The following is a 72,089-nucleotide window of genomic DNA, read 5'->3' as shown; positions in this document are numbered from 1 at the left end:
GGCATGGGTACACTATGGGGAGTATGTAGTTATGTAATTAAATATTTACACAATGCATACTTTGTGTGTCAATAAGTTAAACTCAATATAGAATTCTTCTTTGAGAACTCTGCATTTCTGCAAGTGGCAAGAACCAAAAAGCTTGTTACAAGCCCCGTTCTCCTCATCCTGTTATGAATAGTTAAAAGTCTGTCCTTTATCTTGTGGACCCAGACGGTTAAGTATTGTATAAATATTGTTGACCGAGCAACTACTGCTATTTTTGTCTCTGACTCTTTGCAGGGCCCAAATGCTAACTCCATTTACCGAAACCTCCTTGGTTAAGGGTTCTGGAAAGTTTCAAGAACATAAAATAAGAAAACAGTGATAAGCTGCCTTAGAAATGCAATTTTACAAAGTTGTCAAGTAAACCTATTAGAGCCAGGAAAATGTTGTTAAATATGGTAAAAATCTCCATCTTAGGGAGAAAAGGACAGTGAGCATTGCTGCCTTCCCTCCTGTTCTCCTTTACCCACAGGTTTCCTCCCCCAACTTAAGAGTATGCATTAGGAAACAGAGGAGGGACGGTTTTCATGGGAGAAACGGGAAGAAGGAAGACTGGAAGAATGTGTGCACATACGGGGATAGGAGAAAGAATTTTGGAGCCCAGAGTAGCTTCTATTGATTGTAGCTCTTTGACCTGGATGGTAAGTATTGCCTTTTGGTCTGGAGATCATTTTGGCTTAGAAATGATGGGAGATGAAGTTGGCACACAGAGATTGGAGCAGATAGATCATTGCCAAGGACTTATTTTCAACCGTTGGCTCAAAGGCAAAAGATTAATGAGCCTGTAGATAATTCGTGTATTTGTTAGCTTAGTTTAGAAAATACAAGTGCTCAAAACTCTCAATCCAATATGAAGCTTGAGTTTCCCTGGTGTCATGTTTTAACACTTTCTTCCAATCGGGAGAAATGACTCTTCCAAGTGACTCACTTTTATTTCAGATGGTTTGCTTGCTACTGTCCTTTCCCAGAGAACAGGATTACCATTCCTTAGAAATATTATTTGGAGGGTATATTTCTCCTGGGTAGAAAGTGAGACAGAGATTTTGCAATAGAGAAATGCAGCATCATGTGAAAGGAGGAGGAAAAAATGTTTAAGAAATCTCAGCATTGCCTGTGTAATTCCTTACATCTTATGTAGTGACAAAACTCGTTTCTGAGAAAGCTTTTAAGTGGGCATTTCAGTTCTAGGAAGTGAAGCATCTATAGGGAGAAGTTAAGAAAATACATAAATTCCCCGTGTAGTGAAGTAAATGGTGTTAATCTTAGAGAGAAGACTGTCTGTTTTGTTTATTTGTTTGTTTGATTTGTTGCATGTGGGTTTATTCTGTATGTTGTTGGTTAGTAGGATGGGAAGGAAAAATGGTAAGCAGTGAGCCTCTTTCAATTCAGACAAACTCTTAAGGAGAGTGACAGACACAAAAGAGAGTTATTTTATGCAAATGGATGAAAAACTTAAGAAACATGATATCTATGTTCTGTGTTGATTCTCCTCCATCCTCTTCAAGTTTTCCATATAGTCTCATGCACACACTAGCCGTGGGTTAATGGAGTCTTACAGAGTGATTTATGTCCACACTTGGGACTAGCTGGTGCAGGGAAAGAATGGTGCCTACCATGAACAGTGAGCAATGAGGTAGTGGTGATTAAAGCAAGCCAGGAGTTCAGAAGGGGAGATAGGAGTGACCAAGAAAAAAGATATGCGTTCTGATCATCTTCAGAATTATGGCAGATGGCTCTGGACTCAATACAGTTACATTAGGTGAAAAAGGATTTGGAGACTTTTGGATTACCTAAAAAAAAAAAACAAACACCTGTTATCAAATTATTTCAGAATGTTGAGAAACTAAAATTAGAACTTCCAAATATCTATAAATTATGTCTATAAATAACATTCTTCCAGTGGTTTAAAAAGCAACTCATTGCAATCAGAGAGGATCTGGAGGATGAAAGAAAGAGGGTGACCGAAAAAGAGAAGAAAGGCTGTTGCCCACTTGGGGTAGCCTTGGTACAGATCCTGCTGCTGCTCAAGGGAAGTGGAAGGTCTGGTTTATGTCAGCCTCTATTCTGGGCATGTGTGTAGTCATCTAAGGGTGAAAGGTCTGTACTGTCCTCAAGAGCATAATTACAGGATGAAACATTTTTGAAATTCATTTCCACATCTTTTCACAGTTAGTGGACAAACATACTTGGAGACAGGGGAAAGATTGGAAATATGAATCTTTGACCTTTAGGAAAGAGCAACAATCAGCAAGTAGACTTTACAAAGTTTTATCTGTTAAGAACAAAGAATAAAATATTATGTTATCTCTCTATATCTAGTTTAAATGAGTAATTTTTTTAACATATTTATTTATTTTTGAGAGAGGGAGAGAGAGACAGAGCGCAAGCAGGGGAGAGGGAGACACAGAATCCGAGGCAGGCTCCACGCTCTGAGCTGTCAGCACAGAGCCTGACAAGGGCTCAAACTCACAAACCACAAGATCATGACCTGAGCTGAAGTCAGATGCTTAACCGTCTGAGTCACCCAGGTGCCCCTAAATGAGTAATTACTTTAATACAATTTCATATAAGTTATTTGAAAAGGCTACACATTCCTTGAAGGTGGTCATATATTTATTTTCCTGGCATTCTACAGTGCCTTATGTCTAACGGACCCTCAAGTTTATTAAGTGAAATAATTCAAGAAGAAATGTTAATACTTTAAATACTCAGAATCTTTAAAGTATTATAAAATATTCAGAAAAATATCTTTGGATTACTGTAATTTGATTAGTACAAATAGTATAAATTCTTAGGTATATATTTACATTTAATGTATTAAATAACAGGTTTCAGTAACATATACACCTAAGAACTATCTTTAAAAGATTAGAAAATAGATTTTTCTCTTCTTTATTCTGCACTAAAATCTACCATATAAAAAAAGTTCTTTGGGGGACAGAATTATGAGTCTTCTGAAGTATACACAACATTACTATCTTTAGTAACCTCTAGGGTTATTCTAAGGTGTCAAAGAATATTTTTACATCAGACTTTTATTCTCTGATGATTTTAATCCCAACAAAAGTGAAGCTCTCCAGAATTAGAGCCTGAGTTCACGAGGTCCCGTTTTCATGTTGGCTTTTTTGGTCAGAACCTGAAGGAGAGCACATCATATCACAGAAATATATATTTCATTGTCCATAACAGTGTATGCCTGAAGGCTACTCTTTGTACACCAGGATACTTCACGGGTAAAATGAGGCTCTCAGTCCTTTTTATTGTAGTTACCTGGTCAGATTGCAAGTTTGACTGAGACAGGTATTACATTGTTAGGAAAAAGACTACCTTTTGCTTTCAGTTAGAGATTTCCCTAAAAACCCAGTTTCCCCATTTAGCTCTATTTGCATCTATAGATGATCTTTGGATGTTCTTAGCTAGAACTGTGGGCCAGAAAAACTAAAAAAATCATGTGAGATGCTGACTTTTGGACTGAATTCAGAACATTATTATGTGACACAAAGATCACAGTAATAGTGGGGTGCCTGGGTGGCTCAATCGGTTAAGCGTCTGACTTCAACTCAGGTCATGCTCTCACGGCTCATGAGTTCGAGCCACTTGTCGGACTCTGTGCTGGAGTCTGTTTCAGATTCTGTGTCTCCCTCTCTCTCTGCCCCTTCCCCGCTTGCTCTCTGTCTATCACTTTCTCTCAAAACTAAATAAACATTTAAAACAAATTTTAAATGACAGTGGTAAGATCAAATTGGAATTCTTTTTTTTTTTTTAATTTTTTTTTTAACGTTTATTTATTTTTGAGACAGGGAGAGACAGAGCATGAACAGGGGAGGGTCAGAGAGAGGGAGACACAGAATCCGAAGCAGGCCCCAGGCTCCGAGCTGTCAGTACAGAGCCTGACGCGGGCTCGAACTCACGGACCACGAGATCATGACCTGAGCCGAAGTCGGCCGCTCAACCGACTGAGCCACCCAGGTGCCCCAAATTGGAATTCTTTATACCAGTTGTTGCATTTCATCCGTAGTTGCTAAAACATAACTGTAATTCATATATATTTTAAAATTTTTCTATCATATCATATATATTATATATCATACCATATATACTATATATTTTATATATAGTATATAAAATACATATTTTTTCAAATGTTATGTCAGTGAATAAGAAAGATGATGTTCACCAGAAGATTGATCTGTGGATGGGAAGTATCATTTTGAGAAGTATGAAGTATAATGGATAGAGAAAAATATTTTAAATAGGTCTGGATTATAGTATTATATATTTAAATAACTATAATTTAATTACATATTATGTATTTATATAACATACATATTTATAAACACATACACCACCAAAATAACTAAATAATGCTTCTGACACCAGTGTCTCATGATAAGGAAAAATTAAACAGAATCTTATAAGCAATCTGCTATAGATGCTTTAAGAAAATCATTTTGATATTTGGTGAGTCACATTTTGTTAATGAAAAAGTTTTTTGACAGAAAATGAAATATTACCCATGATAAGATTTACAAATTATTGAGTAGTAGAAAACGTATTTGTGGGGCGCCTGGGTGGCGCAGTCGGTTAAGCGTCCGACTTCAGCCAGGTCACGATCTCGCGGTCCGTGGGTTCGAGCCCCGCGTCGGGCTCTGGGCTGATGGCTCAGAGCCTGGAGCCTGTTTCCGATTCTGTGTCTCCTTCTCTCTCTGCCCCTCCCCCGTTCATGCTCTGTCTCTCTCTGTCCCAAAAATAAATAAATAAAAAAAAAAAAAAACGTTGAAAACGTATTTGTTTTCATTCATCTCAGAATGAGACAGAATTTAGTTTGAATTGAAGTCAATATAATTTGGAGTATAAAACTGAAGAAAGTTGTTAAACATTGAGGAGTATAATAAGAACACACTATAACGTAACTTTGCTCTGATAGGGGTGCTTGGCAGACTCAGTCAGTAGAGCATGCAATTCTTGATCTGAAGTGTTGTGTTTAGCTCTGCATTGGGTGTGAATATTGCTTAAAAATAAAATCTTTTTTTTTTTTTTTCAACGTTTATTTATTTTTGGGACAGACAAAGACAGAGCATGAACGGGGGAAGGGCAGAGAGAGAGGGAGACACAGAATCGGAAACAGGCTCCAGGCTCCGAGCCATCAGCCCAGAGCCCGACGCGGGGCTCGCACTCACGGACCGCGAGATCGTGACCTGGCTGAAGTCGGACGCTTAACCCACTGCGCCACCCAGGCGCCCCAAAAATAAAATCTTTAAAACAGAACAGAACAAAACAAAATCTGCTCTGGTAAAGCAAATTGATTTTTGAGGTAAGCATTGGGGAGTAATTTAAAGGAGAGATGGGGGTGGTGCCTGGGTGGCTCAGTCCATTAAGTGTCTGACTCTTGATTTCAGGTCAGGTCATGATTTCACAGTTGGTGGGATCAAGCCAGGCATCAGGCTCTGTGCTGACAGCATGGAGCCTGCTTGGGATTCTTCTTCTCCCTCTCTCTGCTCCTACCGTGGTCACACAATTTCTTTCTCTCTCAAAATAAAGAAATAAACATTTAAAGAAATGAAGGAGAGTTAGGAATGGCAAAGAGTGCCTGATGGGGAAGGGAAGAACAGAATTCCTGGAGGAAGGTTGTATAATCAGATCTAGGACTGAATGTTGCTGAATTATATAGCCTTTATCTGCAATCCACAAGGCATATTATTCCTTGCCACTGTTAGAGTGGCTATAACAGCATCTGGAATATTCATTTTCATTATGTCTACTGACCTAAGAACAAAGATTTTAATGGACTCCCTTCTTACTATTTCCAAAGTTTGGCCCCAAACTCAAATTCCTTGTATTTACGCTACAGGCTAAAAGTAGAGATAGGAAAACAAATATATTATATACAAATCCAGGAAATGATGAGGTGCAGTACAGCCATCATTTTACTTTCCACAAAAAAACAAAAAAAATGAAAAATATTTTGGATATTAACAATTTAATAAATTCAAGGGTCATTCTGGGACTAAGGTGTAACTCTCCAACTTTTATGTGCTAGTGTAAACTGAAAAGCTTTGTTGCTAGTTAAAATTAGACAGGAGAATATAGGTAGAATGAGTGGAGTTGGGGGTGGTACCAAAGGGATGAGAGAATCCAAGGAAAGCTTTTTGTTGCTGAAATGTATAAAGATAACAGCTCCAGGGTTTGTTGTTATTGTTGTTGTTGTTTTAAAAAGGGTGAAAGGAGATGAACCTCAACTCCTGTTCCTCTTCCCCAAGATTTCTGGGTTCTAGGAATCTATCTTATTTTCATGGTGCCTTTTCAATTTTCCTGTTCCCTTGATGCTAGCCTAGGTCTTGGCCCATGTTTCTTGTATTACACAGTTATTAGGCAATATACTGTGGCCTCAGGTTTTGGCCTCTCAGCTGCTGCAGGAATGCAGGAAGCAAAGAAGTATGTGGAAGAAACTAGGTAGGAAAGCAAAAGCTTAGAACTCAGATCAAACTGAGTTTGAATTTCTTTTCACTCATTTAATCATGTTACAAGGGCAAATTAATTCATATGTCTGAGCTTCCTTTTATATTTTGGCTGGTAAATGAGAAAAGCTATATAAAACACTTAGCATAGAGTCTGGCACATAACGAGGGCTCATCAGTTGTTGTGGGAGGCAACATATGAATAAAATTATCGCTGCTATTTCATTATTATAATTATTATTTGGATATTATTCGATCTAATCTTTCATCCAATTAAGCAATCTCCTCTACAACTTAACTTCTAGATGACTATCCAATCCTTTTCTTTTTTATTTTTGAAAATTTACAGTACAATTTATCCATACAACTTACACTCTTTGATTCTGCCCACTATTGCTCAAAGGATATTCATACCTGTCCATATATATCCATATCATTCCATATGTATTCATGTATATCCATATCCATATACGGATATATATTCATCATTTATCTTAAAACGCATACACATTCACATTTATTTAGCACTGTGAGTGTGCTTGGGAATGAGCTGGATTCTAGGGTTATAAGAAATGAAATAGACATGACGGCTTGCAAAATAGCAGTCAGAAAAATATCTGTAAGTATTATAAACACTAGGACAGGGTATAACAGAAAGACAAATACCGTATGATTCCACATATAGGAGGTATCTAAAATAGTCAAACTCACAGTAGAGGATACAATAGTAGTTGCCAGGGCTTTGGGGGGTGTGGGAAGTGAGGAGTTGCTGTTCAGTGGCTGTGAAGTTTTAGTCATTCTAAATGAATAAGTTCCAGAGATCTACTGTACAATAGAGTGCCTATACTTAACAATATGATATTGCGCACTGTAAAATTTGTTAAGAGGGTAAATCTCATGATAAGTGTTCTTACCACAGAAAAATAAAAATAAATAAAATTTCCCCTTAAAAAAATAAACATAAGAGAGCTCACTTAACCCAAAGTGGTTCTTAAAGCACATTGATGATTAAATTGCATCTTGAGGGGCGCCTGGGTGGCTCAGTCGGTTAAGCGTCCGACTTCGGCTCAGGTCACGATCTCGCGGTCCGTGAGTTCGAGCCCCGCGTCCTGCTCTGGGCTGATGGCTCAGACCCTGGAGCCTGCTTCCGATTCTGTGTCTCCCTCTCTCTCTGCCCCTCCCCCGTTCATGCTCTGTCTCTCTCTGTCTCAAAAATAAATAAACGTTAAAAAAAATTTAAAAATTGCATCTTGAAAGATAATAAGGATTACTCCAAGGATACTGAGCCAAGTGTGAAGATCGGAACAGGGTGAGGAGAAATCCAGGCAGAGGATCCACTAGTGGGTAAGGACATGAGGAACTGAGACACCCTGGTGTGACAAGATAGTTTGTTTCAGTTTGTGTCTCCAGGGTGAGAGGAACAGAGAGAGTGGGCACAGATGAGGCCAGGAGATTAACAGCAGTCTTACCCCAGGGGAATGTATGTCATGCTGATGAATTTGTACACTTTTGCCTAAAGCAATAGAGAGCCACAGACTGATTTTAAGATGGAAAGTGTTGTGTTAAAATTTCAAAATATCCTTTTGTGCTGGTGTGAAAGAAATTGGAAAGTGGGTGCTATTAAAGGCAGGGAAACATCTAATCACTTAAAACTTTGCTGCAGTGATTCTGGCAACATCTCAGTTCTTCACATAATGATTTCTGTTGTTTTCAATATGACCTCCAATGCAACATGAGCTTTCATGATTTTTTAAGCAATGAAATCACGCTTTTCACTTATAGGGATGCAGTTGTCAACTAAAACCCCACGTATTTTTCATATAACCAGCTAATTGAAGACTCAGTATTCTCTACTATAGCAACTGAGTTCAACATACAGCAGTATTATCTCTTAATTTTAGCTCATTGTTCCACCATAAAGATCTATTTTTCTTTAATTCCCGCTAGAGTTTAGGGTGCTTAAAATTTTCAGAATGACATCATCGTAATATGCCCTTTTAAATCACTATCATGCTACTGTTACTTTAGCATTTATTAATCTTTTACAGAGAAGGAAATTGAGTGAAGAGGCTGTTATCATGCAAATTAATGTAGCTAAATGTGGCAGAAAAAGACTGGAATTCATATCCTCTGACCCAGGTCCTAGATGTCATCAACTACATAATAGCTATCACTCAGTGTGCATTCCTGCCCAGATAAATTATGTAACACAAATAGCCAGTTTTCGCATTGCAAGCCAAAAAGAATTGGGGTTTGAAAGTACATGAATATACACTATGGAGATTTAAAATCTCACACATTTTCCCATGGAAATTTTTTTTTTTAATTGTAAAATGCAATGAACCTATCTTTCTGATTCAATGGGAAAATATTAGGTTCATTAGTAAATTTGAATAGGGTCAAATTTGTCAGAAAAGAAGAAATTTAAGACCAAAAACTAGTAAGGAAAGAGCATTAGAAATGCAATACTGACCAAATTCAGTCTAAGAGGGCTCTTACTACATTATCTATTCATAATAAAACATGTTCTAGACCTGATACATGTAGAGAACACATGAATTTGAATTTTAATATCCAATGGCCATAGGTTTTTTGAAAATGTTTATGTACTTATTTTGAGAGAAAGAGAGAAAGGAGCAGGGGAGGGGCAAGAGAGAGAGGGAGGGAGAGAATCCCAGCCGGGTCCAGCTGAGCACAGAGCTCTGACACTGAACTCCATCTCATGACTGTGAGATCATGACCTGAGCCAAAATCAAGAATCAGAGCCTTAAACCACTGAGCCACCCAGGTGCCCCTGACTACAGGTTTTTAAATTATATTACCCATGCTTATAAGCATATTTGAAAAAAAAAGTTCTGAAAAAAGAAAAAGAATTGACATCTTTTACAAATTTCTAGCATTTACAATGTGGAGAGCTGTAAAATGAGACGTGTCAACTTAATGGGTGACGAAATTGATGTGTGGCTAGTTTTCATCTGGATGAGTAGCATCTAATGGTTCTCATTAGAAGTATAATAGCAGCAACAAAGGGAGGGTTACAAGGTTGTTATTTTTCTCCTAGCTCCCCATTCTTACTACTCTCATAACCACATGTGCCCATTCTCCCAACAAAATAAAAAATATTATATTGGGACTTTAAAGACCATCAGACCAATTGGCAAAACATCTCCTGGCATGACCATTAGTCTTACCCACAGGGAGACCAACTGCATGCAGCAATGTAGGGCATTGGCAATATTTTTTAAATAATTTGATTTTTGATATTTCAAAAATTGTGAAGTAGCTTTCAGGGCAAAAATCAGAACATTTTGTAATTTACAATTACTTTATAATTTAGGCTGGTTTTCCTTTTTGATTTTAAACCAAAGCAGGAAACCATAATCTTTTCAGTGCTTAGAGCTGAAAAAAACAAAACAAAACAAAAACAAAAGCAAAAACAAAAAACCCACTTTGGCTCTCTTTCTTTTCCCTGTGATGCTATTTAAATTACAAAAATAACTAAATTCGATTGCCATTTAAAATTACAAAGGGGTAATTCCAAAATTATTTTCATAATCTGTTAAGAATAATGCTGATAAGCTGAACTAAATATTCTTTCTGTTTTGTGATTTTATGACCACCTATGAAGAAAACTTGTCTTTTTCCTTTGTTTAATCCTGATTGACCTAATTATGACTTAATAGAGGTGCTTTTTGTCTTTGACTTAGCCCTTTATTCATTTTTGTAGGTGGATTGACTAAAATGGGCAGATTAACTTCTCCTTGGAAACAGCAGCATTTACTATCTATCTACAGACCTCTGTGGTAATAAAGTCAAATTCTCACGATTGATATTATTGATTCCATGGAGGTACACACCATATAAACCTCCATTTCTTGCATTTGGTTCTGTGTTCCGGTAGTGTGGATTATTGAATTAAAATCAGAATTTAGTATAAAAAAATATTTTTCTTGCATATAGTGGCATCTTACAGGCAAAGCTCTTGTCAGACTAGAAAATTCATAAATAGATGTTAAAATGATGGTTACATATGTAATTGTGTTCCTAGATGAATATGATTTCCTGAGGATTCAAAGCAATATCTGAGAGATGAAAAGAACAGAACCCAAGTCATAACAACATTTAAGGGCAGGGTTGCAAAGTTGTTCCACAGATTGTAGTTCATATGCATTCAGAGTGCAGCTATAGTTGGAACACCAGTGCATCTACTGTTATTTTAATAACTCAATCCTCAACTTCCAGCTACTGAGTTATAACATCCAAAAAGAAATATCAGAAATAGTATTTCACCTTTAAAAGATCATTAAATAGATCTTCTAAATCTCAAATGAATCCCAAAACTTTGCTAATGTACATTTAAATTATTCTTCCACTTTGATGTTTCTGCTTTTTTTAAGAAGATCATATTGTGCTAGAAAATTTATTTGGAAATGATAACATATGGAGAAAGCATCTAAATAAAAATTCTTGAGAAGATTAACTTTTTGGAATACCAATGTTATCTCAGAACTTAGCTGTAAAACTACACTTTCAGCTTATAGAAGAAATATAAAAATATTCAATATTATAGATTAGTAACAAATATGTAGACTTCACATGCTACTATTTATAACATATTTATCAAACTAAATGCTCCATATTTCTGTTCAACCAAACTGAGTTCTAGGAGGTTGAGTGAAAGAAATCAAATGTATTCTGTGAGATGTATTCTCTCACAGAATGAGCTGCCAAAAGGTAGGAGCCAGAGATGGAAATCAGCAGTGGACATTTTTCCAACACTGATAAATTAAATTTAATTTTACCGTCCATATATATGGGATACGTTTTCTTTTAGGAACACTTCAATTGTGAATCTTTTTACCATAGCTCGGAATTAAGTTCTTCCACATTGCTGTCAAGTGTTTTTCATCTTGGTAAGGAAATGAACATTTGTTCTACAGTTTAAAAATGGCCCACTGCTTTTTTAAAACTTAGAAAAAATATTTCCATAGTCTTTACCCCGTTCAAGATTTCCCCATGCTCTACCCACAACTTACGCTCTCAGTCACCTTGCTCCTAAAAAGTAGAGTCAAAAGTAAATGTCCTCTGATATTTATGTAAATCTCATAACTTTTCATCTCTTCACCTAATGATGGTCACTCTGATATTTTCCTGAATTTCAAGAGCACAGCATCCATCCAAGAACAGAAGATACACATTATTTTCAAGTGTCCTTGGGCATTTTCCATGACATACCATATGATAAGCCATAAAACAGCCTCAGTAAATGCATTTAAAAGGATTGAAATCATACAAAATATGTTCTCTAATCACAGTGGAATAAAACTAGAAATCAATACCAAAAGGAAACTTTGAAAATTCACAAATATGTGAAAAGTAAAAAAAAAAAAAAAACAAAAAACAAAACACAATCCTAAAAGAACAATAGGGCAAAGAAGAAATTGAGAGAAAATTACAACATACTTTGAGATGAATGAAAATGAAGACAAAACATACTAAAACTATGGAACAGAGCTCTGCATTACTTAGAGGGAATTTTATAGCTGTGAAGCCCTATATTAAATGTATATACAGCGTTCTATTGCTACTGTAAAAAATTAATGCAAATTTAGTGGATTAAATCAACACAAATTATTTTACAGTTCTGAAGGTTGGAAGTCTTATTAAGCTAAAATCAAGGTGTCTGTGGACTATGTTCCTTTCTGAATTCTCTGTAGGCGAGAATTTCTCTTTCTTTTCCAGCCACAGAAGGAACCACAGTCCATGGCTCATGACCCTCTTTCTTCATCTTTAAAACCAGCAAGCTGGATCTAGCCCTTTTCACATCCCATCACTCTGACCTCCTCTTCTGCCCCCATCTTCCATTTTTAAGGACTTTTGTGGTTTTATTAGGCTCACTCCACAATCCAGGATAATTTCTCTATTTAAGGTAACTCATTGGCAACCTTAATTTCATCCGCAACTTTAATTCCTCTTTGCTGTGTTACCTGACATATTTACAGGTGTCAGGGTTTGCATGTGGACATCTTTGGAGGCAGAATAATGGTCGCCCAAGGAATGTACTTTGAAAACATCATAATAATTGAAGGAAGCCAATCACAAAGCATCATATGGTGTATGTTTCCATTTCTATGAAATATCCAGGATAGAAAATTCTATAGAAACAGAAAGTATATTTAGACAGTTGCCTAAGCTGGGTGGGAGGTAGAGGAGTGGGGGTAGGGGATATTGGAAGAGTGACTGCTAATGGGTAAGAAATTTCTTTTTGGAGTGATGAACATACTCTAAAATTGATTGTAGTGATAGTTACACAACTCTGAATATACAAATATATAAAAGCCACTGATTTGTACAGTTTAAATAGATGAACTGTATATTATTTGTGTATATCAATAAAAATTATATTTGTGTATAAATAAATAATAAAATTACATCTAAAAGTATACATACATATCTTATTTTCCTTAGTTTAAAAAGGAATGAAGAGCAATTACAGTACCAGAGTCACCTGATAACCCACAGAGATGTAAAGTTTCCGTGAGGGTACAGTAGTATGTAAGTACATGTTCTTATTTTTTTATTTTTTATTTTTTATTCTTTATATTGAGATTAACACATTTTCTAAGTTACTTCTTTATTTTGGAAGAGAGAGTGGTGGAGGGGCAGAGAGAGAGGGAGAGAGAATCCCCAGCAGGCTCTGCACTGTCAGCACAGAGCCTGACTTGGGGCTCAGTCCCACAAACCATGAAATCATAACCTGAGCTGAAACCAAGAATTGGTCGCTTAACTGACTGAGGCACCCAGGTGCCACAAGATAAACATATTTTTAATATTTTTATTAAATCCTTACATTTAATTTTCTTATAGTTATTAAAGGCACTGCAGGTATTTGCTTGTTTTTGAAAATAGAATTCTTTTATTGAGACAATTTTAGATTTACAAGCTGTTATAATAAGTAATACAGAGTGATCCTGTGTATAGAGTGCCTCAATACTAATAACACAAAACTATAGTACAAGTCATGATCAGGATTTTGGCATTAATACACTCAAGGTATAATCAAAATTTTTATAGTATGCCCTTATTATCCTATTGATTTCTACAGGGTCTGAGTGATATTTCCTGTTTCATTCCTGATATGGTTAATTTGTGTCTTTTCTCATTTCTTTTCAGCCTTGTTGAATTTTATTAATATTTTTGAAGAATAGGCCTTTAATTTCACTGATTTTTCCTTCTTTTTTTGTTTTTAATTGCATTGATATCTACTCTTTTCCTTTTTAAGTAATCTCTATGCCCAGGTGCGGCTTGAACCCACAACCCTGAGATCTAGAGTTGCATACTTTTCCAACTGACCCAGACAGGTGCCACAATGTCTACTTTTATTTTTTATTAATTCTTTCTTTCTATTTTCTTTGGGCTTATATTGCTCTTCTTTTTCTGGATTCTTGAGCATGGATGATTGTGACTTTACCTCTTTTCCACTATCTTCTTAGTGTTATAAATTTTTCTCTCAGCACTGCTTTAACTGTGTCCCAAAATTTTTGGTGTCTCATACTTTCATTTTCATTCTTTTTGATGTATTTCCTGACTTCCCTGGAGACTTCCTCTTTGAGCTAAGAATTATTCAATGGTGTATTGCTTAGTTTCCAAGTGTTCTAGGATTTTCCTATTCCCTTTTTATTAATGAATTCTATCTGGATTAATTGTGGTTGAGGATACTCCATGTAATTTTGTTTTTAGAAAATGTGTTGAGGTTTGTTTCATAGCCCAGGATATGATTCATCTTGGTATACGTTCCACAAGTACTTGAAAAAATGTGTATTCTGCTGTTGTTGAATGAAGTGTTCTATAAATTTTGATTAGAGCCTGTTTGTTAATGATGTTGCACTAAACTATATCCTTGTCGATTCTCTAATTGCTTTATCAATTGTGAGAGGGATGTTGAAGCCTCCAACTCTAATAGTTATGGGTTTGTCTATTTCTCCTTTCACTTCTTTCAGTTTTGCTTTACTCTTTTGCTGTTCTATTGTATAGGATCATTACATCTTTTGGGTGTAAAAGATCCTTTTATTATGTAATGTCCCTCTATCTCTGTTTTCTTTACTCTAAATTCTACTTTATGTACTATTAGGGTAGTCACTCTTATTTTCTTTTATGTTTGCTTGATAGACCCTTTTCCAGAGTTTTTCTTCAAACTGACTTTATTGTTTTATTTGAAATGAGTATCTTGTAGGAAACATATATTTGGATCATATTTCCTTTTGATCTTCCCTGCCAATCTCTGTCATTTAATTGGTTCAATAAGACACTTTATATTTAATATAACAATACTTAAGAGTTTGTCTATTACTTTAGTTTTCTGCATATTCTGATATTTATTTCTCTTTATCCTGCCTTCCTATGTTCTACTTGAAATTATTTAGAACTCTATTTTGATTCATATTGTTTTTTAGCATGTCTTTTCACATAGCTTTTTAGTGGTTACTTTATTCCATTTTGTATCCATAAAATCACAGTTTACTGGTATTGTCATTTTAGCAGTTAGAATAAAAAAGAATAGAATAGAATAGAATAGAATAGAATAGAATAGAAACCTTATGTTACTTTACACACCTCTGTTTATAATATGATTATCTTAAACATTTCCTCTACATACATTTAGACCCACATTAGACAGTGTTATAATTTTGGTTTCTGTTGTCGAATATAATTTAGAAAACTCAAGAGAAGTGGGAAAGTTTATTGTACTTAATTCATATTTTACTTTTAACAATCAAATAGTTCTTTGCAAGAGAAAGCAGTGTTTTGCTCCAAAATCCCAGGGAGTTGTGCTATGACACTGCTTCTGTCTGTTTTTATCATTAAGTTTATAATTTTGATTCTAGTTAACAAACATTGTTGTTAGTTTCAGGTGTACAATACAGTGATTCAACAGTTCCATATATTACTCAGTGCTCATCATGAAAAGTGCACACTTAATCCCCTTCACCTATTTCATCCATCCCCACACCCACCTCTCCTCTGGTAACCATCTGTTTGTTCTCTATACTTAAGAGTCCGGTTTTTGGTTTTCCCCCCTTTATTTGTTTGTTTTGTTTCTTAAAAACCACATATGAGTAAAATTATATGATATTTGTCTTTCTCTGACTGACCTATTTCACTTAGCATTATACGCTCTAGATTCATCCATGTTGTTGCAAATGGCAAAATTTTATTCTTTTTGTGGCTGAACAATATTCCACTGTATATATACACCACATCTTCTTTATTTATTCATCTGTTGATGGACACTTGGGCTGCTTTCATAATTTGGCTATTATAAATAATGCTGCAATAAACTTAGGGATGCATGTATCCTTTAAATTAGCATTCTCATATTCTTTGGGGAAATACCCAGTAGTGTGATTACTGGATCATATGATAGTCCTATTTTTAATTTTTTGAGGAAGCTTCATATAGGTCAATGGAACAGAATAGAAAGCCTAGAAATGAACCCACAATTATATGGCCAATTAATCTTCACCAAAGGAGGTAAGAATATGCAATGGGAAAAAGTCTTTTCAACAAATGATGTTGGAAAAACAGCACAGGTACATGCAAAAGAATGAAATTGGACCACTTTCTTCCATAATATGCAAAAGTAAACTCAAAATGGATTAAGGGTCTGTCTAAGAGTGAGACCAGAAACCATAAAAATCCTAGAAGAGAGCATGACAAGAATTACTCTGACATCAAGTGTAACAACATATTTCTAGATACATCTCCTGAGGTTAGGGAAACAAAAGCAAAATAAACTATTGAGACTACATCAAAATAAAAAGCTTCTGCACAGCAAAGGAAACAGTCAACAAAACTAAAAGACGACCTACTGGATGGGAGAAGATATTTGCAAATGACATATCTGGTAGAGGGTTAGTATCCAAAATATATAAAGATTGTCAGTTTTTTAAAAATTATATTAGATGCTTTTGTACTAATGTGCGGTTAGACTAAAGCCAATGTTTCTCTTTCACCAAACAGCTTCCTCCTCTTTAGCCTCTGCTTTCCCTTCTTTGTTCCTATAGAAAGGAGAAAATATCTAAATGCATATTCAGGGATTGACAGAGACATGGAGCATCCCCAGCAAAGTTGATCATTTGGTAGAGCAAGCAAGCTAATAGTTTTTTGTCCCACCAACCTGTTATTATTAAAGACATAATGATGAATGCAGGATTGATGAATGTAAAGAGGGTTTTATTTAGTTAGTTTTAATTTCTTGTCAAGATTCTGCCTTCTTTGGGAGATATCATTTCAATGTATATTTTAGCAGTTATAAGGAAACACTTTAGCTAACTAGCAGCCACTACAATTTGGCCCTGTTCGTGTCATGTTTTGGTAGTCCCTAGTAGAGGGGTGGCCTGAGTGCCCTGCTCTCTGTCCCCTTAATCTGGCTATGGACACATAGAAAGCAGCAAGAACATGATGCCCATCTCTTCCCCCTCCCCCTTTACCTGTTACCTCTTTCCTGCTTTTTCTCCTATGACATTATTCCACCTTACTTTCCACCCTTAAAGCTCTCCTTGATGCTTCATCCCCTTTTCTCTGTTGCATTCCTTTTTCTTTTCTTTTTTCTCTTCTGAGATAAAAAATAAAGACAGTACGATTAAAGTAATGCCTCTTCTCTCTCTTACTCCAATGCATCTTTAGCGTTACAAAGCCATCTTCCCCACTTTTAACATGATCATTTAACTTCCCAAGTTAAAATCATTCTGTAACTCTGCATTTCTTAAAAACACCGTCCAAAATCTTACTGTTGTGTACCAGGCTCTGCATGTATTGAAATAATATGGGTGTGCGCCTATATTCCTGACTAAACTGAGAGTCTCACAGGACAGAAACTGAGTGGGGAGGGTGTATGTGTGCACGTATTTATGTGTTTATGTTCCCCTGTGTTCTCAGCATTTAATTTAGTGCCAAGTACCAAGAAGATTTATAATAAATGATTGTTGAGTAAAGCAATTTATAGTAGTTGTGTCTCATTTTTAGCAATATGTTCTCTGGGCTGTGAAGATGGAAAGCTCTTAGTTCACTGGCATGCTGAAGTTTAACAAAGAATAAAATAGGCCTCTCTTTGGCCTCTGCCCCAAAGTAATAGTTACAAAATTTATACCACTGGAGAAAAAGATCTGTCTTTGTTGTATAATTATGAGAACTAATTCTAATGGCAAAAATGTTCTTAAAAGCAAGAGACAAAGCCAGCAGTCTTGCAGAGTTGTGTAGACATAGATGCTCAAGTGGGTGGATTTTGATTCATTTTAAATTGAGGGTCCGCTGGGGTACCTGGGAGGCTCAGTAGGTTAAGTGTCTAACTCTTGGTTTTAGCTCAGGTCATTAAGTCATGGTTCATGGGATTGAGCCCCACGTCAGGCTCTATGCTGACAGCGTGATGCCTGCTTGGGATTCTCTCCCTCTGTTTCTGCCCTTCCCCTGCTTGTTTTCTCTCTCTCTCTCTCTCTCTCTCTCTCTCTCTCAAAATAAATAAACATCTTAAAATAAATAAATAAAGTGAGGGTCAGCTGCTTATTTGTGTCTCATTAGGTCTTTTCACCTAGAAAAGGCTTTATACATAATAAAATCCATATTTTGTTGTTTTAAATCATTTTACAATATTGTTAAACAAGACTTAATATGCTTATGTTGAGGGTATTTTTCACATAATGTATGGTGAATATTTTCTAAAATTCTCTTATATTTTAAGCTTCACAAGTTTTACACTAGTGAACATTCACAACCTTGGCACGTGACGTTTTCTTTTTTGCAAACATGTAAAACTTATTTGGGAGGAGAAATTGAGAGGCAACCACCACACCAAGTCTGAGTCTCCACTCATGCATAGGTTCTACAGGCTGCCACGAAATTCTGTGTACCTAGTGCTTACTCTCAATTGTGTAAAAGGATGTTAGATGGTCAAAGATAAATATTGATCAATATGTGTGGTTCTTCCATTCACAAACAAGAGGGAGAAGGCAGGATTTAATGTTAAATTAATTATGTCAAGGGAAACTTTTGCATGCTGACAGAAAAGAGCATATGAAATTCAAAGAACAATTATAAGTTATTTTTGTGACTTCAGCGTACACTAGCAAAAATCTAGGAAGCACATCTGTAAACTATCTGTTTGTGATTCTTTCCCTTCTCTTCTTCAGTTCACAGTTCAAAGTCTTCCTCTGCCAAACTCTATCAAGTAATAGAGAACAGGTTTGTCTTAATTATGCGGTTTGATAAAGGAACCCTTGTTTGAAGCCAATTTTTGCCCTCGAATAATTAATGTTATGATAATTATTGTTTCTATATTTCTCTTGTAAAACCACACTGAGTATTATTCTGGGTACATTTATATCAGAAAGTCTTCTAAAAGTTGGTGGAAATACAAAGAATAATACATGAAGATTAGAAAGGTTCTGTTAAAAATATGGTATTGATTTATTCAAACAGATGAAAAGAACTAAATCTTTTCAGTGAGGCCAACCGATGAGTAAGAGGGAAGAGGGCTAAAAGAATTTGAAGGGTGTGAACAAAAGACATGGACAACAAATGTTTAGCATTATGCAAATGTTCACTGGGTAAAACAGCAACAGCAGAGTAAATTCTGGTTCTAATAAAATGATAGTTAGACAAAAACAATTGTCATTGGATGGAAAATTCATCGCTTGAATTATTTAAACTTAGCAAATAAGAAATGTCAAATGTTTGAGCAGCTAATAGGCTATATAAAAAGGTCATATATGGAGATTTAACGAATTATGCAAATCAAACCATAATTTTTTCAAACATCACCTTTCACTACCTCATGAACTTCTGACGCAAAGATGCTGAAAATTGCATTATATCTGGTTTTATATTTCATTCTGGCTAGACTGTTCAGGGTTATTCACCCTGAGATCCAGCCCAAAAGCAGTGGATTGAAAAGCGTCTACACCATACGTGAAGGAGTTTCATTGATTACACTTACAGCACCTGCCAGGGAGACAAGGGTCTGTCGGAATTCTCTCCAGGGCTGAAGGCATTGGCAGGGAATATTTTTGCACTTTCCCTGTACCTTTTTAGCACCACCGGCTCCACCCTTGCACTCTTCTGTTGCCGGGATCCTGCCCTCATGGTCAGGCCAAAGGCACAGGAAAAGATCATGTTCAACATCACTAATCATTAGGAGATGCAAATCAGAACCACATTGAGATACCACCTCACACCAGTCACAATGGTTATTATCAAAAAGATAGGAAATAACAAGTATTGTCAAGGCTGTGGAGAAAAGAGAAACCCTGTGCACTGTTGCTGGGAATGTAGACTCGTATACCTGCTATGGAAAACAGTATGGAATTTCCTCATGAAACTAAAAATAGAGCTGCCGTATGATTCACCAATTCCACTCTGGGTATTTATCTGAAGGAAACAGAACCACTCATTTGAAAAGATGTATGTGTCCCTATGTTCATTGCAGCATTATTCACAATAGCCAAATATAGAAACAACCAAAGTGTCCACTGATGAATGAATGGCTAAAGAAGATGTGGTGTGTATATACACAATGGAACACTACCCAGATGGAAAAAATAATGAACTCTTGCTGTCTGTGACAACATGGATGAAACCTGAAGGTATCATGCTAGGTGCAGGAAGTCAGACAGAGAAAGACAAATACCTTATAATTTCACTTGTATGTTGAATCTAAAAAAACACAGCAAACATACAAAAAAAAAAAATCCCATCGATGCAGAGAACAGATTTGGTGGTTGCCAGCAGGAAAGGCATTGGGAGTGGGCTAAATGGGATATGGGTGTCAAGAGATACAAACTTCCAATCATAAAATAAGTAAGTCACAGGGATGTAACAGTATAGCACGGTGATAGAGCCAACAATACTGCACTGCATATCATGTAAGTTTATATGGTGATACTAGGACACTAGACTTAACTATGGTGGCCATTTTGCAGTGTATGTTGCACACATGCAATTCATATTATGTGTCAGTTATATCTCAATAAAAACAATTCAGATATTTTAAAGATCATCTCAATTTCAGAGCACTGAATATTCAGTTCTGAGGTGAATATTCTTTCCTGAAAATCAGGAAAGAGGAAAATATGGCACACTGACATATCAGTTCAGCGATTTTAGTTTAATATTTAATGAGTGTGTTGTGAGAAAGGCACAATGCTGAGCAGAGAGAGGGTTGTAAAGAAAACAAAGTAGCCCTTGCTAAATAGTTTATCAAAAAGCAGTCATAAAACATAGTCACAAAACTATGATGAAGTGATTAAAGCAGTGTGTGTGACAGAAATACCAGTTCTCAGTAGGGACGGTATTTAGCTCATAGCTGAGGCTGAATATTTCAAACATATGGAAATACAAATGGAAGGAGAGGCATTCTAGATGGAGAGAATGGGGTCAAATATTCACAGATCATGAGCAGTTTCACAATAGTTCATGGGGCAGTATGGCTACAACCCAGCCGGTGCTAAAGCTAGATCATGGTCAGATTGTGGGACACTCGGTGAGCATAGAAGTGTGGGTTTTATTCCGTAGGAAAGCCAATGGAGTTTCTTAATAGGAGGGTGACACATGAAGTAAATGCTTTAGAACCATTAATTTCTCAGAAACACACAGGAACAGTTAAACTGGGTAAAAATGTAGGCATGAAGGTCACTTCATAATCTTAAACTGCATAATCTTGAAATAATCAGAAACTGAAGTATGGGACTGGCAGCAGAAATGGAAAAGAAAGAAGGAAAGAAGGAACTCTTTGAGTGTACTACAATATATTCCTAAAATTTTACGCTGGCAATGCGTTTTAGTAGTAGTTTGCTTAAATTGGGGATATACCAGTAAATTTCACTACTTTAATTTAGTGATAATATTTGGAAGTAAAATATATTCACGCATAATGTTACACAAATGGCTTAGATGTAATCTTTTTAAAAAAATTTTTTTAATGTTTTATTTACTTTTGAGACAGAGACAGAGCATGAGCAGGGGAGGGGCAGAGAGAGAGGGAGACACAGAATCTGAAGCAGGCTCCAGGCTCTGAGCTGTCGGCACAGAGCCCGACGCAGGGCTCGAACTCACAAACCACGAGATCATGACCTGAGCCGAAGTCAGACGCTTAACCGACTGGCCACTCAGGCACCCCAGATATAATCATTTTTAACAGTTCAATAGATGGTAGTTTAGCAAAAGAACTTTACATTTAATAATGTATTTTTAAATTGCCATTAAAAATCAATACTTAATTAAATTAGAATGTGAGGGAAGGAGTTAAAGGTCTAGAGTAAGTAGGAGTAAATAATTTCATCATCAGTAATCAGTGAAGATAAAATCAACAAGTTGTTATTGACGACTTACTTCATACTGCTTTTTGAGGATAAATAATATACCTGTAAAGAAACAATCTAGTTTTTAAAAATGGTTTCTAAGAAACCAAAGCTTTCATAAATGAATAAAAATTGAAAATTGAATAAAAATTGATAATAAATGCAACAATTTACATTATATCACTGGAAGGGAAAGTTAAAGCCTCAGCTACAGAGAAACTGAAAAATAAGTGATGTTAGACAAGTTAATATTATTTTTTTATTTAAACCTTTCTCAGTGGAACTATCCCCAAATAAATACTGTGTTTTACTATTTTCTTAAATCATTATGCTGTGCTATGTGCATATAGCTTGAGATTTCATTGTGTGTAGTGTGGAGCATTGGACTAAGTAACTTGATTTTGCTGGATGGTGGCCCTGACGTTTTCTCTTGTAGTCTTTATTTTTCCCACTGCTTTCTCCTTCTCATTTCTGCTTGTGCTGTTCTCCCGCTTGTAACCATCATATGACACTACTAGCCGAATAGATAGAGATTTTCTTTCAATCTTTTGCATTGGGCAGAGTAGGCGCTTTATTTCCTCTTCATTTCGTTCATTGTTGCTGAGTACTAAGGAACTCCTTCCTTGGCCACCAGATACTTTCTTCCTGGCATATTCCCTCCCATTACACTTGGGAGTCCTATTATGTGAAATAAGTAAAACCATGATGGGCCCCACTGGGGATATTCATGAGAACTAGAAAATAAGTTTCTTTGGAAATGTTAACAGTACCATTGAACTTCCTTCTAACAGAAGTTATATGCCACTTTTAAAATTTATTCTTTAATAATGTCAAGGGAATAAACTTTTATTTTTCCTGTTATTAGTCATATTACTATTTTTTAAAATTTTGTCAACAAAATTTTTTTCACACTTCTTTCTTGGAAATTAGATGATGACAGAACTGGGCCTAGATGCTAAGTCACTTCGCATTCAATCTGGTTCTTTTTATTTAACTGAGAGCCACTCTTCCTTTTCTGTGTCTGCTTCAGTGAAGAAAGGAGCAGATCATTTGTAAATGCCCCATCCATTCTTTATTTCTAGGAGTTATAATGAAGTTTTGGAACCCAACTGTCAATCACTTTGAAAGTATGGTTACATGAGTTAATGGTGAGCATGATACCATGAGTTTTGCTTTAGATAAATTATTTAGCTTCCTATGGAGATCAAAATGGTAACTTTATTTTTATTACTCCCTGATAAATGGTGCATTTAGTCTGAACACAAGGTTTCAGAATGATATAACTGTTAAAAAAATATCAAGGATTAATGTGATCCTCATATAATTTTAAATGACTTTTTTTTCTCATTCAGCTGTTGAATAAAACAAGGAGAAAAATAAGTGACAAATAAAATCTTGGTTCTATAAAGCATGAACTAATTGGAAGTTAGTTGAATAACATTACATTTGTATTAGTTCATTCAATTGAATAACTCCTCAGATATATTTTCTGAATAAAGTTTAAATCTCAAAAAATGAATTAGGTAATTTGTACTTTAAGTTTCTTTATAAAATATTTCAAATTTTAATTCCTATGGGATTTTTGAGGGAATCAAAATTTTCCCCTTTTCTTTTAGTTTTTAATCCAAATATACACAGGTAATTATTATTGCCCCACACAAGGTAAATAAATTTTAGTGCAGTGTCCTCTCCACTCCTCAGCAACCACAGTGATCTCTTTGTGGTCACTCAACAGTGTTAACACAGCCTCGAGGCATCATCTGAGCTTATATCATTCATGAGACAAGAAGAATATACCCGTGTGGCATCAGAAGTGGTCCATATTGATGGTCAGTATAATCATACTCAACCCAGTAAACTCTGCACAGAACCTGCTGGTAATAATAATCCCAATCATTTGCATTAATCGACTTTAATCCTCACAGCAATTCTTTAAGGGGGGTGCTCTTACCTTTTACAGAGGAGGAAACTGAGGTCTGAAAGGTTAGTCACATGTCCAGTGTGACACAGTTCACATGTGATAGAACTGAGTTGTATCCCCTGCCTGCAGGTTCCACAGTTCATGCTCTTAACCACCATGTGGTACTCATTTCGCTCTCATGTCACATAGAAGGGATACTCACTGGAGCACAGTCAGAAAAAAAGAGCTTTATATTCCATATGTTACTAAAATGTATCTTTTAGAGACCCATTAAATAGTTCACATCAAAACTGTTTTTAGGCAATTTCACTCTACTGTAACTTTATTTCAACTTTATTTCAAGTGTGGAATTTTAAGAAAAAGGCAATTTTGTGTTTGCGTCTTTATCTCCAATATGTTTTGGCACTTATAACACAGTATGATCCTAAATTCCTTTAAGAATAAAATAGAATTGTTTTTTTCAAGCATACTCATCCGTTCTCATTTTATTACTGTTCTGTACTTCAAACACACTTCCAGTTACCATTAAATCCCACAATTTCCACCCATAACATCTGGATAAATGCATATAGATTCTATGCCAAAGAGCCATAGTGCATGAAAAAAAAATACTCTTGGCCTTCATTAAGCTTTTCCATTTCTTTAAAATTAGGTTTTACTCCTCTGGTAAGCAGAGATGAAAGCATGTAATTAGCTAATTTTTTTCCTACTCAGTGTGATATTTGCTATTTATTTTCTATGCCAATTCCTCCCCCCAACAAGTCTGTTGCTTCTCTTTGGGACTGAGAATCTTCTCATCCTAATGATACTTAAGGACTCATTATTTTCCTTTATTGTGTGTAAAGAAGCATACGTTCCATTTTCCTCCATGCTCTACTGATATTGTTTTTTAAAGGATTTAACATGAGTACTTGGATAGGATATGTTTGAAAGTTCCATGTTTTTGCAAAGTATACTATTTTGTGATATGTTTTATATTTTGTTGCCTAGTTGAAAACTCCCTGTCCACATGATCAAGGAGAACATATAAATATTGTGTCCCATAGATGTACTTGCCAGTATAACTTGCCTGAGAAATAAAACTAAATGTTTGACAAGTTAGAAATTTTTATCACTTGAGAAAATTCTTTCTGAAGGTTACAATAAACTTGGATGTCAGAATTATTCACAGACTTCTAAATGATGCAGAATTGTGGAGCTCTTTAGTAAAACTGGAAGGGACAGAATTATATTTGTCATTAAACTCCATGAAAATTTTGGTAACATAGATTTATTGACTTTCAACTCTCTTTCCCCCAGCACTTTATTAGCAAAAATATAGGGAGAGTACCAAATAGAAGTTTCACCTTGCTTACGAAACCTTATTTTAGTAACAAACCTGTACCTGAATTTTAATGACAGATACTATTGGAAAGCAGTGTTTATTTCTGCATTGTGAACTATGAGTATTAAGGATTTTAGCTATTAAATGTTAACTTCTATGTTATCAAAAGCATAGCTTACTTTGTATTAGGCTTTGGTGGGGGGGGGTAGGGGAGATCATCACTGTGATTTAATTAAATCTATCTGTGTTTAAAAGCAGATTAGGGTGCCTGGGTGGCTCCGTTGGTTAAGCGTCTGACTTCAGCTCAGATCATGATCTCACAGTTTGTAAGTTCAATCCCTGCATCCGGCTCTCTGCTGTCAGCACAGACTCTGCTTTGGATCCTCTGTCCCCCCCCCGCCCCTCCCCTACTTCCATTCTCTCTCTGTCTCTCAAAAATAAATAAGCCTTTAAAAAAGTAAATAAAAGCAGAATCAGACCTATAAATACAGAGAAGAAACTGATGGTTGCCAGAGGGGAGGAGGGTGGAGAGATGGGTAAAATGGGTGAAAGGGGGTGTGGACCATATAGTCTTCCAGTTATGGAATAAATAAGCCGCAGGAATAAAAAGCACAGTGTAAGGGATATAGTCAATGATACCGTATTAGCGTTGTATAGTGGCAGATGGTAGCTACACTTGTGAGAACAGCATAACATATAGAGAAGTTGAATCACTGTGTTGTACACCTGAAACTAATGTAACAGTGTCAACTATAATCAAAATAAATTAAAAAAAAAATTTAATGAGCAGATCTATGTGTTTGGAGAGGGGTAAAATTTATGCTTCAAGGAGACAGGGATTTTCTTATATCTCCATTCCCCCACCATTTTCCTTATAATTCTTTTCATAAGCAGTAGAAAAGCGATAACTTTATTTTAATTAATTGTAAATTGACTTTAACAGTACTGATGATGAGTGACAGGGGATGAGAATTATCATTCAATTCACTTGTTGACTGAGTTCATTCCGACATTAGTTTGTGTGAAATAATAAATGCTTGATTTTCAGCATGTAGCTTTGGATAACAACACAGCAAACAAAATATCTGGGTTTCAGGTTTGAGACATAATTAAACCATGAGCGGATTAGTCAGTCAATAAAGCAGTTAAAAATATGAAAGAAAATTAATTTTATATTACTTTTATTTATACTATTTCCAGTGTTCCTCATTCCATTGTATAGTAGGTTCAAGTTTTTATCATATACATTTTGCCCGAAGGACTTCTTTTAACATTTTTGTTGTGGAGGTTTATTATAAACTCTTGTGTTTTTTTTAACCTGAAAAAATCTATTTCTTTTTTATATTTAAAAGTTATTTATGCTAGAGTATTCTAGGTTGACGTTTTTTTCCCCCTTTAGACATTTTAAAAGAAGTCACTTGATGATCTTCTGGCTTCAATAACTCCTGATGTAAATTCTTGAAAAGTCTGCTGTAATTTATATGCATATATTTATATATATGATATGTTCTTTTCTTCTGACTCTCTTTAAGATTTTCTTTTTATCTTTGGTTTTCAGTTCTTTTCTTTCTTTTCTTTTCTTTTCTTTTCGTTTCATTTCTTTTCTTTTCTTTTCTTTTCTTTTTTCTTTTCTTTTTTAAGTAGGCTCCACACCCAATATGGAGCCCAATGCAGGGCTTGAACCCACAACCTGGAGATCAAGACCTGAGCTGAGATCACCAATTGGATGCTTAATGGACTGAGTCACCCAGGTGCCCCTGGTTTTCAGAACTTTGAATATGTTTGTCCAGGTGTTTTATTTGTTTTATTCCACTTGGTGTTCTGTGAATTTTTTGATCTGTGGTTTCATGTCTTTCAGTATTTTTGGAAAATTCTCACTCGTTAACTTACAATACTTCCTTTCCACGCTTTTTCTGTTTTGTGATTCCTATTATAGCAATATTAAACTGATATTGTCCCAAGTTCTTTCTAGGTTTTTTATTCTTTTTTAAAATTCATTATAATTTAGCATGGTTAATTTCTATTCAACTATTTTCATGTTTACTCATTCTTCTGTTTTTGGCTCTCTTAAGTCCATTAATAAGCCTATCAAAAACATTTTTCTTATCTCAGTTACTGTGTTTCTTATATCAAGCATCTCCCTTTGATTTTTTTATAGAGTTCATCCTAATAAAATTTAAAAGCTGTTCTCATAATTTTTTTCTTTATGATACAATACATGCATGTTTTCCACTTTTTTAACAAGAGTTTTTAAGTACATTAATCATAGTTAATTTAAATTTTCTGTTTGATAGTTCCAACATCTGGGTCCTATATGAACATAGGTCCATTAGTTGCTTCCAGTGTATCTTAACAGTATATTGTTTTTCTTCCTTATTGCTCTGCAATTTTTGTTGAATGCTGGCCTTTGTGTGTAAGACAGTACAAAATGAGATACGTATTGTTGATGTCTGAAAATAGACATGTCTCTTTTTATGCTAGGTTCTTACTGTGGCAGTGTGAGTTAATTTAGTTAAAGGATGAGGTGATTTGGGGTTTTGTTGTTACGATTTCACCACTGTTCCACCTTTAGGTTTAGACTTTCTATATATTGACTCATCAGAGGTCTCTCCATGTTCTTGCCCTTCACTCAACAGTACACTGATTCTGGTTATCACACATCTTTTGACAACCTGGTGATGGGGTTGGTGGTGGTGAAAGGGTTCTTTCTTGTCCTGCTTTAGTGTCAGTCTTAGGCAACCACTCTGCTGTGGGATGTTGGGGTTTTCTTAGTGACCCTACCACTCCACCAGTTGCAGAGAACCTCTAAAATTCTGACTTTGTCTTGGTTTCAAAGGCCTTTTTTTCCGTCTTTCCTTCTCTAAGCTGCAATAGATTTCCACATGTTCCTGAAAGTTACCGGGTTTTCTGCCCCTCCCTCAGTGGGATAAGACTTCTGTCCAAGTGGAGAAAGGCCATAATAATCTAAGTGGGGCTTTGTGTCTTTTGCATAACTGTTGCCACTTTCTTCACCAACACCTGATCAAACAGGAGGCAATCTCTAATTTTCCCACCTGACCCAAGTCTTTCTCCCAAGCAGCCAGAGATGGGAGTGGACAAAAGTTTGAGATTAAGTACAATCTTCCCTTATGTCTATAACTCCAAGGATTCTATACTATTGTTATACTATCCAACAGCAGCATGTAGAAGTTTGTTAAAATATTTAACAGTGTTCTAACCAGTACTTACATCTTGTGTCTCTTTGGAGACACCTGTATTTCCCTAGACTTGAGACTTCTTGATTTTCCTGTACGTCAGTATTTTGATGGATTCAAGAAAATTTATGAATTGGTAAATTATCCAACTTGTCACTGTTGGCATGGGAGCTATGCTCTTTTGAGCTTTCTACATCCCAATACAAAACCAAAGCCCTTCTCAATTGATTTTGAATATATGACTTCTAGGATTAAATAAAGTATATGAGCTACACTGACAATTTATTAATAGTAACCCATAAACTTAAATTATAAAATTGCTTTGACGCATTATTAATCAACATAAATTTTCCTTATCTTGAACATCCTTAGAGTCGCTAAATAAAAAGTGGAAAAATTAATGATGCAGAAAATATTGGATTACTGAGCAAATAATTGGACCATTTCACATGTGGCATTCACTTTTTGTCTCATTAACTCAGTATATGAATGATGAAATCATTGCTTGATTTTTTTTAATGGCAAAATTTGAGGTTGAAGAAACACATAAATGCCTTTTCAAGGTCCTATTTTTTTTTGAGATTATAATAAAAAGTGGTGTGTTTAATGCATGCTAATGATTTGAAATAATTATCCAATAGCAACAAACTTGCTTTAAATCAATTTTAATCCATTTTGAATCACATAGGATGTTTTAAATTCATAAGTTGTTATAATAAATTACAAGTTAGTTCTTTAGTCAGATACTAAAGTAATTTCAACTATTTTCTGGCTGAGCCACAAATGATTCAAATAACTTGTGATTACAAAATATAGACATTATTCATTTATTTTATTTTAGAGAGAGCACCCTCATGTGAGTTGGAGAGAAGGGCAGAGGGAGAGAGAGAGAGAATCCTAAGCAGATTCCATACGCAGTGCAGGACCCAATGCCAACCTCAATCCCATGACCCTGGAATCATGACTTGAGCTGAAATCAAGAGTGGGGCACTCAACTGGGTGAGCCCCCAGACACCCTGACATTATTATTTAAAATATAATGTGATTTTCAGCATTTAAACATGTAAGCTTTGCACAACTGTTTCACAGTTTCATTGTAATTTCAATCTAAAGTATATTGGAAAAACAGGAAATAAGACTGGGAAGAAATGATTCTCTCTTTAAAAAGTTTACAAGGTGATAGAAACTGAGTAGAAACAGATTTTGGATTAAGAAGTATAAACATCTTTACACTTTGACAGTTTTTTCAACAGATATTCATATATGTCTTCTATGTCCAGACAGCGTGCTGGGCACAGGCAGAGACAAATGTCAAGGACACCGACACAGTCCTAAGAGATCAAGAAGTGTAAGTATGAATTCATAACAAAGATGGTTGGCCAAACACCAGAAACAAAGCCAAAAGCTAAACAGACACATATGAAAGAAAACAAAGTCTACTTTATTCATATTTAAAAGCCCCTAAAAATCAGCAAGAAAAGCTGAACAACGCAATTAAAAATGTGCAAAGTGACATAAATATTATACCTAAAAATATTATACCTAAAAGGAAAAAAAAAATCATTTGTTAAACTTGCAAAAACATATGTAACCTCACTTGCAGTAAGAGAAATTGAAAATTAAGCTATAAGTTGTTATTTTTCACCTGTCACAGTGGTAAAATTTTAAAAAATTGTTACAAGGAGGAAGAAAAAACAAGCCCCTCAATATATTTTTTCTGGGAGAGTAAACTGATATAAATGTTTGTATATCATTTTGTCAATATCAATCAAAGAATAAAATATATATAACTACTTCCAACAATTCATTTTACTCTTCAAGTGTCCAGGGTTATATGAATATGAATATATACTGGAGCATGTTTACTGATAATAACCAAGATATGTGGAAACGTATCAAATATCCATTAGTAAGGAACATTCATTGCATTATGTATATGCAAAATAAAATAAGAATAAATCGCTTAATGTATCAAATATGTCATTGTACATTCATATCGGAGAATACTATGCTGCCAGGAAAGCAAATATTGTTTTTATGGGAACTATCATGGAATTATCTCTAAGATATTGTTAAGTGGGATATGTAAATTGTAGAACATTATAGAGAATATGCTGCAAGCTTTATAACAATAAAAATATATGTCAGTGTGCTTTTATGTGTTTAAGATAACTTATGTTTGTATTTGCATGAAACACTTTTGAAGGATCCAAAACAAAACTAAATTAATTGTTATCTCCACAAGGAATCTGGGGATTTGAGGAAATATTGAGAAAAACTTTATTTTACCTCATGTAATCTGTCTCCCTTATCAAATACATGTTATACATAAAATTATAACAAAAGATGTGTCAGTAACACAGGTAGGAGTGCCCTAGTTTTGGTAGTAAACTCAGATGCAATTAAGAAACAAAACCAATGGGTGCCATTTGGATATGAGTAGTTAGAAAAAAATATATCTAAGATGCTATATGTTTTTGGCTTAGTATCTGTCTGGCCTCGTGATCAAAGTCTATCAAATTCTGTCACATTTGCAAATATTTATTTTACTTTTATCCATTACCCATTTCTAAAGTTTCATTGACATACATGACTTTACTTGTTTATCTTTATTTGCACTTAGAGAAATGCATCATGTTTACAATGATCAAATATAAATGAGAAGTCTGTGTGCCTATCTGACAGTGAATGGCATTATCCATTGGTCCAGAGGGGAACAGCAGGACCAGGCACTCCTCTTCAGGTATGTTAGTAGTTGGTAGATCTCAGGTACATTAGTGGATCTCAGTCTGGGCTGTGAACGAGAGCGGGGGTCCTCAGTGCAGATCCCTGGGCATATATCTATTTACATCTATTAGAATTTCTTTTGTTCATGAATTACTTTTTAAAATATTCCTATTGTTAACATATTGTAATCAGCAAAATATTTTTTATAGGTAAAATTTTTATAAATATTGAATACGTAACTTATACATTAGCATCTGTTATAACTTATGACCTACATCCAATCTGCTATATATCCTGCACAGAATATAGTGACAGAACCAGTGATAGATGTTTCTATTCCTTACCGCTCGGGCATGTCTGTCTGAATCCACTTCTTCCACTTGGCAAAGATCTTTTTTTTTTTTTTTTTAAGTTCCAACATTAACTATTTTTAATTCATTAGTTTGGCACACTATGATAATAAGTAATATGGAACATATTCTATACCTTAAGGACTAGCCATAAAATTACAGACAGAGTACATTTCTAAAACAGTCCCTTCAGTGGGTCTGAGCCAACTGTGATTCACCTGAGCAAGGATTACCCACAGAAAGCTGTGCTTTCATTTTCTTCTCACCCTCTTTTTCAGTATCATGCTTTACCAACCAGGAAGATATAAATAAAAGGGCACATCCCTATCTTTTTCTCATTCAACTAACATTTTTCTGAAAAAGGTGTTTAATAACAAAGTTTCAAGTTTATTTTCTAAAGTTTGAAAAAAAGTTTGCTCTTTAAGGAAAGCCAGGGGTAAATCTTTTAAATTATAATGCCTAGGGTTTTTTTTTTTCTTTCTAAAATTTTAAGTTGTTACATAATGGATTCTTTCTGAATGGGGTATGACAAAGTATCATGATGTGAATTATTCGTCTCTTTCATGTTGGCTAATGTTGTAAATCTGCAACATCTTATTATATAAGTTACAGTGAACAAAGAGTTGGTAGAATTTCCTAAACATAGGGAAAATAAAGTAAGTATTTCCAAATGTTTTTTGAAATTTATGAAACTTTCTTTTTAGGAATTTAGCTAATTTTAGGACATAATCTGGCAATTCTTTAATCATTAAATATAGGATATGACCAGTAATTCTACTCCTAGTTATATACCCAAGAAAGATGAAAACACATGTCCACACACACACAAAAAGCCTGTTGACCAGTGCTCATAGCAGCATCATTTATAAAAGCTAAGAGGTAGAAACAACACAACCACTATCAACTAAAAATGAAAAAAACAAAATGCAGTATATCCGTACAATGGGAGTATTTGTTCACAAAAAGGAACACAATAGTGATACATGATAAAACATGGATCAACCTTGAACACATGTTGCTAACTGAAAGAGGTCAATCACAAAAGACCAAATATCATAGGATTCCATTCATATGAAAGTCCAGAATAGTGAAATCTATACCGGTTGCCTAGGGCTGGGGGATGAGGGAGTAACAGCTAACAGGTACAAGGTTTCTTTTGAAGTCAGGAAAATGTTCTGAAATTGACTGATAGTGGTGGTAATGATTACACATATCAGTGAATATACTAAAAAAAAAAAAAAAAAAACCCTTGAATTGTATATTGTAAATGAGTGAATTGTATGGCATGTAAATTATATCTCAATAAAGCTATTTTTTTAATTAAAAACAAATAAAGAAAAGAGGAATCTGACACTGGGCCCATCAAGACTGGTATCACTCGCTATTCCAGGTTGTCATTAGGATCAAAATCTTCTAATCATCCACCCCTTCCATGTGGTTTTGATCACTATGATCTAGATATAACTCCTTCACCTCTATCTCATGACCACATTCCAGTATGAAAAAGAAGCAAATAATATATAGCACCTGTAACAGGAGAGCAAAAACTTACTCAGAAACCCTCATTTTTTTGCCTTTAGGGAAAGAATTAAGGCCGTCTTTAGCAGCAAGAGAGGTGGGGAATTTGGTATCTTTGCCTGGATACCTTTCCACATCAAATAAAACCTGCAGAAGTGTATGTTAGGAAGGCAGTTTTCAGAACATGTCACAAATTTGTATTAATAAGAGATGTTTGGGGAGGAGCCAAGATGGCAGAACAGCACAGTTTTTTGCGTCTCGCGTCCATGAAATACAGCCAGACCAACACTAAACCATCCTACACACCTAGAAAACTGATTGGAGGATTAACACAACAATCAGCACAACCTGAACCACAGAATTCAGCAGGTACATGGTGCGGAGAAGTGAATTTGGGGAGCAAGAAGCCGCTGAGGGTAGGGAACCGCTTTTGCGGGCAGAGAGAGGACGGAGACTGGGGAGGGGGGGAGAATACAAATAGCACCCCTCCCCAAGAGCAGCTGGAGAGAAGGTGGAAAATTGGAAACAGCCGCAGGGCCTAAACTAAAAAGGGAGAAAGGAGAAAGGAGAGGGTTTAAATTCCATTAAGACTATAAACAAGAGGAGCGCAAAGGCTGCAACTCTGCAGCTTGATACCTGGCGATGCTCTGGTGGGAAGGGCGAATCCCCAGGAACAGAGTGGGGTCCGGGAGGTTCTCAGGCCGCATGGGAAAAAGCGGTTCCACCGCTGGAAGGACATTTGGTAGAGACTGTTGAAGCCACCTAGTCCCAGCAGACCGCAGAAAACGGCCACATTCGCTGGTGCTGGGGCAAGGTCTTTGAGGGTGAAGCCTGGTGCCAGATGTGTGTTGTGATTTTCCATAATCCCTGAAACGCTGCTGCTACACTAACTCGCGAACTTTTTCTGGGGCGGGCTGGCACCTGGCTGCAGTCTCGGGGCACCGGCAGCAGCAGGGTCCAGCAAGCGTTCCTGGGTGCAGCCGACATTTGGCCATTGCTCATTCGTCCATTGCTAGGTGAGACCCTCCCGCAGAGGGGCAGAACGGGTCAAAGCCGCAGCCCTTCAGAAGTAAGGGGCCAGGGAAAACAGTCCCATCTGAGGCAAAACTTGGGACAGAGGTACTGCCTGGGGCCTGGTCACGGAGAGTGAAAAAGCAGGGAATGGACGAAAGCTGAAGACAAAGGACGGGTGCGCGATTGCTGATCTGGGAGAACAGACTGAGTGGCCAGGTGGCGCCATTTTTCACCACTCCCGCGCTCACGCATGCGCACCTACCAGCGCTGCAACAATCCACCCCAGTAGGCTAGCAGCGCCATCTAGTGGAAAGCAGTGCTATTACACTGAGCCCCGCCCAACTGGGCCAACTTCGCTCTTCAAGAACACAAATCTCACCGCTGGCTTAGTTTATGGACTATAAAGTGCTACATAGACTGACTTCTAGCAGAAAACGAAGTAATTTCAGTCCTACTTCAATCTGTTAGCGGGTTCATCTATTCAATTTTCTTTTTCTTTCTTTCTTTCTTTCTTTCTTTTTTCTTTTTCTCTTTTACATTTCTTTTTCTTGAATACAGAAAGAGAAAAAATTCATTTTTATTTTCAATTTTTATTGAAAATATTTTCCTTTAATTTTTATTACTATATTTTTTAATTTGTGTAAATTTTTTCAAAATATATTTTACTTCCATCATTTTATTTTAGTCTACTTCAGTGTATTCACCTTTTCAAATTTTCAAACAATTTCCTTTTTATTTATTTTTTTCTTTTTCTTTTTTCTTTTGCTTTTTTTCTTTTTCTTGAATGAAGAAAGAGAAAAATTTCATTTTTACTTTCAATTTCTATTAAAAATATTTTATTTAATTTTTTTACTATATTTTTTGCTTTTATGTAAATTTTTTCAAGTTATACTTTACTTCATTTTATTTTAGTCTAGTACAGTGTATTCACTTTTTCAAATTTTCAAATGATTTCCTTTTTTCTTTCCTTTTTTATCTTTTTTCTCTTTTTGTTTCTTTTCTTTTTTCTTGAATACAGAAAAAGAAAAAAATCATATTTATTTCTAATTTTTATTAAAAATATTTTTCTTTCATTTTTCTACTATATTCTTTACTTTTGTGTATATTTTTAAAATTCTTTTTTACCCCCATCATCTCATTTTAGTCTACTTCAGTGTATTCATTTTTTAAAATTCTCAAACGATTTCCTTTTTTTCTTCCCCCCCTTTTTTCTCTAATCTGTCAAACCACTTTCAACACCCAGACCAAACACACCTAGGATCTAGCATCATTTATTCGATTTTTGTGTGTGTGTTTAATTTTAACATTTTTTTTAATTTAATTTTTTATTTCAATTTTTCTACCTCATTAATTCCTTTTCTCCCTTCAATATGACAAAACGAAGGAATTCACCCCAAAAGAAAGAGCATGAAGAAAGGACAGCCAACACAGGATTTAACCAACACAGATACAAGCAAGATGTCTGAACCAGAATTTACAGTCACGATAATAATACCAGCTGGAGTCGAAAATAGATTACAATCCCTTTCTTCAGATATAAAAGAAGTAAAAAATAGAATGAAATTAAAAATGCTATGACTGAGCTGCAATCATGGATGTATGCTGTGGTGGCAAGGATGGATGAGGCAGAACAAAGAATCAGGGATATACAGGAAAACTTATAGAGAATAATGAAGCAGAAAAAAAGAGGGAGATTAAGGCAAAAGAGCACAATTTAAGGATGAGAAAAATCAGTGACTCATTAAAAAGGAACAACATCAGAATCATAGGGGTCCCACAAGAAGAAGAGAGAGAAATAGGCATAGAAAGGTTATATGAGAAAATCATAGCAGAAAACTTTCCTACCTTGGGGAAAGACACAAACATCAAAATCCAGAAAGCACAGAGGACCCCCATTAGATTCTACAAAAACCGACCATCAACAAGGCATATCATAGTCAAATTCACAAAATACTCAGGCAAGGAGAGAATCATGAAAGCATCAAGGGAAAAAAAGTCCCTAACCTACAAAGGAAGAGAGATCAGGTTTGCCCCAGACCTATCCACAGAAACTTGACAGGCCAGAAAGGAGTGGCAGTATATCTTCAGTGTGCTGAATCAGAAAAATATGCAGCCAAGAATTCTTCATCCAGCAAGTCTGTCGTTCAAAATAGAAGGAGAGATAAAAAGTTTCCCAGACAAACAAAAATTAAAGGAGTTTGTAACCACTAAACCAGCCCTGCAAGAAATTTTAAGGGGGACTCTCTTAGGGGAGAAAAGATGAAAAAAAATATATATATATACATATATATATTTCAATATATTTTAAAAAGCAACAAAGATTAGAAAGGACCAGAGAATACCACCAGAAACTCCAACACTACAAGCATCATAAGGACAATAAATTCATCTCTTTCAGTACTCACTCTAAACGTCAATGGACTCAATGCTCCAATCAAAAGACATAGAGTAAGAGAATGGAAAAGAAAACAAGATGCATCTATTTGCTGTTTAAAGAGACCCACTTTAGACCTAAAGACACCTTCAGATTGAAAATAAGGGGATAGAGAACCATCTATCATGCTAATGGTCAACAAAAGAAAGCCAGAGTAGCCATACTTATATCAGACAATCTAGACTTTATTTTTTTTTTTAATTTTTTTTTCAACGTTTATTTATTTTTGGGACAGAGAGAGACAGAGCATGAACGGGGGAGGGGCAGAGAGAGAGGGAGACACAGAATCAGAAACAGGCTCCGGGCTCTGAGCCATCAGCCCAGAGCCCGACGCGGGGCTCGAACTCACGGATCGCGAGATCGTGACCTGGCTGAAGTCGGACGCTTAATCGACTGCGCCACCCAGGCGCCCCGACAATCTAGACTTTAAAATAAAGACTGTATCAAGAGATGCAGAAGGGCATTATATCATAATCAAGGGGTCTATCCACCAAGAAGACCTAACAATTGTAAACATTTATGCACCAAATGTGAAAACACCCAAATATATAAATCAATTAATCACAAACATAAAGAAACTCATCGATAATAATACCATAATAGTAGGAGACTTCAACACCCCACTCACAGCAATGGACAGATCATCTAATCAAAAAATCAACAAGGAAACAATGGCTTTGAATGACACACTGGACCAGACGGACTTAACAGATATATTCAAAACATTTCATCCTAAAGCAGAATATACATTCTTCTCCAGTGCACATGGAACGTTCTCCAGTATAGACCATATACTGGGACACAAATCAGCCCTAAGTAAGTACAAAAAGATCGAGATCATACCGTGCATATTTTCAGACCACAACGCTGAAATCAACCACAAGAAAAAATTTGGAAAGGTAACAAATACTTGGACACTGAAGAACATCCTACTAAAGAATGAATGGGCTAACCAAGCAGTTAAAGAGGAAATTAAAAAGTATGTGGAAGTCAATGAAAATTATAACACCACAACCCAAAACCTCTGGGACATAGCAAAGGCGGTCATAAGAGGAAAGTATATAGCAATCCAGGCCTTCCTAAAGAAGGAAGAAAGACTCAGATACACAACCTAACTTTATGCTTTAAGGAGCTGGAAAAATAACAGCAAATAAAACTGCAGAAGACAGGAAATAATAAAGATTAGAGCAGAAATTAATGCTATCGAAACCAAAAAAACAGTAGAACAGATCATGGAAACCAGAAGCTGGTTCTTTGAAAGAATTAACAAAATTGACAAACCACTAGCAAGTTTGATCAAAAAGAAAAAGGAAACAACCCAAATAAATAAAATCAAGAATGAAAGAGAAGAGATCACAACCAACAATACAACAGAAACAAAACAATTACAACAGAAACAAAAACAATACTAAGAGAATATTATGAGCAATTATATGTCATTAAAATGGGTAATCTGGAAGAAATGGACAAATTCCTAGAAACATATACACTACCAAAACTGAAACAGGAAGAAATAGAAAATTTGAACAGCCCCATAACCAGTAAGGAAATCGAATTAGTAATCAAAAATCTCCCAAAAAACAAGAGTCCAGGGCCAGATGGCTTTTCAGGGGAATTCTACCAAACATTTAAGGAAGAGTTAACATGTATTCTTTTGAAACTGTTCCAAAAAAATAGAAATGGAAGGAAAACATCCAAACTCTTTCTTTGAAGCCAGCATTACCTTGATTCCAAAACCAGACAGAGACCACACTAAAAAGGAGAACTATAGACCAATTTCCCTGATGAACATGGATGCAAAAATCCTCAACAAGATATTAGCCAACCAGATACAACAATACAGTAAAAAAATTATTCACCACGACCAAGTGGAATTTATACCTGGGATGCAGGGCTGGTTCAATATCCGCAAAACAATTAACATGATTCATCACATCAATAAAAGAAAGGACAAGAACCATATGATCCTCTCAATAGATGCAGAGAAAGCATTTGACAAAATACAGCAGCCTTTCTTGATAAAAACCCTCAAGAAAGTAGGGATAGAAGGAGCATACCTTGCGACCATATAACCCATATACGAATGACCCAATGCTAATATCATCCTCAATGGGGAAAAACTGAGAGCTTTCCCCCCTAAGGTCAGAAACAAGACAGGGATGTCCATTCTCACCACTGTTATTCAACATAGTATTGGAAGTCTTAGCCTCTGCAATCAGACAACACAAAGAAATAAAAGGCATCCAAATTGGCCAGGAGGAGGTCAAACTTTCAGTCTTTGCAGGTGACATGATACTCTATACGGAAAACCCTAAAGATTCCACCAAAAAACTGCTAGAATTGATTCATGAATTCAGCAAAGATGCAGGATATAAAATCAATGCACAGAAATCGGTTGCATTCCTATACACCAACAATGAAGCGACAGAGAAATCAAGGAATCGATCCCATTTACAGTTGCACAAAAAAACATAAAATACCTAGGAATATATCTAACCAAAGATGTGAAAAATCTATACATTGAAAACTATAGAAAGCTTATGAGAGAAATTGAAGAAGACACAAAAAAATGGAAAAAGATTCCATGCTCCTGGATAGGAAGAACAAATATTGTTAAAATGTCGATACTACCCAAAGCAATCTGCATATTCAATACAATCCTTATCAAAATAACACCAGCATTCCTCACAGAGCTAGAACAAATAATCCTAAAATTTGTATGGAACCAGAAAAGACCCCAAATAGCCAAAGCGATCTTGAAAAAGAAAACCAAAGCAGGAGGCATCACAATCCCAGACTTCAAGCTATACTACAAAGCTGTAATCATCAAGACAGTATGGTACTGGCACAAGAACAGACACTCAGATCAACGGAACAGAATAGAGAACCCAGAAATGGACCCACAACGTATGGCCAACTAATTTTCGACAAAGCAGGAAAGAATATCCAGTGGAATAAAGACAGTCTCTTCAGCAAGTGGTGCTGGGAAAACTGGACAGTGACATGCAGAAGAATGAACCTGGACCACTTTCTTACACCATACCCAAAAATAAACTCAAAATGGATGAAAGACCTAAATGTAAGACAGGACACCATCAAAATCCTCGAGGAGAAAGCAGGCAAAAACCTCTTTGACCTCAGCTGCAGCAACTTCTTACTCAACACGTCTCCAGAGGCAAGGGAAATGAAAGCAAAAATGAACTACTGGGACCTCATCAAAATAAAAAGCTTCTGCACAGCGAAGGAAACAATCAGCAAAACTAAAAGGCAAGCGACAGAATGGGAGAAGATATTTGCAAATGATATATCAGATAAAGGGTTAGTATCCAAAATCTATAAAGAACTTATCAAACTCAACACCAAAAAAACGAATAATCCAGTGAAGAAATGGGCAAAAGACATGAATAGACACGTCTCCAAAGAAGACATCCAGATGGCCAAAGAACACATGAAAAAATGCTCAACATCACTCATCATCAAGGAAATACAAATCAAAACCACAATGAGATATCACCTTACACCTGTCAGAATGGCTAACATTAACAACTCAGGCAACAACAGATGTTGGCGAGGATGCGAAGAAAGAGGATCTCTTTTGCATTGTTGGTGGGAATGCAAGCTGGTGCAGCTACTCTGCAACAGTATGGAGGTTCCTCAAAAAACTAAAAATAGAACTACCCTATGACCCAGCAATTGCACTACTAGGCATTTATCCACAGGATACAGGTGTGATGTTTCGAAGGGACACATGCACCCCCATGTTTATAGCAGCACTATCAGCAATAGCCAAAGTATGGAAAGAGCCCAAATGTCCATCGATGGATGAATGGATAAAGAAAATGTGGTGTGTGTGTGTATATATATATATATATATATATATATATATATATATATATAATGGAGTATTACTTGGCAGTCAAAAAGAATGAAATCTTGCCATTTGCAACTACGTGTATGGAGCTGGAGGGTATTATGCTAAGTGAAATTAGTCAGAGAAAGACAAAAATCACATGAATTCACTCATATGAGGACTTTAAGAGACAAAACAGATGAACATAAGAGAAGGGAAACAAAAAATCTTTAAGCTAGAGAAGATATTAGTAGAAACCCTGAAAATTAAAAAGCAAAGAGAACAAAGACTGGGGAAAGAAAACCAAAATATCTAAGGACTGTGGGACAATTGCAAAAGGTGTAACATATACATAATGAGAATACCAAAGGAGAATAAAGAGAGAAGAGAAATATTTGAAAAAAATAATGACTGGGAATTTCCCCAAAATAATATCAGAAACCAAACTACTGATGCAGAAAGCTTTGAGGACACCAAGCAAAATAAATGCCTCCACCCAAAAAACCTACACCCAGGCATATTATTTTCAAATTATAGAAAATCAAAGATAAGGAAAAAATCCTGAAACAAACCAGAGGAAAAACACCACACCTATAGAGGAACAAAGATAAAAATTACATTCAATTTCTCAGAAACCATACAAGAAGATGGGAATGAGGTCAAATAATTAAAGTTTTGAGGAAAAAGAAAAAACACCACCCTAGAATTCTGTAACCTAGAAAACTATCCTGTAAAGTGAAAGGGAAATAAAGAATTTCTCAGACAAACAAAAATTGGAGGAATTTATTGCCAGTAGATATGTCTTCTAGAAAATGTTAAAAGCTACTTAGAGGAAACAAAAATATACACCAGAAACTCAGATTTGTGTAAACCAATGAAGAGCATCAAAGAAGGAATAAGTGAAGGAAAAATTAAAAAATTGTTCTTACTCTCATCTAACACATAACAGTTTGTTCAAAATAATAATAACCAACAATTTATTTGATTGCTATGCTTATGTATATATATATATATATATATATATATATATATATATACTATATATATACTATATATGTAAGTACTATATATACTTTTATATATACATATATACAATTACATATAAATGAAATTAATTAATGAACCAAGTGATGGAAAGGAGGATTTAAGATTATTTTTGCTATTATAAAGTATTCATATTACCCATGAAATGATATAGTGTCATTTGAAAGTGGACTTGGATCAGCTGTAAGTGAATATGGCAAACTCTAGCAACCGCTGGAAAAAGGTAAAAAAAAAAAAAAGGAATAAAATCAATATGCCAAGAAAGGAGAGAATATAGAATCATATAAAATGCTCAATTAAAACCACAAAAGGTAGAAAAAGATTGGAAGACAAAAACAAGAAGAAAGATCAAGAGCAACAAATAGACAACAGTAACAAATATGGTAGCTATTACTGCAACCATGTCAATAATCACTTAGAAGATGGATAGTCTAAATGCATCAGTCAAAAGACAGAGATTGTCAGAATGGATCAAAAAACATGACCCAGCTATCTGTGGTCTATAAGAAATCCACTTTAATTGTAAAGACACATATAGATTAAAAGCAAATGGATGGAGGAAAATTTACTATGCTGACACTAATCAAAAGAAAAGTCAATCTTTATAAAAACAGAGGAGAATGGACATATAGTAGGATCTGATATCAGACACAGAGATAGGGTGAATGCCTGGTGAAGTAAAGAGGGTGAAGTAAAGTATAAAAAAGTGTTTAACCATAGCCTCCTATTCATTACGTTAGGAGAATTACATGATATATGTGTCTCGTACCTGCTAAAGGTCATTAATTGTTAACTATTGCTTTTATTTTTTTGATTATTATTACATCTTGAGGTCTTCCCATGGGTCATACCATGAAGGACAAATAAGAGTTCTGCCAGGATCAAGATTGTGTTCTCCCAATATTGTCCAGAGTCCATTTCAGTCTTCTTTACTTGTCAGTCTCTCTCTGACTATCTGATTGCTTAGCTTCGTGCTAGAAATTTAGAGACTTCTCTGGCTTAACTCTCTACACTCCTGAATTCTGTTGGTTTTTGTCCCCTAACTATAGGCATATCTGATTCCACAGTCTTGACCTGCAGGAACCTGTAGGCTATTACCAATTATATTTATCCTGCCTCTTAAATGTGTATTGACATTTAGAAATCACATATTCCATTTTCATTAGTTGGAAACTGCCAATGTTGAGGTCATTGGCTCTCTTTCATTTTGCAGGTTAGTAACTTAACTAACTTCAATAAATTTTATATTCTTTTATAGACATGACCGCATAACCACAGAGAGCTTTGTAAATACCAGCCCTATTAAAATCCAGCAGGTATATTTTAGCACACTTAAATTTGGGTGAGGGCACTGGAAATAATTAGTTTTCCTCTCCATGATGACACAATCCTCATTTACTACATGCACTCTGAGTAACACGTACCACCAATGGGAACAGTTCAAATTTTTAGTACACTTCTCTCAGAGGTGTATCAAAGCCAAAAATATTACTAACTAGTTCATGCCACACCCTAAAACAACCAGTGGTAAATTCTCTTGTGCTTTGGGGAAATAGATTTATATTTTATAATAACAATAATGGGCATCAACTAGTCACTTTCCATATCCATAGCATGAGGTCTGAATTATTATTTTAATTTATTTTATTCTATGTTTATGTTTTGAGTAATTGATTATTTTAAAACATGCAGCCAATTATGTAAATTTCCTATTGTCCAGAAATAAATACCTAGAAAAGAAATGTGTGAGTTTATGCAGAACTGTGAAAATTAATCTCTGTGTTATCTTCTTTAAACACGTAAAAGCCTATAGTCTTATGGTCTCCATAAAGAATTCTCTGGATCCTATTTTTGTATATTTATTTTTTTAATATTTATTTATGTATTTTTGAGAGAGAGAAAAAGAGAGAGAGCATGTAGGAGAGGGGCAGAGAGAAAGAGGGAGACAGAGAATCCCAAGCAGGTTCCACACTCTCAGTGCAGAGCCTGATGTGAGGCTCACTCTCATGAACCGTGAGATCATGACCTGGGGTGAAACCAAGAGTCGGATGCTTAACCAACTGAGCCACCCAGGCGCCCTATTTTTACATTTTTTAAATGATACGTAAATCCTTTATCAGTTACCTAGAATAAGATGTGAGCTGAATGGTGACTCTATCAGCAAGGCAAATAAAACTCTCCAAAGATCATTGCAGTTGTCCAATTAATAATGAACAAAATGAAGTCAACAAAATAAATAATAAGGAAATACAATAAATAGTTACACACACATGGCCATGTGAAATCCTTAGAAAATAGTCCTTATGGAATTGTAAATTTCTACTCGGGTTCTCTAGACAAATAGGTTAGGAAAATCCTAGCAACTCATTCCTCTCTGACAGTAGATGATATACAGTAACTTATATTTGCAGGACTTGTTCTTAGCAATGGATAACAATTCCAGAATCCTTCCTTTTATCTGGTATGTCACATCTGTGTGACGGGCATTTTTAAAAAATATATTGTAAATCACATGAGAATTGAATTCACAAATGTTGTGTTAGAGTGCTAGTACTATTGTATGAATTTGAGCCTGTTAGTTTTCATTCCTGTATCTTAAATTTTATTATTTGCTGAAGATGACATAAATAATACTGGTTCTGATTGTTGAGAATTTGAATAAAATAGCGAATGCTGAGTCACTTGTAAGTTCTTAAATGATATGAAATTGTGGTTATACAGCATGTTTCTACAATAGCCCTTGCAGTACGGGCTGTGGATTGTAAAGCACTCCTCATCTTTGTGTGTCTGAAAATGTCTTTTAGGAGTTTTTTTTTTGCTATTTCACCTTATGTTCTGATACACTCTTAAAGCTCTTAAAGGTACAGTGGTGAAACTATGTATTTGGATAGAGCTTAATATAGGTTTCTCATATATGAGGATCGATAAACTCCACAGCAAACCTTAGGGGGGAAAATGTCTTCATTTTACTTACTTTTTTAGGTGATAGGTTAATTGAGTGTCAGATTCCGGGTTGATGGTTCTTTTGCTGATAATTGTTTTTTGTTGTGGGTTTTTCTTCTCTCTTTACCACCCATGTTTTGCTTCACAAAGAATTTACCCATTGATATTTATTTCTTTATCATCTATACGTTGCTTTGTGCTTTCAGTGATCACTTTCAGCCTGAAGTTACATGTCTTCAACTCTGCAAAAATGTCTCAACCATTTTCTTTTCAAACGTTTCTTTTCTGCCTTTTCCCCTACTATTTTCCTCTGGAACTGCTCTCAGAGCTATATTGACACATCTAAACCTACCCTCCATTTCTTGGACTGTTGTCACATATTTAACGTCTTTATCTCTTAATCCTGCATCCCCGGGAGTTCCTCAGGACTACTCTGCAGTCATTCAGTAGTGTGGTGACTTTCAGTGGTTCTATATTTCATTTTCAGGGCACCCAATTGCTTCTTGTGTCAATTCTACCTATTTTTATAATCTTCATTCTCTGTACATTGCTGTTATTCATCTTTTTAAGAATCATAAATATATTTCTTATAAAACTGTTTTAGATTGTTTTATTATTAATTGATTTGGAGTGAACTTTTAAAAATGTTGATTTCGTTTGCTATCCATTTTAGCATTAGTTTTCTTCACATATTTTGGAATTTTGATTCATATAATAATATGTAACAGGAAGGTTTATGTCACTCATTCTTTGTCGTTATTTCCATGCAGATCCCCAGGTCTCACCAATCGGAACCAGGTCTTGTATTTGCAGTTCAAATGTTACATTATGTTAAAAAGTGCCAAAACTGGGGCACCTGGGTGGCTCAGTCGGTTAAGCGTCGGACTCTTGGTTTCAGCTGGGATCATGATCTTGAGGTTTGTGACTTCCAGCCCTTCATTGCACTCTGTGCCAACTGTGCAGATCCTGAACAGTTCTCTCTCTCTGCCCCTCCCTTGCTTGTGTGCTCTCTCAAAATAAATAAGCAAACTTTAAAAAAAGTGTCAAAATTATTATGTTAGTGATTGATATGAAAAAGTTGCTTTTAGGTAGCATCCCTTACTTTATTTAGGAAAGTACATTTTGGGAGCTGGATCTTATGATAGATTGGATTATTGTTCTCTGCTCATAACTGCTCCCTGTTGTGGAATTATACAGAAGCACATTTTGCCATGTGACAACAGTACCTCCCACTAGAGTAAATGAAGAATGTTTATCAAAGTAAATAAATGTGGTGACTACCAGGTGAATACATATTTTATTCATCATTATATTTGGTAAAACAACAACAACAACAACAACAACAAAAGACAAACAAAAAAATTATCCCACGTGAGACAGGTAATATATATACAAATTTCAGAAATATTGTATTTTGAAATAAGAGACATTTCTTTATTGTTACAGAAGTTAAAAATAATTAAATATTTTTAAATAATACACGATCAAATTGGCATATAGATTCTTGCCAGATTTGTTTCTTCTCAGAGGGTCCATGTATAACTACTTAGTGATTACTATCTCCAACATAAATTGCAGACTTTGAGATACTTAAGAGATTAATCATCCCAACAAAGTTCCAATATTTTTAAAGCAAGAACTTTAAAAAAATTAAATCTTAGCATTCCATATATACAACAGATAAAGATTGTTGTGATTACAATTTGGAGGGATTTTATTTAATTTTATTTTAAAGTACATACATAAAAATAGTTAAAATCTTTGTTCATGGAAAATATTATTCTGCAATTTCATTTTTTTCATAATATTTTTAGGCTTTTCATCAGGATTAGGTTCATAAAACTAATTGGGAAGTATTCTAATTTTTCATTTTTTACATTGAATATTTCCATTTTTCTTTTCTGTCTAGGTATGGGTTTATAAATTTTATTAAAGTTTTCAATAATTTAACTTTTTTATTATTTTTTCTTATTATTTGCTATTTTTCTATTTCTTATCTTTATAATTTCATTTCTTATTTTTTTATAATTTCTTTTCTTGTACTTTAAATTTGACGTTCTGTTCTGTTTTTAGCTTTTTGATGTGAAGAATTTGATACTTAATATTAGACGTCTTTTCTCTATTCATAATTTTAGCACTGGTATTTTCATATTGTTGAATATGTTCACTATTATAACAGCATTTCCTAATAAACTGGAAAATATCTTTTTGAAGACATACCTTGTATGTTTTAATTTAAAATTTGAAGAATTTTATGTAATATATAATTCAACTTTCCTTGATGCATTGTAGAATAAACATTACTATCACAATAAATTATAGAATTAATGTTATTCCTATATGGGTTATATTTTAAAAATCAAAAACCATGTCCAAATTAACATTTGTACCTTTATGTATCATTATTCCTAAGGTCTAAGTCTGCAGGATATGATCACAAAGTCCTAACTTTGATATAAAAGAATGCTTTGGATATCCTGATAATACTGCTAAGTATTCCTTTGAAATATAGTGAAAATAAATCCAGATCAAGAATTAAAATTATTCTTAAAAGTTATGTTACCTTTTTTGTTGTTCAATATGTTTACATTCCATCTCCTTCCCTGCCTCAACCCACTTCACCTACTGCAGTCCTATGAATCCACTGTTTCTGAATCAAAGACCATAGTGTTGGCTAAGAAGGAAAGTATTTTCTCATAATGTAATTCACAAGTTTAGAAGCTTCCATATGTCCTGAAATATTCCAAAGGACAAGAGTAAAAAAAAAAAATGAGTTTTCAGTTTAGACAATTCAACTGAGATCAAATTAACAAGTAATATTTTAAAAATAATAATTAAAATTGTTTTTCTCCCATGGCAGCAGGTTTATATTGCTCTGCTCAAGTTATAAAATAAGTGATTTGGACAGAGAGAAGATCACTTGCCTCAGATGACACCTTTTTTAGTTAATTCTTGAGCAAATTCACCACTGTCAAGCTTATATTATACAAGTTTTAAAATAAGATTTTGAACAATCATTATTATACAAGATGATATTTAGCATTTTTTCATCCAGTAACGTTTCAGATCCATTTATATTCTTCCTTGAATAATGGGCTGCATGTTGTTAACATAATGACATTCTATTTTGTTTCATTGGCAAGAAGCCCTATCTGACTTCAAACTTACACAAATAGACAGAGAGCCTTTTTATTATTTACTGTAAGAGAATTCGGAAAATATGTTATAAAATTAACAACCACATAAAAAACAATAACTTCATTGATTATATTCTTAGAAACAAAAGAATATTTTATAATTAAGAATATTAAGAATTTAAGTTCAAAAGGGTAACCATTTTTTTAATCCTGTGCTATCCAGCTGCTTATAATTTCCATGGATTTATGTTAATCATGAAAATAAAGAATGTGTCAAGAATGTATTATGTTTTCTGTGAAGCTACTTAAAAGATTTTTTTATTTCTGTAAGACTGTTTCATTTACTAGGAATTAGAGAAGTATGGAAAAGGACAAAAATTAAGATATAAAAATAAACACTGTATTTTTCATTAATGATAAATATATATGTCAACATTCCATATTCATAAAATTATAATTAATGTTTAATGAGTGCCTACCAGGTGCCGGATACTGTGCTAAGACCTCTGTATGCCTTACCACTTTCAATGTAGGCCACATAGCAACACAAGGTGTACTCTCTGTGGGCACTGAGTATTGAAGAATTTAGGTAATTTGCACAGCTTACCCAATGGTGAATAAGGATTCACTGCACCCAGATCTGTCTGGGGAACCCGAACTGTTAATCATGTCACCTGTCATTGCTAACTCTCTTGAGTTTCATATGCTGAAAAATAAGAATTTAGAGCTGAGTTAAGTCACCTTTACCAATTAGGAAACACAGAATCAGAATCATGCACATTATTAATTTTGATCACCTTTTCCTATGCTGTGTACTTATTTTTTATGTTTTTATGTTGTGTACCTTAAATTTATTTTTAATGTTTACTTATTTTTGAGAGAGGCAGAGAGAGCGAGAGGGGGAGGGGCAGACAGAGAGGGAGAGAGGATCTGAAGCAGTCTCCCTCTGACAGCAGAGAGCCACATGTGGAGTGCAAATCCATTAACCACGAGATCGTGACCTGAGAGGAGGTCAAACACTTAATCCACCCAGTCACCCAGGCACCTCTGCTGCGTACTTTTAAGCGTTTGTCGCTAACACAGTATATACAAAATATCATACCTATAAGCATTTTGAGAAGCTATTTTCCCTTTCTTTTATCTTTGCATCTACCACAGCACCTGGCAAAGAAAAACATTTTTCTGAACCAAACTATCGGAGTATAAATTTTAAAAATATACTAGATGTTTCCACAGTTGTAAAAGTGGCTTAACACCATAAGAAAGTCACAATTAACTTTAAACTTTGGGAAAAATTCACTGAATTACATAAAATGTGAAATCACATATACATTAAATCAAGGGATTCCAAAGATATACAATTTATTTTATATATATACCATGCTTCAGACCCTGGGTATAGTGTACAATACAGCCCATCATTTTACTTGAAGTCTGAATATATGCAAGTGATATCCTCTTCTACTGAAAGACAAGTTAATAAGTATTCACTGAATGACTAAAGTGGTTCGATGTATCTGTTCTTACCATGTATAAAACAACCTGTATAAAATTGTAATTTTCAAAGAGAGATACCTGCACCCTTCCTGTGGACTCTCAGTTGGACTATATGTCAGTTTCTGGAATAGGTCAGATTATCTATCACAGAACAGTATATGGAATAAACTGAATACAGTTAAAAACAAAAGTGCTTAAGAACAGTCATACTGACTAGCAGAGCATGAGGGTGTTGCGCAATAATAATCACTGATGTTTACTCACTGATCAACATATGTTGGGTACTAATATATGTCCTTTGGAGACTGCCTTATTTGAGCACCACAGGGGATTCTATGATAAGTAAATTACAGTCTCCACGTTTGCCAGTGTGAGAAAGAGAAACTTAGAGACATTAAATGACACGCCAGAGTCACACAATTAAGAAACAATAGTTAGGAATTGGCCTATACTATCCATCTCTAGCATCGTACTCTTAACCCTAAAATATAAAATATTGTCTATAATCAAGAGTATTAATGAAACATTATTTAAATTCAAAGATTAGAATATATTACATCTAAGCAGTTCGGTAAATATCCGAAAAGAATCCGGGAGTATTGGAATCCAGGGGACTGGCCCTTGCCTCAGCTCTGAACAAATCAGCTATGTTCTGCAGGTAACTCATTTCACTTTTGTCTGCCTCAGTTTGTCACTTTGTGTATCAAGAAGGCTGGACAAGATGCACATAAAATCATCTTCCTCTTAATGCTTGCAAACATCCAACTGCATCATGGGTTGTTTTGCCTTGTATCTGACTCTGCCACCAAGTTTCTCCTCTACTCTCTGGGCACAGCAATATTTACATCAAGAAGGATGAAGTGTAACATCCCTCATTGTACTAATTGGACTCCTAACTCTTGATACCTGAAATGAACACAACTGGATCACTGAAGACTGTACCAAAGAAGACAAAAATATAAACATATTAACTTAGAATTGGGATTTTGGATTTGAGTCGACCCAGGTGGTAAGCTTCAGGGTGGTGAAAAGACCTATCTGTAGGAAAAATCTTTTGGGAGCTATAATTTTATGAAATGAAAATTTCTAAATATATTAAACTATAGGTTTTTTAAAATCATGCAGTGGATAAAGTTTAAAAATTTCCTAGGTAATATTTTACACATAATACTAAACAATACTGAAAGTTAAAATATGACACTAAGTTTTAGCAATTCACCAAAACCAAGTTACATAAACGAATCAGAGATTTGTTTATGGTCTGTAATTTGGAAACAACAACAACAAATATTTTCTATTTTGATTTATAAACAATTTATTCTCTAAATAAGACTTTCCAAATGTTGGGAGTGTAAGCAGTATTTACATAGATGAATAGAAGCTATTATGGTATGGAATACACTTTATTTGCTTACTCTCTTTTTTTTATTTTTTTTTAATGTTTATTTTTGAGACAGAGAGAGACAGAGCATGAATGGGGGAGGGTCAGAGAGAGAGGGAGACACAGAATCTGAAGCAGGCTCCAGGCTCTGAGCTGTCAGCACAGCCCTACATGGGGCTCAAACTCACGGACCGTGAGATCATGACCTGAGCTGAAGTCGGACACTTAACCGACTGAGCCACCCAGGCGCCCCTATTTGCTTACTCCTTGATGCCAATCTACTCTTATCATCCTTTCAGAGATCTTTGCTAAATATATACTTGTAAATTTTATGGAATAAACTTGTTTAATACGTCCAGCTGAGTGTCCTCCTTCTGGCTCATGCCGGGAAACAGCGTGGCCACTCAGCTCAAAAAATGCTTGAGGCCCATATGTGGCTTGTCAACATCACGCTCCACCACGGGGCTTGGTAGCAAGAGGCTTATGGCCCGTTACCTGCTGCCAGCAAATGCCTATGGCTGTGTGCAAGGATCCAGAATACTCTGGCTTGTTCTCTTGTGAAAGCAATATCAGAGTTGTCCGTCATCTCCGGCATCCACTCCTGAGAGCAAGAAGAAAGGAATTATTTTCTTTTAGGTTTTTCCTGAATACTGTGAGACTAAAGTATCCTAACTCATTTAGGAGTTGTTCTTATTGAACCAATCAAGCCTCACCTAACAGTCGGTGACTACACCCAGCATGGTCTCCTAATCTTCTATGCGCTTATCCCCAAAATATTCTGTTTTGTCTCCTTCATCCAATAATTATTATTTCCCTATTCTCAGGTAGGTCTCTTCCTTGTGTCCTCTTTAACTGTTATGGAATTATTTTTAAGAGAAAAAATGGAGAAGTCATTAAACTGTATTGAGATATATGGCTGATTTTCATTTAAAAAAATGTAGAGTTAAATCCCTACCCTAAAATAAAAATCAATTGCAATTAAGTTAAAATTAAAGATCTAAACTATATATACGTGTATACACACACACACAAATATGTATATACATAAAATATTAACTGCAGAACTGAGGGATATAATCATAATTTTGAGATATATGATTGGAATTAATATCAGATAACATTCAAAATGCAAATTCTAAGAAATAAGGTGGGGTGCCTGCATAGCTCAGTCCACTGAGCATCATACTTGATTTTGGCTCAGATCACGATCACAGGGTCGTGGGATTGGGCCACACATGGCACTCCACACTATGCTTGGAAGCTGTTAAGATTCTCTCTCTCCCCGTCTGCTTCTCTCCCCACTTGTGCTCTCTCTCTCAAAGAAAAAAGGAGAAAAGAAAAAAATAGTATATTAGCTTGAATTTTAAAAAATACATGAAAATATATATTATAAAACAATTTAAAAGATCAGTGAAAAGGCTGTGTAAATATTTGTAATACATATAATAAAGGGCTAGAATGTAAAATGCATTTTCAAAGATCTAAAATTTTACTTTTAAAGATAAAAAAAACCTCAATGTAATGGAGCCAAATTATGAATAGACAAATCACAAAATATAAAGTAGTGATTAAAGTATGACTCATTATCATTTAGAAGATGCTCCATCTCCCTAATAATCAGGAAAATGTTTGTTGAAACAATTTAGAAGATAAAAATAAAAAAATAAGGGGCGCCTGGGTGGCGCAGTCGGTTAAGCGTCCGACTTCAGCCAGGTCACGATCTCGCGGTCCGTGGGTTCGAGCCCCGCATCGGGCTCTGGGCTGATGGCTCAGAGCCTGGAGCCTGTTTCCGATTCTGTGTCTCCCTCTCTCTCTGCCCCTCCCCCGTTCATGCTCTGTCTCTCTCTGTCGCAAAAATAAATAAATGTTGAAAAAAAAATTAAAAAAAAATAAAAATAAAAAAATAAAAAAATTACAATTTTTCATTCATGTTGACAAAATTTAAAGAAAAAGACTGATAATGTCAACTGTTAGTACAGATGTCCAAGAAATGGCTTCTTTCCAATAATGTTAGAAGGAACAGAAATTGACTGGTTTTTAATACAAAAACTTGATTAAAAAAATACATGTTGAAGGGATGCCTGGGTGGCACAGTAGGTCAAGCCTCCGACTTAGGCTCAGGTCATGATCTCATACTTCGTGAGTTTGAGCCCGCGTCTGGCTCTGTGCTGACAGCTCGGAGCCTGGAACCTGCTTTTTCTGTGTTTGGGTTCTCTGTCTCTGCTCCTTCCCTGCTCATGCTCTGTCTCCATCTCTCTCAAAAATAAATAAGCATTAAAAAATATTTTTAAATAAAAAAATGCTTTAAAAATATATGTTGAAAACATGAATTACCTACAATGTAAATTGCTTGATTTGAGAGTCTAGCTCTTAAATTTCTTGACCATTATCTGCAGCTAGTATTGTTTTTACACACACAGAGTGGATTGAATTATTAACTCATTTATTCAATTATTTACCCACACTTCTGGACTGAATTATTACTCAAAAAACATATTTCCTTATTCCATTTAGATGGCAATGAAAATGTCGTTCTGGATAATATAGCATACTGATAGTTATCCTTGTGATTTTCTTCTTCCTAAAGCAAAATTGAAACATTTGAAATATATATGCTGATTGGCTTAGAAATCAACTCCAAAAGACAAAGATCTAGTTTAAACCATTCCTGAAATAACTGTTAAAGTAGTCTCAGTTATAATGTATTCTTCTTTTGCTAACTAGTCTCCTTCAATTTGTATGACTAAATACCAATATGTACTTTTATCACTCCCATGTTTGTGTCAACAACTATTTATTATATATTTAGTATGTGTTATATACATTGCTACAGATTTTGGAGAAAGAAAAAATAAACATCACAAGGTTTATCCTCAAAAAACTGGCTGAAGAAGCAGACACGTATACTACCAACAGCAAGGATACGAGGGCAAAAGTGGTAGACATTGTAAGAGGTAAAGCAAAGTTCAGTGGAGAGAGGTAAGAAGAAAACCTAAAGCCAAATCTGGTGGACTGAAAAAATTCCATCAAGGAGTCACCATCTAATGCACATTATGTAAGACTGATACTTAAATATTTATTGTCTGTTAAATCGTATGATTTCTTTTTTTTTTTTTTTTTACAAATGTGTCCCTTAAAATGATCCAAGTAACTAGATATTTAAAAAGTATCTAGTAAATCCTTTTGTAAATCCCTAGAGGAGCTTCTGATTGAATGGAATTCTTTCGTGATCCCATGATGAGGTGAATAATTGTTTTCTGATATTCTTTTCTAGAAATCCAGATTCCCAAATACTAGAGAATGAAATTAAGATGGGCACACGTACCTATACATTAATCAATTTGACATTGAGTGGTATTACCGAAGGTTTTGATGAGAAACTTAAAAACACACTTTTGAAAATTAAAGAAAACTTGTAAAAGTTATTATGACATTTCATACTTTGTGTATGCATTACAGCATCATAGTAACTATGAAAAATTAAAAGTTTACATAAAGGATGAATTATTATTATTTTTAATGTATCTTTTTCATTATTTATTTATTTAAATGCATTTTTAAATTTTTATTTATTTATTTTGAGAAAGAGAGAGCACAAGTGGGGAGGAACAGAGAGAGAGGGAGAGAGAAAGAGAGAGGGAGGGTGAGAGAGAGACTCCCAAGCAGGCTCTGCACTGTCAGCACAAAGCCTGATGCGGGGCTTGAACTCATGAAAAGGGAGATCCTGACCTGAGCTGAAATCAAGAGTTGGAAGCTTAACTGACCAACCTACCCAGGCACGCCTTTTTTGTTATTTAGATTTGTTGACAACTTTCCCTAGTTTGTTGCTAACTCTCCTTTTTTAAAAACTTTTTAAATATTTTAAGTTTTTTATTTTATTTTTTTATTTGAGAGAGATAGAGACCATGACAGAGGGGAAGGGGAAGAGAGAAGGAGAGAGAGAATCCCAAGCAGGCTGTGAAGTGGGGCTGTGAGGGTTCAAACCCACAAAACCCATGACCTGAGTAGAAACCAAGAGTCGGATGCTCAAACAACTGAGCCACCCAGGCATCCCTGCTAAATCTTTATAAGTAAGTCACTGACACCTAAGAAAAACAAATTTTTCATTTAACTGCACACGTTCTGTGCCTTTTCCTCTCTCTGGCCCTTCAAAATGTCCCAGGTCCCTTAATGTCTTTCCTTTTTGTCATTTTCAACTACTGCCCTGCTGCTCTTCAAAATGTATATACACCACTCCACACCTGCCACAGACACTGTATGGCCATGCTCACATGAGAAAATATTGAGTTTTATTTTCTGTTTTCTATTTTGAGCCTTGAAAAAAAGTCTGGGCTACAAGTTACCTGGTTGGGAAGGGACAGCATGATCTCCTAGCTGAGGGATGACAGAAGTATGACAGTATAGTGATAGAAAGCGGCACAGGGGCGCCTGGGTGGCGCAGTCGGTTAAGCGTCCGGCTTCAGCCAGGTCACGATCTCGCGGTCCGGGAGTTCGAGCCCCGCGTCAGGCTCTGGGCTGATGGCTCGGAGCCTGGAGCCTGTTTCCGATTCTGTGTCTCCCTCTCTCTCTGCCCCTCCCCCGTTCATGCTGTGTCTCTCTCTGTCCCAAAAATAAATAAACGTTGGAAAAAAAAAAGAAAGTGGCACAGAAGAAGGATCAAAGGACAGGGACAATGGACTAGTCTTCTGGCATCCATGAGAGGAAGGAAAATGGAGGACTGGAAGCTCTCTGTCTATAGAATGCTCCCTCTGCCTTTCTGCTCAGTGAACCTTTTACTTGTCCTTTAAATCTCAATACAATTGCTCCACCCTTTGCAAAGTCCTCCCGATTGTCTCAGAAGTGACTAAGCACTATTTACTCTATTTAATTTTACAATAATTTCTAAAAAGCTAATATCTTGTTGTTTTGTGTTATTAGCACTAAAAAAATATGATTTGGGGGGCTCGTGGGTGGCTCAGTCAGTTAAGCATCTGACTTCAGCTCGGTTCGTGAGTTAGAGCCCCCCATCGGGCCTCTGTGCTGACAGCTCAGAGCCTGGAACCTGCTTCAGATTCTGTGTCTCCTTCTCTCTCTGCCCCTCCCCTGCTCACCCCAACTCTCTTTCTCTCAAAAATAAATAAACATTAAAAAAAAATTCTTTTTAACAATATGATTTTCTTAGCAAGAGAATTCAGCCCTGCCCTTAAAAGAGAGAGTGCTTTCTTTTAAGCTTCTGGAGTTCTAGCCTGGATGCTCCTAAGTTGAGGAAATATTTCTCAAGGAAGACAGCAGTCAGGCTACTTTCCAAAAATTTTATTTATTTAAATTCAAGTTAGTTAACATACAATGGTTTCAGGCATAGAACCCAGTGATTCATCACTCACATATAACACCCAGTACTCCTCCCAAGTGCCATCCTTAATGCCCATCCCCCATTCAACCCATCTCCCCACCCACCTCCCCTCCAGCAACCCTGTTTGTTTTCTGTATTTAAGAGTCTCTTATGGTTTGCCTCCCTCTCTATTTTTATCTTATTTTTCCTTCCCTTCCCCTATGTTCATCTGTTTTGTTTCTTAAATTCCACACATGAGTGAAATCATGTGATATTTGTCTTTTCTCTGATTATTTCGCTTAGCATAATACCCTCTAGTTCCATCCATATCACTGCAAATGGCAAGATTTCTTTCTTTTTGATCACTAATACTCTATTGTGCATCACAGCTTCTTTATCCATTCATCAGTTGATGGATGTTTGGGCCCTTTCCATACTTTGGCTATTGTTGATAGTGCAGCTATAAACATTAGGGTGTATGTGGCCCTTCAAATCAGCATTTTTGTATCCTTTGGATAAATACCTTATCGTGCAATTGCTAGGTCGTACGGTAGTTCTAATTTTAATTTTTTGAGGAACCTCCATACTGTTTCCCAGAGTGGCTGCACCAGTTTGCATTCCCATCAGCAGTGCAAAAATGTTCCCTTTTCTCTGCATCCTCACCAACATCTGCTGTTTCCTGAGTTGTTAATTTTAGCCATTTTGATAGGTGTGAGGTGGTATCTCATTGTAGGTTTGATTTGTTTTTCTCTGATAATGAGTGGTGTTGAGCATCTTTAATGTGTCTCTTAGCATCTGGATGTCTTCTTTGGAGGAGTGTCTACTCATGTCCTCTGCCCAATTCGTCACTGGATTATTTGTTTTTTGGGGGCGTTGAGTTTGATATCAGATAAGGAGTTAGTATCCAAAATCTATAAAGAACTTATCAAGCTACTTTTTAACTTTCACTGAGTGGAGTATGCAGGTGGAGGTCTAATACAAAATTGCCTGAGGCCATAAAAGATATTAGAGAGGAGGAAGATAGAGAATGGAGTGAGTAGACAAAAATAGAGAGATAATGAGCCCAGAAAATAAAAAAGAACCCTCAGATTTTAAAGAAATGATTCCAGATATAGAAAAAGAAAATGTATTACCTACCAAAGTACTTCCAAAGTTGCAATTGCTTTGGTGATGATGATGAAAAGGTTGACACATGATAATGTATTGAGCCCAGCCTCTAAGTAGTGGTGGGTAAAATACCAGCTTTCCATGTGGGCATTACAACTGTACTGGTTTGTTTGTAAACTATCCCCCTGAATGTAAGCCAATTAAATTAAGCACATGTGCTTTTTCATCTTGATATTTCCAGCAACAGGGTATACATACTATTTGTGCAATAAATAGTGGTTGGACGGATAAAAAGGCACAGAATGAGAGATTGAGTGAGTTAGGCTGAGTTCTGGTACTAATGCAGCCATTAGACAAGCCAGTGATGACTCTAGTGTATCTGTCCTGTTGTCCCAGGACAACGAAATACCAGGACCAAGAAATAGCCTCTAGCAACTAAGTCTTCATTTCTTTTGCTTAGTAAAAGTAAGAAAGAAGGAAGGAAAGAAGGAAAAAGAAAGAAAGAAGAAAGAAAGACCCGGGCATTTTCCCTCTATTATCTGTCCCCTGGCATATTCCTTTAGGAAAATGAAGGGCATAAATTCCTATCATGCCTGTGCATAGGAAAAGCTCATATTCCTAGGACAAAAAAATAGAAAGTCTGCCTTTTGTGTGTGTTATGATTGTGTTATGATCTGTTGTATCAGTATTCCAAAATCTAGAACTAACATGCAGAAGGTTTTTGGTGTTTTGCCATTAAAAACTCAGGATAAAAGTTACATATTATAGTAAGATTTTAAAAGTCAAGTTCAAGTTTTAAGTATAGTAAGCCTTGGAAATTTTTACTCTAAAATCACCCTAGGATATTAAAAATGTATATATTCAATATCTATATTTCTGGGGTTTTTAAAATTTTTAAGTTTATTTATTTATTTTGAGAGAGAGTGAGCACAAGTGCAGGAGGAGCAGAGAGAAGGAGAGACAGAATCTAAGCAGGGTCCATGCCATCAGCGCACAGCCTGATGCAGGGCTTGAACTCACAAGCCAAGAGATCATGACCTGAGCTGAGATCAAGAGTCAGATGCTTAACTGACTGTGCCACCCGGGTGCCCCAATATCTATATTTCAAAGCATCACTGTGATTGGGTAAAACAGAGGGATATATTTTTTTTAAATACCAATACATAGATATTAAAAAATGAAAAAATTCTAATGAATAAAGAAGATTTATTATAATGTTTACTGTAGAGGTTAGGCTCTGAGAAGTTAGGATTTCCTTTTCATTTCTTAAGAATGGATCAACCATTATTAGCCTGTTAAAAGGAGGGAGATGGAGAAACTGTTCCTTGAATTTAATAGAAGAGAAAAATAGTCAATGTTTTAAAATGTTTAATTTTAACAGAAGAGAAAAACAGTCAGTGTTCTATGCATTAGAAAATGAGAATGAATTTTAATGTGTATTGGTTAGAACAGATTAATTTATCTGTGTTTTTTTAATACTATTCAGCAGATTAACATGCTTGCATATTTGAAATACCAGAGGAATGCATTTAACTACAGAGTGCAGATCAAAGAAAAATATTGTTTACATAGTGGGATATGAGATTACTTCTATAAGTGGAAAGCCTCAAGATATCTTTCAACTAACCCAATGTTAGCAGATTTCTTAAATTGTAATGCTTCAGGCCAGTACATACATGCTTTATTCCAAATTATTCAAGTTCAGCCATAGCAGTCCTGATCAATAAGTCCTTTAGACTTATTACCTGCACATTCTGTTAACATTCATAGTCTGACATTTAAGAAATTAAGATATTTATTAGGTTTTCAGTTTTTATCGAGTAATTCAAGAAGGTTCTAGTAGGTGGTTAGCAAAGAATTCCTGCAAAAATGGAATTCTTAAATGACTGCTTTTTCATTTTAGCCTCATACCCATCTACAATCATTCTTACTTAGAGGTAAATGACAGAATTTGTTAAATAGTACAGATTTACATCTCACAACAAGTAAAAGTTTTTTTAATGTAACTTTCCTACAATTTGTCAGATACCCTACATATAGCCTGAGAGTCCATGAGGATAAGTCACTGAGTAAATATTATGTCTATACATGTGTTTCTCATGAATACTGCCATGTTTCCCCCATGAGAACACAGGATGAGGATCTTCTCACGATGTGCTGGGGGCCAGTGCAGCACCAGCCCTAATTTGTCAGTTCCATCTCTTTGCCACAGTTGCTCCCCCATATTAATAAGTCTTCAAATAAGAAGAGTCTTTCTAGTTTCCATTGCCTGGAAGGAGCCCAGATACATGATGTAGAATCCAAGTTAACCTTTGAAAAGATTGACTGCTTAAGATATGAAATCTTTAATCTAATAAACCACTTTAGGGGTGCCTGGGTGGCTCAGTTGGTTAAACTCAGACTCTTGATATTGGTGAAGGTCATGATCTCATGTTTAGTGAGGTGGAGCTCAGCATCGGGCCCCTTGATGACAGCATGGAGCCTGCTTGATATTCTCTCTCCCTTTCTCTCTGCCTCTCTCTCTTTCTCTCTCTTTCTCAAAATAAATAAATAAAATTTAAGAAATTAAAAAGAACACTTAGCTCACTCTGAATGCTTGAAATGTTCCAGAACAAAGAACTGTTCACCTCAAAATTAAGGTATTAATTTTAGCAATAGGTTTTACATGACATTGTATAGGCCGCTAAATATAAAGCCAAGCACACTCTCAGGTATTTCTCTTTTTAAAACAATTTTTTAAAGTTTATTTATTTTGAGAGAGACAGAGGCAGTGCAAGTGTCAGAGGGGCAGAGAGAGAGAGAGGGAGACAGAGGATTCCAAGCAGGCTCCTTGCTGCCAGCACAGAACCCTATGTGGGGCTTGAACTCACAAAACCGTGAGATCATGACTGGAGCTGAAATCAAGAGTCAGATGTTTAACAGACTGAGCCACCCAGGCACCCCACAGGTATTTCTTATTTTGTTCCAGATGGAAGCTTATTTTGTATTTTGAGTTCTTCATTAACATTTTATGGTTTCTTTATTTTTTTAACCTCTGCATTAAACTGTCTACCTGGCACATAGTAGGAACTAAAATCATGATACATAAATTAAATGTGAACAAGCTTTGTGCTGCTCTTTTGTGAAATCCTTGGAGAAAGCCACACTTTCTTGAAGCATTAGTGCAGGTACCTTGAAAGGTTACAGTTGAAATAATGTTTTTAAAGAAAACATCCAGCCATTTAGCATGGGCCAAAATACTCTTTGTCAGTCAGATGGGACTCTCACTGGAATTCTCTGTCCACATGACTACACCAAAATCCAGGCTCATGGGGTGGACGACCAACTAAGATTCGCCTTGCCTCAAAAGAAAAGAAAATATCTTTTACTTGCAGGACAAGTCATAACGTTTACTCCCATGAAGAACTAATTGCCTACGTAAGTAAGATGAGCATTGAAAATATTATCTTGATAGAAATGTTTCGGTAAAATATAATTTATATCTGCTGACCATGATGCAGGTTCTCAGCAGGAGTAGTTGCTACACAAAGTGCGCCAAACAGGAGTGAGGAGTTAAGTGGTCATGTCCACTTAGCCTCCTGTAAGGAAACAAATCACCCAAAGGACTGTTAACCCTCCCCACCCTGTAAAGCGAGTGAAAATGTAATTGTATTTAGTAGATTCATTGCATAATTTATTGCAGATAAATTGAATATATACCGCAGAAAAAATTATATATATGTAGACTCCCCCAGCTTCCTTTATGATTTTATGTTACTGGAAAATACCACAGGGCAAAGTGGAGATGAAGTCAGAAAATGTATTAGTCACAGCTTCTCTCTCTCTCTCTCTCCTTTTTCTCTCCTTCCTTGCTTTAACCAATTTTTTTTTTTTGTCACAGATGTTACTAATGATGCAGAAATGGCTGGAACCAATGTGGAAAATATTTCACAAAAGAAACACTCTCCTTTTAGTTTTATTGCCAGGTATAATTGATTCCATACAGTCTGGCCATCATTCTTGTTGATTCTGTTTCTTCTAGCACAGAAATATATACTCTTGCATTGATATTTGATGTTTTAGTTCTTCTCACCAGTTAATATGACATCAACTCTTTGAAGGAGGGGGGAGGTAAAGAGTTTGGTTTACCTAAATGTTCAGAAACATAAAAATTACATTTAAAAAAGGATAATTTAAGTGCTTTAGTTATTTTGCTTTATTTTTACATGTATTTATATTGTAAGTCATTTTTCAGTGACCAAACATGATCTGACTTTTAAAGTATAGTTTAAAGTATATCTTGATAATTAACAGGCTACTAAATGTTCAGATGGTCTTTTAAAAAATGTATACTTACAGGACATTTACATCAAAGTCCCCTTAAAACTAATATTTCACCTGATAAACTTACCCTAAATACCTGACCTTTAGATTACAAAGTGTTTTACAACCAACTTGATACTTAAACAAAACTCTAGCAATTATGTCTACTCCCTGAATGTTCTCATGCAATAGGTTTTTTTCCTCATGAGTCATACATCTGGGAATCTTACTGAAAAATAAATTAATCAAACTTTCTAAACGGTTATTGTGACATTTTTATGGTGCTGTGTGTTTTGATTAGGTTGAAACTAAGAAAGAAATTGTAAAAGATAAACTATTTGGTATGCGTCCCTGTTTGTTTATTCACTGTGAATAAGATGTGTAGGGCAAGGCCACCATGCTTCCTACAGATACTTGAAAGACAGACTTAAGTGATCAAAGAGATTTTTTTCTTCTTTATATTATCTCATTCATAAATGATGTAGGTCATACTTGAAGAGATATTAAGAATATGGGATGGGATGATGTTCAAAGCATCCCTCCCACTCCCCAAAGTATCTTTATTTTTCTTCCCATTATTCCATGTTTATTAAAAAAGAACTTCAAAACACATAGAAACATTGGCAGAAATGTCACATATCAACACTAATAGGATACTTCGTTTTAAATCAGCATCTTTTTAGACTGGTATGTTAAGGCCTGCTCATCTTTCACTGTTCCTGAGAAGTCAATGCAAAAGATAATTAAATACAAATTACATTTCTCTGTATCTGAGTAGAATACTTTTATCTTATTTCATCTTAATTTCTCTCCAGCAGTGGAACACCTCAAGACTGGGGACAAAAGACCTTGCCATTGGCCCAGAACATTACTGAATTTGTCCATAAATTAAGCACAAAAAAGAGTAGATAACACAGCAAATAGATTTTAAAATAATGCTGGCAATTTGGCAGAAACAAAAGATATAAAATGTATAGTTTTATGTTTTAGAAGCACCTAGTAAATAGATTGTGTTCAGAGTAACTCAGTGCTTCCTACTATTAGTTAAATGGAGATGGACATCTAGCATATATTGAAAGAGATTATTGTAAAAACACCTTCACTTTGAATCAATTTAAATGATGACTTTAAATGCAAAGTAACTATAAATGCTAGTAACTAAAAATTAAGAGAGTACGTTAGTGATGTACTCAATGAGTTTTAAGGCATAATACGGTTAAGTGTCTGATGTTCACCATAGCAAAGTTCAAAGTAAAGGCAGTTAAGCTACCATGTGCTCATGTGGTATGAACCTGAAAGACCCAAAGGAAGTCATATAGGTATAGATAATTATGTCTTAATTGTTTTATTTCAAAGTGGATTTACTTTCTCCCAGATAGACACTTATTCTCAATAGAGAAGAGTAATACTGTATTTTCTCTTTTTGTTTTCATTGCAAAACAAAGAGGAAAGCATGGTGACAAAAGCACTTCTGCTTCCATTGGGTTCGAGAATGGCTCCTCTGGAGCAAGTGTTAGTGACAAACCTGGAAGTGAATTCTGAAGGCCACTGCCAATCATCTGTTAGGAGTTTGCTCTAGGGCTTAGCTAGAGGCTATCTATCCTCGCCAGAAGTTTACCTTTAAACCTTAAACTGGGGAACATAAGATTACTTACATTTCTTTTTATGTCAAAATTTATGGTGGAAGAAAACAGTGAGCTCAATGAAATGTATCATTAAATACGAGGATTTTTTTCCTACTCATATAATTGAATTTTCACATTGAGTAAAAGGGCAGAAATAAACTCTCAAATTAGTTTTGCTATGTGGAAAAAAATGGAACTTCTTTCAATTTGTGTTACAAATGGATCTTTTTCTTTTAATTCTCCTTTCATGGAAACATCCAAATTCCTGTTTATCCCCCAATCTGCCTCCCCCTCCCCCAGACAAACCGCTAGCTCCTATGGCTTTAACTAACTCTTCCGTACATACTGTTGCCTCCTGCATCTTTCCCAGGCTCCCACCTAGGCTGGTGCCCAGAAAACCTCCTGAACTGTAGAAAGAAATCTTACTGGGGCACCTGGGTGGCTCAGTCAGTTAAGCTTCTGACTCTTGGTTTCCACTGGGTCGTGATCTTTCAGACCATGAATCTGAGCCCCTCACTAAGAGTGCAGAGCTTGCTTGGGATTCTCTCTCTCCCTCTCTCTCTGCCCATCCCACCCTCTCTCTCTCTTTCTCTCAAAATAAATAAATAAACTTAAAAAAAAAGAAATTAATCTCACTGCACAACTCAGAATATCTTAGGGACAACTCAGACTCATTATATCCAGAACTGAACTCTAAACCATACTTCTAAAAATAAAAGTAAAAGCTATCTCCTCTGTTCTGCATTTTCACAACCTACTCCCCTAAGCTGGAAATCAGGATCCTTTTCTGCAGTATACCACTCTCTACCCTACATCCAATTAGTAACCAATACATGCCATTGCTGTCGCCGACATTTATCTTTTGTGCATGGAACAATCACCACTGCCAGTATTTAATTTTACACCTAAACCACTATTATAATCTCGACCCCTCTTTATCCTCCACTTATACCCCATCTATAGACTACTGTCAGAATGAAATTTCTTCAGTATAAAGAAGCTGGTTTTATCTCTTACTTCTAAAAATACTGCTCTCTACTTCCCACTTCACTAAAGTCAAAGCTCTAAGTGTCAAATACAAGACCCCTCATGACCTCACTGCTTTGTTTCACTCCCATCTCTCCCAGGTTCTCCTGTTCCTCTGTCCTACACAAACAGCATATATATCAACATCACAAATATAACCAATTGCATTACTAAAAGAACTTTGCTCTTTTGTACCCCCAGGCCTCACAAATGCCAGTTCATCTACCTGGAATGCGCTTTCCAGTTTTCCTCCAGTTTTATTGGGCTGGTGAATGTCTATTTAGCTTTCACATTAAGATTAACTATCACCTCCACTAAATAATCACCCCTGATCCCTGAAAGACAGTTAATTATCAACCCTTCCCTGTGCTATCATGGTAGCTTATATATATTTACTTCTTGCATTTTTGCTGTGACTATTTGTTTACATTGCAGACTTCTTCACTAGACTTGGAAAAATGTGAGGGCAGAAGTCATTTGTTATTCATATATGATTTCTCAGCACTTACCTACTCTGCTTAAACAGTTTTGCACAAATGGTGATATGAGAATATATCCATTATGTTTTGAAAGACCAGAGTTTCTTTCAGGTACATTCATGTGAATTTGACCATTTCTCTGACACCTTAAGGACAGTAATATTGACAGAGGATGGGATGATAGTGAGATTTTTAAACACAAAGTTATAGCTTGATGATCATTTACTTAATTTAGTAAGTCCCTGAATTACAGAATTTCTCACACCCCATCACAGGCATGTTTTCATTTTAGGCTCAAGCAATCATCTGACATTGAAGGGATCGAGATGCTTGTTTTACTGATGAAGATGCTAATCATTAGAGACGTTAAGTAATTTCACTAGTTACACACTTGGAAAACGTAGAAAACAAGACTTAAACCCATATCCTCTGGCTCCAAGTCCAGAGTTCTTTCTTCTCACATCATCAACTGTGCAAATAAGTTTCAGAAGTACATTTTTGGTATTGGATATATGGAGTCTATAATAATCTCTGGTCAGATGCTGAAATGGAGTGAGAAGTATAACAGATTTCTTGAAAGGTAACATCTGAGATCAGAGGGAGAAGGATTAGGCAGGGAGTTTCAGACCATCATGCATTTATGACAAATACTTAGCCAACCCAAAGGGGGAGCTCTGGAGCAAAAATTGCGTGTCTGATAAATCTCACTGCAGAAATTGCCAGGCCCTGCTAGCTTCATTGTGCTTGGACATTGGCTGGGGCCGCTCTTGGCTTTGGCTCAAAAGTTGAGACAAATCCTCAAGATGCTAACAGCTGTACAGATGTCAGCTAACTGCCCTCCTTGCAACTGGATGGCAAGGTCTTTCTTGAGGGTGCTGTGACAGTAACTTCTATTCACAAGTAAAGGATGGAGCTATGTAACAGTTCAACAAGTTCTTGGAAACGATGGAGCAACAGACAAGCAATCAATATTCAGGTTAACACAGATCGTCTCAAGAAACATTTGCTATTGTAGATTGCAGGAAAGAAGTTGATGCTGAAGGGTATGGAAGTTCTACATGTTTTAGAGTCTTGTCAGTAAAACTGTGCCCAATCAGAAATTCACACAAACTGTGTAACTTTATAAATTTGTCTTCCTTCTCTAAGAAAATAGGGTGGTACTGTTCAATGATTATGTTCGAACAATCTTCAGAATACAAAACAAAGAAAACAAAACAAAACAAACAAACAAAAAACCCAACCATTTCCTTATGAGTCACATCGTTCTATTTTAGTGCCTTGTAAGCAAGTTTGTACATGAAACATGACAATGGAAAACAGCTGGACTCAAAACTTTATAAATGAGAATTTTCGTGAGTAATTTAGCAGTTTATAGAATGTGCAAGATGGCTTAGAAATTTTTTTTTTTCAAAAGGGGCCAGACTCCTGAAAAGCAAATCTAATTTGAACATCAAGAGAACTTAAAATGTAAAAATGCTGCATACTGTTCCAAAGATTTCTATGTGGAGTCATATAATCAAGTATTGGGTAAATCAAACAGTAGGCTTGTGATTAGAAGAAATTATGTTTAAAAATCATTGCTAAAGAACTAGACCCATTTTCAGCTGTTTCTCAATTTCCACCCTGAGTATATTATAGAAACGATTATGAATATTTTGCTAGAGTGAAATAAGATTAGCAATGTTATCACATCTGTTGGGGGGGGGGTGTCTCAACCCTATATCTTACGTCAGCCTCTTTCTTGTTCTGCTTATTCAAGTCTGTAATGTTTAGACTATCTTATGTCAGCAGTTATGTATACTTTACTTTTTTTTTTTTTTTTTAATTTTTTTTTCAACGTTTATTTATTTTTGGGACAGAGAGAGACAGAGCATGAACGGGGGAGGGGCAGAGAGAGAGGGAGACACAGAATCGGAAACAGGCTCCAGGCTCTGAGCCATCAGCCCAGAGCCCGACGCGGGGCTCGAACTCACGGACCGCAAGATCGTGACCTGGCTGAAGTCGGACGCCTAACCGACTGCGCCACCCAGGCGCCCCTGTATACTTTACTTTCTAACATGACTGGTCAGTCACCTAATTTTAGGTTCTAGGTTGAAAAACTTTCTGTTCCCCAAGATTTAGATGACAAAAACCTTCTATTACCACAAAAACTTTCTCTCCTTCCAGAAGTATCTCAGTTCTCTTTGGGCTTCAATAACAAAATACCAAGACTGGGTAATTTATAAACAACAGAAATTTAGTTCTTACAGTTCTGGAGGCTGACTGTCTGCTATCAGTGTGATAGCGGGGTCAAATGAGGACCCTCTTCTGGGTTGCAAACTTCTGTGTTGTATCCTCACATGCAGAAGGCATGAGGGAGCATGATGGGACCTTTTTCATATGGCATGGATCCCAGTCATGAGAGTTCCACCCTCATGACCTAATTGCCTCCCAAAGCCACCCCCCCCCCCCCTTCTAATACCATAGGGCATTAGGTTTTCAGCATATGGATTTTGGAAGGACACAAACATTCAGGTCAGAGCAGCAAGTTTGCAAGATCTTCTCTTTTTCATTGGTCTCCTGAAGTTGTACAATAATGTAGCTTTGTGGTTATTCTTCATTCATTGTGTATGGAATGATGCTGGCCTCTTCAAATTTATGTCTCTAGGAATGGAGGTGTTGAATGTGTTAATGGTGTTCTTCCTTTTGTTCTCTTTTACCTAAACTCCTGTTTTTCAGATGTGGTACCTGTGAACCTGTACCTGTGAACATGTTCTTAGTTTTTTCCTCTTATTTTTTATCATTTTATAATTTTCCTCTACTTTCTAGGAGATGTTCTCAGTTTAATCTTCTAACCTTCTTACAGAGTTATTTTTCTATTAATAACATCCATGAACTTCTTTTTTGTTCTTCATATTACAATGCTGGAGAGCATTTTGTTCTTGTTTTATAGATGTATCACTTTTATCTAAAAATACAAAGATAAGGGGTACTTGGATAGTTCAGTCAGTGAAACTATGATTCTTGATTTCAGCACAGGTCGTGAACTCATGGTCATGAGATCGAGCCCCACATCAGGCTCCATACTGAAGCCTGCTTGGGATTCTCTCTCTTCCACTATCTCTGCCCCTCCCCCACTCATCCTGCTCATTCTCTCGCTCTCTCTCTCTCTCTCAAAATAAATAAATAAACTTAAATAAATAAACAAAAGTACAAAGATAACATTTATATTTTACAGACTTTTATCTAAAAGATAAGAAGATCATTTATAGAAAATTATCTTCTCTTTCCATAGACTACCAAATGTTTATTAGATAGTACTATCACCATTCTGCCTATTTACTGCTTCAGGTGAAGAGAGATTATGAACTGTCACCATACATAGGAGGAATTCACTTATGGTAGAGAAGTAGCAACCAAGTTTTTTCACGGCCACAAAGCTTTGTTTCAAGTCAATGAGGAGAAAATTGTACCTATGTTTTGTCTCTCCTTTTATGTCTTTTTAAGGTTTTAATTTGCCATGAAGTAAAGCCCAGTCAGACATTAAAAACCATTCCAAACAATTCCCCTTATATTTTAAATGGTATCTCCTCTCATAATCTGCAATTAGCCTGCCTGGAAGTCATTAGTTTGAAGATGTGACCTCGTTATGATATTTCAGTGCAAAGTTCAAGTGCGGCTTTTTCAGGGGGTGGTCACTAGATGCCATTTGAAAGAGAAGTATTGCTCTATGACTTCTATCACAATACGTGGATAGATTTGTATTTGTAACAGCTTATCAGAGTTCTAAAACAATAAGAAATCGTTATAAGTAAAGTTTATGGCCTAGACTGTGAGTAGAAAGAAATGTAGACTCTTTACCCTAAGTCTGTTCAAAGCAAGCTGGAGTATCCTTCTAGCTAGGTTTTAACAGATATAATACAAATTTTAAAATAAAAAGAGATAGCACTTTCTGATATTGATTTAGCTAACATTTTTCTCATCTAAAATTTATATTATCGTACATGAAGGAAAATATTCCCTATTTCTCTTTTTTTCCTTTTTCCCTCTCTTAATGTTGTTTTGATGTATTATATTAGATATGTTCTCAACATGAAAGTAAGTAGTTTTCATTTCTCAATTAAAATTGATGGCTCCTGTTGTTTTGCACCTGAGATAACAAACAGACGGGAAATAGTTGAAATTTCGCCTTAACTTTTGTTTGTGTTCCGGCCACAGATTGCATATTGTTTCTATCCCCTCTCATGCTGATTCTTTCTTCTCAGGTATAGAATTAGAAAGTCTCTTTCAGTAGAGTTTTTATTTTTGATGTTTATAAGTATATTCAGAGCATGTGGTAAAGAAGGTAGCAACCCTGTAAGAAACCAGAGAGAGTTTTGCCTGATAATCCTATCAACCTTCCAGATTCATTCTAATAAACTTGCACAACACCGAAAAGAAAAATAAATCCATTAGCATAAATATTCCAAAAGGTATTTTTTATCTGATTAAGTTCTAAAATTAAAATGTAGCCAAGAATTAATTATTCATGAGTCATTAAATTCCAGAAAAATACATTTTAGATTAGGAAGCAGCTACTGTGTATTTCAAGAGTGATTTGGTTTTTACATTGTTAATTTTCAATTATTAAATCAATGTATTCTCAACATAAAAATTTGGTACAGGTGTAAATTCCCAAAGTGCAATTAACATGGAGAACAAATTAGGCATAATCCATTAGATTCCTATAAACATTTTGTAGTATTTACCTAATCTGAGGACTAATTGAAGCCTTGCTTTTGGTAACTTTTATAATCTGCCTTAATCCCTTAGTAGTATCTACAGATGGACATTTACTCATGTCAAGAAAAATCTTAGAGTGGTTTCATAATTCTATGTGTAGATTATGGTTTATTTCATCATTCTATTGTTTTTAGACATTTGGGGTTGTATTGTCATAGTGTTTGCTGTTATGAATACCACTATTACGGGATATTTGCATGTAACAGTTTACAGTCATACTTTTTAAAATGTTTTTATGTGTTAAGTGTTTTTATGTTTTAAATGTTTTATGTTTTAAATGTATTTATACTTTTTAAAATACTTTACATCATACTTTTTTAAATGTCTATTTCTTTTTGAGAGCGTGAGCAAGGGAGGGACAGAAAGAGAGAGGGAGACAGAGGATCATAAGTGGGCTCTGTGCTGACAGCAGGGAACCTGATGGGGGCTCAAACTCATAAACCGTGAGATCATGACCTGAGTCAAAGTCATTGGGTACTTAACCAACTGAGCCACCCAGGTGTCCCCTGGTCACATTTTTATATGGGCTCATTTAATCCTTGTAACAACCCTGTGGCTATAATTATCCTTAGTTTGCAGATGAGCAACTGGAGCACAGAGAGGTTAAGGTCATATACCCAGTAAGTGGCAGTAATAAGATTCGCACTCAGGCAGTCTTTCTCTGGAGTCTGTCTCTTCACCACTGTGTCATACCATGCATGCTGCCTACAGTTTTGGTATTATTGCCAGAATATCTTTTTCCTGAGGATAAATTCTTAGAAGTCAAATTTTTGGAACACATTTTAAGAAAGATCATTTTTTAAAAGAATTGATTATACTGGAAAAATTTTTTCCATAACATAGTTCCAGTGTTCCAACTTATAAGAAAGCAATAAGGATTGTTTTTCTAACCCCACTCTTAAAACAAGAATTCTCACTTTAAAATAGCCCAAGCTTGAAAGTCGAAGGTGTTGCGTCATTATTTTTATCTTCAATTTCCAGGTTCTATAAAGTTTATAAAATGTTTAATGATTATTCTCTTATTTAATGATTGTTCTCTTATTATTCAAACACTTTCTATTCATGTCCTAGGTTCTTAATTAGCAAATATATACTTTCTTTATGATATGCTAAGAAAACCCATTTCTTGTCATGTTTGTGATAATTTTTCCTGAATTTTTTTGGTCATGTTAAATCTGATGTTTATAATTTCAGTTTTACTTTTTGGCAAAAGATATTTTTTGCAAGTAACTTTTCGGCTAATTGAAAATAAGGTATATTCTATAGTGTTTGAAGATGTGCCCATAAAGCTACTTTCTGAATCATATGTATACTTTTCAAAGTCTAAAAGATGTATCCTCTCACCACTAGCATGTTTCTGAAAAATATTTATATATAGTCTTTTACTTGCTAATTATTTAATTTAAAAAAGTCTTGATTTCCAAGAATGTGAGAAGGGTAAGGTTTTTTTTAATCACCTAAATTCTAATGATTAGAAACATTCATGTTTGATCAACGTTATTCAGATAACTCTCTAGCAAGAAAAATAGATTTAGTTTAGAGAGAGATGTGCTCTAGGGTTAATAAAATTCAAGTGTTAATAATTTTGCTTTTTGAATATAAGCACAAAATTGCCATAAAACTGGTAGAATGTCTAAAATTCAGGCAATAGTTTCTTTACAAAAAGTGATATTATTTCTTATTATATCCCTTTGAAGATTAAAAAAGATAATGAAAACATGAAGTTATTGGAGATCTCTTCCTTTCTTTCTTTCTTTCTTTCTTTCTTTCTTTCTTTCTTTCTTTCTTTTATTTTTATTTGTTTATTTTTTTAAGTAGGCTTCACACCCAGCAGGAAGCCCAATGCAGGGCTTGAACTCATGCCCCTGAGTTCAAGACGTGAGCTAAGATCAAGAGTTGGACAGTTAACCAACGGAGCCACCCAGGCATCCCTGGAGTTTTATTTAAACAACAAATGATTTTTCATGCTTTTTTACAACTTGTTCTTTTGAAAAATGTGAAACTCACATATAGGATCCAGGAACAGTAAAATGAAGACCCCCTATGCCCTTCACATAGATTATTAGAATTAATAATCCCTACAACTTCTCTTTCCACTCCTTCAAAGTGGAAGTGGACTTTCTATAGTCTTCTATAGTCTTTCTATAGTCTTCACATCTTGATATTGGTTGTCATGGAATAATTTTGTTTGTCTGGCATCAAATTTGCTGAAGTTCTTTGACTCTTGTAGTCATCTATCTGTTGCTGTTATACTTAATGAAATTTAAGAAAAAATCTAGGGTTATATTATTTTTGGACATTATATACTGGTTGGAATGCACTGCTTCTGGTATACAAAGCTGTTCCTTTTCTGTCTGATGCTAATTATTAGTGACATTAAACCCTCAAGATAATGTCTAATGTTTATTGTTCTCTGTAAATCTTCCCTGCTAAATAGTATGCTTTATAAGCCTACAGATTCCAGTCTTTTTTAATTCAAAATGCTCTCCTCTTATATATTCAAATAGATTTTGTGTTTGATACATTCTCTTCTGAAAACCACTAGTCATGTGTGGCCCAGATGTCCTTTGTTACCATACTTTTAATTTTTTATAAACTTTTTTAATTAGCTGCCATTTTTCTTTTGTTATGAGCTTTGGCTCAAATTTATCCACACATTTCTGAGATTCTTTTCAGTCATTTTTATTCACTCTTTTTTCTTCTATATTACCTTTAGTATTTTTAATTTCCTTCCACTTCTTCCCCATGGTCTTTTCTCAAAATGTTCATTTGTACTGATCTACAGTCTTCTTCTGAGGTCTTAAAACTTCTATCTCTCATTCCTTTGCTTCTTTAGAAAGATAATATTATCTTTCATTATTTTGAGAATTTAAAAGAAATTTATAATACCTTTCTATATTTTGATGGAAAGATTATTTTTGAAGAGCACAATATTTATCTTTTTATTATGTGCCTATTCCTTTGTATTGATAATTTTTATGTATAGGAACTTTATTGGTTTATTTTCAATTAAAACTCACCTTTGGTTGGGCATTGGCTTTCAGCAAACTACAGTAGAAAGAGATGCAGTTGGATATGGAACAGAGAGCACTTATTTCCTGGAACACACACCCTCTTCTATTTTCTTTGTATCTGACCACATTCTTTATTCTAGAGGCATAACTACCCTCAAGTTTTGTCCAAGAGACTCATGGGCCTCACAGCAATTGCTATTCAGGCTCAGGTCCTGGGTCTTGTGGTCTGGCTCTTCTCCTTCTTTTACTCTATTTCATTCCTTATAGTTTTCTTGAG

General features: G+C 35.4%; 1 long non-coding RNA gene across 2 annotated transcripts; it reads left to right on the top strand.

Moving 5' to 3' along the window:
• The first annotated feature begins 23,497 nt into the window (after positions 1-23,497).
• LOC147578589 (uncharacterized) lies at positions 23,498-45,885 on the top strand. Of its 2 annotated transcripts, none has more exons than XR_015254316.1 (4): positions 23,498-23,682; positions 29,573-29,640; positions 30,916-31,035; positions 44,943-45,885. It is a non-coding gene; the product is annotated as an uncharacterized LOC147578589 (long non-coding RNA). The 2 variants fall into 2 exon arrangements; XR_015254315.1 differs by lacking the exon at positions 23,498-23,682 and adding an exon at positions 26,728-26,849.
• Positions 45,886-72,089: the final 26,204 nt, after the last annotated feature.

Source organism: Puma concolor, chromosome C1 (genome assembly GCF_028749965.1).
Source record: "Puma concolor isolate L17-30 chromosome C1, mPumCon1.1.hap2, whole genome shotgun sequence".
Taxonomy (NCBI): Eukaryota; Metazoa; Chordata; class Mammalia; order Carnivora; family Felidae; genus Puma; species Puma concolor.
The sequence above is the reverse complement of the archived record's forward strand: the minus strand, read 5'-3'. Positions and strand labels throughout refer to the sequence as shown.